The sequence below is a fragment of the Chelon labrosus genome (assembly GCF_963514085.1).
Source record: "Chelon labrosus genome assembly, chromosome: 14".
Taxonomy (NCBI): domain Eukaryota; kingdom Metazoa; phylum Chordata; class Actinopteri; order Mugiliformes; family Mugilidae; genus Chelon; species Chelon labrosus.
The window spans coordinates 15,033,859-15,099,949 of NC_140347.1; the positions used below are offsets into that span (position 1 = coordinate 15,033,859).

Genomic DNA, 66,091 nt, shown 5'->3' on the forward strand with positions numbered 1-66,091 from the left:
TTTGTTTGTTTGTTTGTTTTGTTTGTTTTTCGTCTTAAACTATTTTTTAAAAACCTAAAATCATCTCTCAAAGAACAACTTAGACTTAGACTTAGACCACAAGGGAAATCGCTTGGTCACAGTAGCTTAGTTGCACATAAAAAACACTCTCAAGAACCACGGATAAAAGAAATATAAAATAAAATAAAACAAAATAAAAATAAGTAAAATAAAATAAAAAATAGTATAGGCAAAAACGTACAAATTAGCATATGACCTGTTAGTGTTAACGTATAAACAAATTAATTCTTTTAAACTGAAAATCTTTTTCCTTGGTAAAGGCAACCATCTTCCGTCTCCTCTCAGGGGTCCCGAGCTCCACGTTGGGTACCACTGTGCTGACCGAAGGAGGCCAGTGATTAAACACTATTAATTAGCCTACCTGGTCTCCAACCAGAGTCCACGGTGTTTGCATATTTTATTAGTGGGCGGGGACTGGAGTCTCGGCTCGGGGTTCAATCTCTTCCCGTGAAGAGATAAAGGACAAACAGACACCAGCTCGGCTGAAAACATGCGGCTGTCTTTGACGTTATTATTGTTTCTAGTTGCGGGGTTATTAAATCCGATCAGCACGTCGGTAAGTCAGCCTGTTTTTCTTAAAGCTTTTTTCTTTTTAACCTGGTAACCACTTGACGTTCGTACACGCACTCACCTTTCTCACTTCCTTATGTGTAGAAAGATCAAGGTGTTTCTTTGAGGTTCAGTCCAGTTTTTGTTTGAAGTAGGCAGTTTTCTGAATGCGCAGTATTTGCTCACTTTGTCAAAGAGCATTCTTCATTTAAAAATAATATGTACTGTTTTCCGTCTCAGACCAAATAGTGAAAGCTATGCAAACACACCATCAATCAAAGTCAGCGTCTTACTTCTCATTTTTTGCGGCTCTTTGTTTTTAAAGTCGCGCCACATACAGAAAAACGGAATTAAATGTCTGTGCACTCAGATTCTTGGCTATATGTAGTAATATATTAATGCAAAAAAAACAAATAAATAAATAGAGAATCCCTACCAAGTAAACTTTGTGAATTATGCGTTATTAAAAGTAATATTATCCACTATGTGTTTGCGTCAAAAAATTCAAATTATTAATTAGGATTGAATTTATATGTGTCCTTCTGCTGCATCATGGTTTTATCAGTATATTGCGACACACATTTTAACTGCTTGTCATAAAGTTTTGCTTTTTACATTTCATAACAGAATTTAATATCTGATAGTGTTTCGATGATACATGATAAGATGAATTTTCCATAAGAAACATGTTGTTTTAAATTATTCCATCATCAATATATGCTACATGTACATGTGTCTATTTCCAAACGCAATTTGGGATTTTTGCCAAACTTGGTGAAGCGCCAAAGTACCTTTATGTGCGTGCAGCTCCAAAACAACTTGTGTATATGGGCGTAAATGGTGAAATAGTGCGGCGGAAATAAAAGTCAGTGGAGCAAATGTAAGTTCAGAACTTGTCTGGATGTGTTTATTTACCTCCATGAGCCATGAGCGGTTTCTTCCTTGAAGGGTGATTGGGTGACGCCTGCCTAATGGGGAAAGAACGGGGATATTTTCTGCTTGCTCAGTCTGGCCCTGTCAAATGGGCCAGAATATTCGCATAGATTTTTATATAAAGAGAGGTTGTTTATTTCAAATCCGAATGGGTTCTTGGAGGTCTCGCACTAGCTTTTGCGATATGCAACCCTGTGACGTTGCCTTTATGTACAACAGTGCTGAACTAAAAACGGATGCGGCTGTCCACAAACAATGTAACTTAAAGAGTTAGGTTAAGGAGAAATGTTCGTGTTGTGTTGCCGTCTAGTGGTCGTTGTTGGTATTGCTTCCCGAGTTTAACCGCAAAAAACGATGTCTCGTAAGCCCGCATTTAATAAACCCATTGAACATGTCACCAACCAACAACGAATGGTGAGAGATTTGGCAGAATTAGCCGCCGCACTGCTCCTATCAAGACATTAGTGTGGTTATTTTCATTTTTGTTGTTGTTTTGACGCTTATTTCAAGTAATTAATTTCAGGATTGACTTGCGCTGATGAGACGTACAACGTTATGTTATTTCACTGATTGATGAGGATTACACATTAAGAGTTTTGTTTTTCTGTAAATTAAGGCTTACATGTTTTGTTTTTTACCTTTACTTGCCGTATGGGTGGAGGAGGGGTAGTATCTTATAAAGTACCTTACTTACGACACTTTATAGATGATAACAATGTTAATGCTTGAGTCATATGGGTTTGGCAGACACAACGTGTTTTTGAGTGTTGCTTCAGCAGGACTTTGTATCATTGACATGATTAATTTCTTTATTGGCCCCTTAAGGAAAACACCTCCATTTGCTAACTTCACCTCTGACAATAGAGCAGGAAACTATACTCAATTGTTTTTCTCTCTCTCTCCATGAAATTAGCTTTCTGGCCCTCCAGAAGACTCTGAGGGATCCGGATATGACCTGGACAGCTCTGGCTCTGGCTCAGGAGAAGAGTCAGAACGGGGTAATTCTGAGAACAATGTTCAGTAGCTATAAAATGTCGTTTGTGCTTTTATAAGGCTGCTCACATTTTATTTCATCCTCTCTAGCTGAAGAAGAAAATGGAAAAGTCCAGAATCAGCCCGACAGTGAAGATGGCAAAAGTTTTGAGGTAAATGCATGAGGTGGAAGCAGGGATACTTTCCATGTAAGGGACATGACATGTATCACTATTTCTGTATGTGGCAGAGCAGGAGACTAACTCGTGTAACTGCCTCTTCTTTTGCTTTAGGATTTTTCAGTCCAGACCTTTGACAGTGCACCCTTTCCTGGAGGATACCCTGAATCGGAACTAGTTCTTTTGGGAAAACCGAAGAGTTTCTTGGACAACAAAGATGCACTCGCAGGTAGTTTGTCAGTTTGGTTCGCAGACGACGCCACAGACGGTACATTTTTTATTGTAGCTCAGTCTTATCTGTTTGTCTTTACAGCCGTTATTGCAGGGGGAGTGATAGGAGGGGCGCTCGCAGCTGCAGTGACAGCAATAATGATCTACAAATGGCTGAAGAAGGATGGTGAAGAACAAAGCCAGGGGCTGTGGAAGACTTCAGATGAAGGTTATCGGAAACCCATCAGGGAGGAATATATTATTTAACCGTCTAAAAACTATTGTACCAACGTTTGTTTTACGTTTTGCATGGTTTCCTGCAGAGCTACTGTAAATTAATCTTTCCTCATGTTTTCTAGGAGGTGGGTGGGGTGGATGTTTTTCTTGCACTAAATGTACCTGTTGTTTATGGATAATTTATTTATATTTACGATAAAATATGAAGAATTGCTTTTAATCAATGGCTGTTTAGTTGCCTATCTTTAACTAATGTATGAGATTGCTTCGCTATATAAAGTGAAAAAAATAGTCTACCAGAACACTGATCAGTGACTGAAGCTTATTTTGAAACATAAACCTGGCTTTAGCATGGGAAATCCACTCTGGGGTTTATATGATTTGATTTACAAAACAACATTTGATTAATTAATTATCAAGATGTACTTTTCAACTGTTTTAAAGTGGCAGCTCTTGTTGCATTGATGCACGCGTTCATGTAGCATTTAATAACAAAAATGACCCACCTTTAAACAATGCAGGCAAAAAATTGTTTTAGCTCTACTCATCCAAAGAACTAGTTAGACGGCTTCTCCGGGGGAAAGCCCACATTTAAACAAAACAATTAATGGTGAAGTGACTCCAGTGAGATGTTTCAGTTTCCTGATCTCAGTGTTGTTGTCACACTGGCTTACAGGACCGTCTGGACTCAAAGTGAACTGTATCAGGATGTTTAAAATCCTGGCTTTGGCCCTGGTGTCACTTTAAATCTTTGACCAACTGTGTTGATCCCCTGTTGCAGCTAAATAATCCACGTTATTTGAGCTATGACGATAGAAAGGTGAGGTTCATTCAAGAGTGTATACGAAGGTAAATGACAGCGATGGAGTAGTGACAGGCAGCTGCTATAACACAACACATAATGTCACCTCTATAAATATATGTGCATATATTTTTGTATTCCATAATTGTTAATAAAGTATCTTTGTAACAATTTCAATCTGTGTTTTTTTTTTTTTTTATTTGCACAATTGACATTAAAGAAGGTAGAATCTATTTACATTTAATCAGAATCAGAGTACTTTATTAATCCTTCAAGGAAATTGTTTTATTTACATGTAGGTCATTGCACATTGTGTGAACTGTATATAGTTCAGTATAGTAGTTCGGATTATTAATTATTTTGTAAATTGCACCATGCACAATATGCTGTAAATTAAAACAAAAGATTGGACAAGTAATAAAGATATGGCCTTCTAATGTATGTATGTATGTAGTAATCACTTAATTAAATGGTCACAATAAAAGATTGCAACTTAACAGTTCAAAAACGGAAGCCATTCTTGTTGGCACTCCACACCAGACCCGGTCATCCACCATCACCAGCATCACCTTCTCTGGCCATGACATCCACCTCTCATCCTCAGTCACAAACCTCGGTGTCAGAATGGACCCTCACCTGACTTTTGAGGCTCACATTAAACACCTTTGTAAAACCTCCTTCTTTCACCTCAGGAATATTGCAAAACTCCGCCCCATACTCGAAAAACTTGTCCATGCCTTTGTCTCCTCCAGGCTGGACTACTGCAACCCACTCCTCATCGGGATCCCAGGCAAGAACATCAAGCAGTTGCAGTACATCCAGAACTGTGCTGCCAGGATCCTGATGGGGGTGCGGAAGTACCACCACATCACACCCATCCTCAAATCCCTCCACTGGCTTCCTGTCCAGTACAGGATTGAATTCAAAGTTTCCCTTCTGACCCACCAGTGCCTCCATGACACTGCCCCCGGTTACCTCAAACAACTCATCACCCCCCTTTCCTCCTCACGCCATCTCCGCACTGGACAGGCCAACCTCCTCCAGCCTCCAAGGACAAGGCTTCGAACCATGGGCGACCGCGCCTTCTGTTCAGCTGCACCCAGCCTGTGGAATACTCTTCCTGTGCATCTAAGGGCACCACAGACTGTGGACTCTTTTAAAAAAAGGCCTTAAGACTCATCTTTTTATAAAAGCCTATTGCTAAAACTGCTATTTTTAATGTCTCTCTTTTTTATTCTTTTATGCTAGTTTTAAAGTCTTTATGTTGTTTTATGTGCATTGTAGCACTTTGAGGTCATTGCTTTGATGTAAAGTGCATTATAAATAAAATTTATTATTATTATTATTATTAACACTTACAATGTTGCTCTTTCTTCTTCTTCTTCTTGTTAATAATATTAATATTTAAAGAAAACGATCTTTTTACGTAAAAAGTCGAAATCATTTTCTCTACGGCTATTGGTTCAAACTCCTGTCAATCAAACGTCTAGTCCCCGCCCCTTCCTCCCCGTCAGAGCGTTTGTTTTTATAGGCGGTGTGCGCAGGTCCTCGCTGAGCTGGTGGGCGTTCCTCCTCCGTGTCCGTTCGCTGACTGTTGATGCTGACAGGATTTTTGTCGTCCTCGGCCAGCTAGCTCTCCCGATGTTTCTTCCTACACTTGTGGAGGACATGCATCACTTCAAGCCCAGTCGAGACAGACTGTACACCACCAGGTGTTGCGGATGTTGCCATGTCCGAACGGGGACTATCATCCTTGGGACGTGGTACATGGTACGTAAGATGGTTCTCGATGGCAGGGGGTTAGCAAGCTAGCGTTAGCTAGCACTGTTTGTCGGTCGCGTTAAGTTAACGAGAACTAATACGTTGCATAATGAATCTCACCCAGACTGCGTTAATGTGCTCTAATAATGTGTTACAATTGTTGTTATGAAGTGAACGATGAGCTATGTGTTGTTTTTTATTTTTTAAAATAACCGTTACAAGTCCCGTTAATGCTAGGGTTAGCGATAGCCTGCTATCTTATCGATTTTGGCTAACTAGCGTAAGTGTTTATTTTTGTTCAGCTCAAGGTTTCTAGCAGACATTTGAGAATGTGTTTAGATAACCAATGCACATGTTTAAAGAAGTGGATAGCGTCTCTGCAAGTTACCAAACACACGGACGGGACCTGAAGGTTTAAGACATGTGACATTTGACTTCAGAAGCGGACATTCGGCTAACTTGCTAGCATAGCTGTAGCCAACTGTAACGGAAACCGGTCTGCACGCTACCGGTGGCGTATAATATATTTAAGTTAATGTTAATAGCAAACACCTAAGCTGTTGGAAGACATTTAAATCGAATAACTAATCTAATGTGTGCACATATATAGCTAATATTGGCCAACTGTTAGCTAGTCCAATGCACATTTTGTTCCTGCAGCGCTCCTATCTGGCCAGCGTTGAATTACTCATCGAGTTAATCCCCTTTCTCTTTCCCTTCATCACGTAACAGATGTTCCACGTTTCGGTGGCGTTTCTAAATCTTAATTTGTTTTTTTTTCTCCCCCCCCAGCTGGACAGTATTTTCCATATTAAAATCAAAACCGGTTTTCTGCATTTCCACCAAAACCCCTCCATTCCTCTGAGATTTAATACTCTCTCTAGCCTGTCAGTATTTGCCATTGAAGGACCAGGTTGGGACATGAAAACAAGCTGATCAGTTGTAGAGTAGAGGTGGGCAATTTGGTTCAAGGACTTTATAATAGATCTGTTTTTATTTATTATTTTCTGGTGCAATTATTGTGCAAAGCTGCGAAGTGGGTTAAAAAGATGTTAATTGTAATTGTAGATGAGATAATTTGGTGGAATAAAGCCCATTTTTTAAATTATTTGTTCAGAAGTCAGGAGGAGAATGAACACTACTACAACTACAATGAAATCTACTACAAATATGTGCAGTGTCGAGCCAATTTTGCATTTTTTTTTAACGATTCTTTCTTTTCTTTTGTTTTTTTGCATGTGAACTACTTTTGCCCTTACCTTTTTACTTTTACTGCTCCTTTGTCCTACTGTCCTTTGCCCTATGCTGCTCTAACGCTGTAAAAAAAAATCCTATGATATAATGTGAATTAGTTGCCCTAGTGGCACTTTGAACCCCAAGCCTTTAAATCGTATTTTTCGTTGATGTTAAGACTGCTGTCAAGGAAAAACACAAAACACAGAACACAACCGTTAACGGGTAACGTCACTGCTCTAATTATGGGTACATGATCATTCAGGTGGGCCGCTTCCTTTTAAAGCTGCCTCTGCTTTAACAAGCTGATGGTGTGTTTGCTTGGCCTGCAACAGGTTTTCCGCCTGTTGCAAAGGCCCGTTCTCCAGTTATAACCAGCACAAGTATTTGACATTGACCCTGAAGTGGTTTCAGTTTGTCGTCATTTGTGTGTCACAGCATTCATAGTGTCTTCTTTGTCTGTATTCAACAATGTGCTGTATCTAAGGAATGCAGCGCCTCACAGGTTGCGAGTGCTGGAGTGTCCTTGAGTGGTCACTCCTCACTACTTCACTCCCACACCTTGACAAAGTAACTAAAAGGGTGATAAATTACCATCTGTGAAGAAACGAAAGCTTACCAGTAAAGTGAGGATTCGATTTACAAATCTGTAGCTGTAAACGCTAATTATATGTCCCAAGAATACTGGGAGGAGACTATTTTTAAAACTTGTTTTTTCCCTCCACTCAGGTGGTCAACCTGTTGATGGGAATCCTCCTGACTGTAGCCGTGACCCACCCAGAGAACGTACCCACCATCGACTTGCAGTACGAGGTCATTGATCATTACTTTGCCTCCGACAGGATGTCTGGTGAGCACTGTAATCTGAATAAGTTTAATGAAACTCGTGTTTTTAATCTGTAATCTTCCCTCTGAAACATCGGTGATAAGAACATTCACTCCGTTGGATTAAGAAGAGCGTCTCAGGCTTTATTTGTTATGAGTTTTTCAGTAACCCAGCTGTTATTCAGTGGTTGAAAATGTGATTTATTTTCCACAGGGAGGTCAGCTCCCCAGTGACGACGATACAAAACAACTCCTGACGACGACAAAACACTGTCGAGCTGTTTACGTCCTGACATAAAAATGTATTTTTTTTTGGGTGGTGCCACTTTGCCTTTGTGTTTCCGCCAGGGTTTATGTTTGCCCAAGTTGTTTGTATGCGCTCAAGCAGAGCTGGCAGGACTACCAGCGTGTGTTTTCTCTGTCTCGCTGGCCCGAGGCTGTTTTGTTGGTTGGCTCGGCGGTGGAGGCCTCCTCGTTTCTCTAAAACGGTGACTCAGCCGGAGAGGACAGGAAATAACTGCTGCGGGTTGACCTTCCCACAGCGTGCTAATGCCGGCGCACAGAGGAGGGCTGTCCAGCGCCTGCAGAGACAATGTTAACATTCAGACGGGCGTAGTTGTCATTATTCCAGACCATTTGTGCAGCTTCATCAATCATTCCACAAACCAGGCCACGTAGAGGTTACGTAACTGGTCGAAAGAACTTGTGAAAATGGCGCCTGGCTTGAGCTGAGTGTCTGAATCTATGAATATAATCATTTTTAAATGAATGATAAATATTTTATTTTGAGAAGTTTAACCGCTGGGTTTGGGGCAGGCAGTTTCAAAATTGGTGGTGATTTTAAAACTCCTGTAGACGTATCCTGACATAAGTTGCCCGTTGGACGATGCTTCTGTACTATCCAGGAATCTCAAGAGATCTTTCTTACCCAAAAACTTTTAATTGAGCTGAGACAAAGTTTCCCCTTTCAGCAGAAGAGATTAAAAGCGGAAATTTGAAGGCCTCACATTTGGGCCTCTGGATATTTTTTAACTGTAAAGACACTTGATTGAGCAAAGTGATACCGAACATAGTTGTTAGTTAGTCTGATTAGAAAAATAAATAAGTCAGACCCTTCCTATCAAAATCCTGTGACTGAATACATTGCAAAAACACCAAACTATACTCAAAAAATAGATTACTTCATATCACAATGAAAAAATTAGTAAGAACTGAAATGCTTAATATTTTCATGAAGTCCAGAGTACAGACTTTTTAAGCTGCAGACACAGACTGCCTCTTTAGATTCATATCGATGCACGCCCCGTCCTCCCTGAGCTCCTGAAAAAACAGGTATTTGTCTGGACCGCAGTGCTGCAGTTGCTCACTCACGAGCAGCTCCGGTGCAACAGGCAGGAGAGACTGAGTGATGGAGAGAGACAGGAGGATGTGGAGGCAGACCTTTTAATTATCCCACACTTGAGTTTTATTGACTCGTCTCTGACATTACACAGCCGAGATGGAGAGGCTTCATGCTCCCCAGAGCTGACATTTAAAATAGAGTTCGCTGGAGACAACGAGAGAGGGAGAGAGAGAGAGACGCCCTGGAAACACTTCACCGTATGCAAATTACAGCTGCTCCTGAGAGCACAGGGAAATATCCATTCATCCACATGCGCTACACACTGACAGATAAGACGAGTGCTGTACTAAAATTATAAACCAGTGTTTTGTCTTTCTCGCTTTTCCCTCACACAGAAAATGCCTGTGTTGGATTCGCCATCTCTCTGTTGATGCTCACCATCAGCGCGATGATGGTGTACGGGGCCATCACTGTAAGTGTGCACTGTGGATACAGTCCTTCCTCCTCCTTCCTCCTTTTTTTTGACAGCATGTGCTATATTTAAGGCACCGTCGTGGTTCCGTATGCAAATGTGTAATCCCAAAAATATACACGCACGAAGGAAGCAGCTTTCAAGTTGTTTATAAATAGCACCAGAGTCTAGAGGTAAGTCAGACATCCTGACGTAGTGGGACTGTTGTTGTGTTTTCACCGCCTGTTATGTTTTTTACCTCACAAGCCGCCTGATGGCATCTGGACTAACAGGTTTGACAGCATTTTGACGCTGCTAGACGGAGTCACAGTTACAGTATGACTCTGCAGGCTGGGTACACCGCATGCCAAAAGTCTGCGCAAGAGTTGTGCTTTATCTGTGTAGTGTGTATTCAAATGTAGCAGAGACCTTTTTTTTCCCCCAGCGTAGCGCGGCAAATGTCCCTTCTAGAACGAAACAAAGAAAGAAAGAACTCCCGTAGAGTTTCTTGTGACCCAGATGAAGGACCATGTTGCTGATTTTAAACCTTGTCTGCGTGTTTTGTCACTAATTCGAGCTAATATACAAATATATTGTGACATCTGTCCCTGCTTCTGAAGGACAAACCACGTCTGATGTCACAACCTGAGCAGAAGGAAAATGTTTTTGACAGGAAACCAGAGAGTAGAGTTTTAAACTTGAGCCAAAAACCTAAAACTTAAGTTGACTTGAATTCACTCATTCCTCATGGAGCCTGCTCTTCTTGTTGTCTCACGTCTCTACTTGAAAAATAAATGTATCAGTCGCTCTCATTGGTCGTCGCCTCAACCGACTGTCATTGCAGCAGCTTGCAGAATTTTATTCGTGTTCATTGGTCATCACACAGCTGCTAGTCTTTTCTTTCTGCTCAGGATATGAGTTCACCTTCAGCTGCCCGCATGTAAGAACGTTAATCTGAGACAAACTGTCTAGAGATTGGTTCAAGGTTCAAATAAGCATCATGGTCCGTCCAAAGCCGAAATCAAGATCTCTCCATCTGAGTAATTTTTTTCTTCATGTGTTTTCCTCAGCACCGCGACGGCTGGCTCATCCCGTTCTTCTGCTACCAGCTGTTCGACTTCGCCCTGAGCTGCCTGGTGGCCATCAGCTCCCTCACCTACCTGCCCAGGATCAGGGATTACCTGAACCAGCTGGTCAGTTCAACGTCTGATCGTGCTGTTGACATTATCTTGCCATCAGACTGCACCCCTCCCATGTTTATTCTGCCACAAAGAGTCGCCGTGACGCCTGACTTGGGCTGCACCTGAAATCACGCACTTGTTCACTTATTTGTTCCCTGGGATTTTGTACGCTAATAATGATTCAGAATGGTCACTGACTAAATAACAAGAGTCTGGGAACTGCATTTTTGAAATGTGACTTTTTTTTTTAAAACAAAAATAAATACTGCTATAAATAACTGCTGCTGCATCAGCCCCATGTCCCACTGGAGATTATGAAGGCTTGAGTTATTTCATGTTGATATAATGACGGCACGTTTTCATGGCACACGTGACTTGTGACCGTAGGGAAAGCAGAGATGTGAATTAATGACGGCTGCGTTCGTCTTGGAGGAGGTTCTGCTGTGGGGCATGCTGGGTCGCTGTCATGACTTCCAGGGATACATCATTAATTCACTTGTGTTTCAGTTCAATTCCCAACTGGGACAAGTCAAAATGTCTGCAGTGAATGAGGTGGAGCTGAATTAAATGTCTGCTCTTTTCTTCCTCAGCCTGACTTCCCATACAAGGATAACCTCCTGTCTCTGAACTCCAGCTGCCTGCTGCTCTTCGTGCTGGTCTTCTTCGCCTTCCTCATCGTCCTCAAGGTAAAACTATTAGTCAAGTCACAGAAGCATGCTTTATATAGTGTGTTCATTTAATGTGTTTCCTTCAGACCGCTCTTGTTCAAGAAAATGTAACGCGGTAGATTTAGTTTAAAGGGAAAATATCCAACATTTTCGCGTATGTGGTTATTCAACGTCTCAATGAGAGTTCGATGAGGCTTCTTTAGATCAGTTTTTTTCCACCTTATTTGAGCCAAAGTACTTATTTTTTTTTTTCATTGAAAAAATCACAAGGAACACCACCAACTGAAAATGTTAAAAAAAAAAAAATGAAACTCTGTAGCCTATATTAACAATATAAAGTCATTCTTGTCAGTGTGTCTTGAATAAGAATCAAATAAACACACAGAAAAAAGTCTTATGATCTCTCATATTTCTACTTATTCTGTGTGAAACCTGGGCCTGTTTGGATGAACACAGCTCTTGGCCTATAGGTACACAAATATGTATATATGTACACAGACACTTGACACTTGACGCTTGACAATGGCATATTTTTACAGATAATAATTAATTCGTTTTCAAAAAAATGTTTTTTTTTTTAAGAACAATTAGGTGAAATTGCATAGTTTCCCACGGCACACCTGACGATCTCTCAGGCACAGTGGTTGAAAAACACTGAGCTAGATGACAAAGAACATAGACAAGCCAAAGCGAGTAGAGCTCCCCCTGGTGGCTGACTGCAGTATAGGTCATAAGCTCCGCCCCCTCCATGTTAGTGGATGTGGACTTGAGTCGAACTAAAATACTAAAATAAATGTCAAATAAATTTTTTTTTTTTGAAGCATGGTTTCTGTCATATATTGATGAAAAATTGATGTCAAGTGCCAATTTTGCTTGGATAAGTTTCGTTTTAGTTATTTATTTGACGCTATATAAACACATAATGGTGACTACCAGTTGCCAGTAATCCTTGTATCTGGTGGAGGTAGAGCAGAGCTCCACTCTCGGACCGTACTGCGCAGACTCACAAGGTGGTGCCGCCTGCATCCCTGTGAAAATTGTGGTGACACATTGTCCATGTTTATACAGTCTATGACTAAAGACTGGCATTAGGGGAAAAGGCTGCTCTAGCTCTGTACATGTACAAACACAGTCTTCTCTCTGATTTCCAGGCTTACTTGATCAACTGTGTGTGGAACTGCTACAAGTACATCAACAACAGGAACATGCCAGAGATCGCCGTTTACCCTGCTTTTGAGACCCCTCCCCAGGTAACAAACACACTCAGACGAGCAGGCCCTGTTAATAGAAAGACACGCTGGTGCTGTTATAATGTGAAGAATGTAGTGCTGTTAAGCCAGTAGGCGGCTGTTGCTCACATGCCACAAGCTCGTCATGCTTAAAGGATGGCGTGTGCATGAAGTATAACTTAATAATACTTTATAATGTTTGGAAGAAACAGTTGTTGTTACTCATTATGTGTTTTTATTGTCTTTTCAACATGAAATGAACAAAAAATCGGGGTTAAAACTAATAATTTCTACTGTTTGTCACTTTTCTGTAGGGAAATAAGTCAAATAAAGGCAGCACACGTATAGTTTCAGTGACTCTAACTAGTTGTCATATTCTTCTTCTTCTTTCTTCTTCTCTAGTACATCCTGCCCACTTACGAGATGGCAATGAAGATGCCAGAGAAGGAACCACCTCCCCCTTACATGCCAGCCTAAGCACAAGCCCTGTTGCCAAATCATGCCCACACATTCTCACACACACACAGCCATCATATGCATTCCTACATTGCCTCACGAACCCTTTCTGAACACCATTACGCCCTTAACCCCCCGACCCGACCCGACCACCTGACCTACTGTGTACGTGCAAGGCCACTAGAAGACGTTCCTTCCAGCCCTCCTTCTGTATTTGTAAAGAGAGAATATAGAGCATCCTGGAGATGTGAGAGCAGAACGGTGGGATGTTGAGATCAGTGTGAAGACGAATGAATGCAGTGTTTAAAAGCGAAAGAAGCTATCCCCTCCCTCTTCCCCCATATCCTTTTTTTTTTAATGTCTTAGTTAAAGGGATATATGTGAAAATAAATAACTTGAAATGCTCTCATCAATCCAGCACCATCTTATCGATAGACTGATATGTGAAGTGTAAAAAAAAGAAAACAAAAAAAGAATGACAATCCACTTATAGCTCTTATTGTTGAATTGTGTTATGCTTCCCCCTAATTATTAATAAGACTATTCCTTGTCAGTCTTGAATGGAGTCTGTAGCACTTTTTGTTGTCGGTTATTTATTTAGTTTCACTGTGGTTCAGTTCACCAACCACCAATCCAGATGTCGTCACCGCTCTCTTGACGCCCTGATGTGCACGCAAAGCTAGTCAATTTCGATTTGTTATTTTTTCTTTTTTTTTTCTTTCAGACAGAGTGAGAGGAAGCAGAGCTCTGATCCTGGATCATTTTTCTCTGCTTCTTTCTCACCTTCTTTCTGGAGCAAACAGCTAGTCTTGTGAGCATTAGTTGTTGCATGCTTATCAACGCTCCTCCCTCCCCCATTACTTTAGTGCTAATATGATTTTAATCCTTGTGGAACTACATTTGACTTCAATAAACATTTCAGAACATTTTGTGTGTTCTTGTGTTTCTTTGTTCGCGTCAGATCATAGGCTGCATAAATATGGACGACGTGTCGGCAGTTATTTACTGACCTCCTGCGATGCCCAGCATGTTGTAGGCCCTGAAGAGAGACTGGCCGGCCATTGTTCCTAGCTTGGCATATCTTGCCCTCGTCCTCTCATTAGCCTCCTCGATGCCGTCCTCCCAAGGGACAGTGAGCTCCAGGAGAATGATCTGTTTGGAGGCTTCTGAGATGAGCAGCAAGTCTGGCCGCAGTGTTGTAATAGCGACACGAAACTGTTGTTGTCTCTAATTAGAATAAGAAAAAACTTTATTTGTCCCACAATGGGGAAATTGCAGTTTGCAACAGCTCACAGAAAGGGCAGAATAAAAAATAACGAGCAAAAAGAGTAGCTTATAAAAGATAAATAATGAAATAGAATATGATAAAAATGTTGCACAGACTGGTGTCAAACTGCTGTTATGAAGTTTTTACAGCTTGTTTTGTAATAATATTGCACGTATATCAAGAGTGTTCGTTGTGGAGCCTAACAGCAGCAGGAAGGAAAGACCTTCTGTATCTTTCCTTCACACATCGAGGGTAATTTGTTTCTATTCAAGACTCACACACACAGATGACACCGTGTCCATCCAGCTGTTGGATAAGTTGGCCACAGTGTGTCTGTTAGAAAATGAACTGAACCATCAGCTGGGATTAGATTTGTTGTAGCCATGACGCTTCAAGATCAGCAGGGGGCGCCATCCTCCTTGAGTTTGCCATGAGTTAGGTGACTGACTGATTCTTGTCCTGAGCACTGGTGGACTGAAATCCATCCTGACCAGCAGCATATATGATTACAACCTAATAAGAGAAGCTGCAAATTTACTAGAACACTCTGTCAGTCAGACAAATCTGACCGATGCTTGGGGAATGTTTATATCCTCACGGTTTAGCTCAAGTTAAAAACAAGTTGAAATCTGGAATTGATCGACTACTAAACTCTGAAATCAATATTGTGGCTGCTCCACTAACTGGTCTTGTCATTATTTTTTGCTAAAATGCAGAGATAAACGTATCGGTTCAGACAAAAACCGGAAGTTAAACTGAATAATTAAAAGATTAAATCACCAATTAAAGACAGTGAGAAGTCTGAATGTGAACTCTTCAAATACCCACTTTTCATTTTGTGAAATAAAAGAAAAAACATTAGGAACATTAATTTGTACTGTAATGCAGCCAACCCCATTGAAGAACAGTCAGGCTAATCTAAATAAATATTACATTCACAACCCAGAACTATGTATGGACAAAACATTGGGGGGAAAACAATACATTTTGTGGCCTTAAAAAACAGAAGACTGGGGCAAATAGCACCAAATCATTGATCCTTAAAAATAAAAAAAATCACAGATGACAACTAAATCTCTTCAGAAGTCCTCCAATCTTGCATATGTCCATAATTAGTGTATTTTATCCCAAAGAATGTAAGAAATTGAAGTAACCAAGAACTTTTAGTTTTGGTTATCTGGCCTTAACAAGGAAATAACAAAGGAGACAGAAGGAGAGAGGGGGAAACAGTCGTTTTATTCACCCTCCTCTTCACTCCACACCCTATAGAGTTCACCTCGTCCTGCAGGTCACGTCCCACTTCTGGATTGGACGGACACTTTTGACGCGTTCCACCGAGACCCCTTCATATGTGGGGGTGGTCGGACCCCCGCAGAGAGAAGCAGGAGACAGACGGATCCTCAGACACAGAGAGGAGACAGAGGCCACAACAGCTCGTCAGCGTCCTGACACGATGAAGTCTTCGGTCTGCAGCCTGCTGTACAGCGCCGCTCTGCTGCTGTCCGACGTCCTGGCCACATACCACCACCACCAACACCACCTCAGCCCAGGGGACCCCCAGCTCATAGCTGCACAGAGCTACGCTCAGACCAGAAATAATGGAAGACCACCGTCCAGGACCCTGAATCCAGCAAGTGAGTCTTTTAAAACACTGATATCACTTCTGCTACTAGATTAGAAATGCAGCAGTGTGAAAACAATGAAGTGACTCAGTTACATGAAGCTTTTGCTGCAATGCAGAGAGAAATATTGTGCTTTTAAGACATAAATCATTTCCTAAACATTTAGCTGTTTGCAGCGTTTTGATCTATGGGAAAAACTGTGTCTACCCCTTTGATTTTAAATAGTAATATTTATTTAGAAATACAAAGATAACATTAAGAAGAGTGTGAAAAATGGATGCAAACTAAACTGTATATAAAGTTGAGCTTCACCTTAACCATGCATTCATGCATCATTAAATCTAATTATACAGTTATGTAATGTAAGGAGAGAAGCGTTTTCACATTGTTCCTCCACAAATGATAAACATGCATTAAAAGGTTAATCATTTTTTAAGGATTCATCTTAACCAATGAGCTCACAGCATTTCTTTGCATTGTAGCTGCAGCTGTAACTTGTCAAATGAAATCAGGGGAAGTCAAAAAGTACAATATTTCCCTCCCGGATGTGGAGAAGCAGAATTATAATAAACTACCTGAAGCTCTCTAGCCACATTAAATTTCTGATTTGCTTACATGACATTTTAAGCTGGACTCTTAAAGGCTTGTAGCTATCTTACAATCGTTTATTCTAACAGGATTGTACCTTCTTTTTTTTTTTCTCAAACACAAAATGCATGAAATCTCAAATCTGGACTGGGGCGTTTCACAAGCTCTTTACTGTTTAATCCCCGCTTGTTCGAAACAACCCAGGTGGCTGCAGACATCACGCTCATGCTTCCACTAATCGTTTGTCAAAAAAAACAAAAAAAAACAAAAAGTGATTGTTGTATATTTCACTACAACTTAATGTCAGCTTACTCTACTTTCCTGTTCACCTTCCACCCAACCTACTAATGTTCTCTATCACTTTTCCTTTCTGGCGGCCCTGTAGTTCACAGAAGTGATTACACGTATAGAGGAGGGTATCACTACCACTACCAGCCACCAAGGATCCCTCCACCGGTAGTGTATCGACCCATTCCTCTATCTCCGCCGGTGACTTACCACAGGCCCTCAGTCCCCATGCCGCCCTATCACCACAGATTCAATGGGCCGGTGGTGCCGCACATGCATCACATATACAAAGGTCCGTCTCCACCAGTAGCTCACCACCCCCATCACGGGGTCAAAGGGCCGTTCCCTTACAGAGTGAAAGGCCCGTGCCCGACAGAGTCAGAGCCGACGGTAGCGACGACACCCGCGGTGCACCTCCCTACCGTCTTTCCAACTCTGCCAGAGCCGACTGTGCTGCCAACTCTGCCGGCGACTACGGCGGCGCCGGTGACGACCGCCATGCCAGTGGTGGTGACCCCTGCGGAGACCGCCGCTCCCGTGACGCTACCGGTCAGTACCCAAAGCGGCTTCGTCACCACCGTCAGTCCTGTGGAGACAGGTAGAAAATTACCAGTCAGGTTTGCTTCCCAACCCAAACCAATGCTCCTCAATGCTTTCCAGGTCTGATCTGTTTGTTTGGAAGAGTTATTTAGTTATTTAAAAGATTTATGCCACTATTATGTATGTAAGGTAGAAGCAGCAGGTGGTTAGTCTGAGCTAAAACTCAAATTTTACTTAAAGAGGATCTGAACTACAGAAGTGTAGTCTGGTATATGTGTATGTGATTGGACGGGCAGGGGTCCTAACGCTGTCTCCGTGTTTAGATGTAATGTCACTTTTCATTTGTCGGCATCCTTTTCATTCAGGACAATGTGATGAAAGGATACAGCATGTCTCCGATGGACTGTTGACTCTCTGAAATGATCCGCAGTATGTCGTGACGCATACACAATCATTTCACCACTGCACCGATGCACAACAGATTCATTTTGCTCCAGTGGGAACACGTATTGTGCGTCCTTAAGTGTTCTTTGTTCTGTTCTGAATGATTAACTGTGTCACTGGGAAAGAACCCACAACATGCTGTGATGTTTCTGTGAGAGTTTGAATGCTCAACTGTGTTTTTTCGTAAATGGATTTAACCCTACCATGGTTTGGTTGATCACCAGAGACAGACTCTCAGTGCAGGAGCCGGCCCCTGGACCTGGTCTTCATCATTGACAGCTCTCGCAGCGTGCGTCCTGGTGAGTTTGAGAAGGTCAAAATATTCCTAGCCAACATGGTCGACACGCTCGACGTGGGCTCGGAGGCCACCAGAGTGGCGGTGGTCAACTACGCCAGCACGGTCAAAATTGAGTTCTTCCTGAAAGACCATTTCAGCAAGCCTGACCTGAAGAAGGCCATCTCCCGCATCGAGCCCCTGGCGGCCGGCACCATGACGGGCCTCGCCATCAAGACGGCAATGAACGAGGCCTTCACCGAGCAGTCCGGAGCCCGGCCCCGCTCCAGGAAAATCTCAAAGGTGGGCATCATCGTGACAGACGGGAGGCCTCAGGACCAGGTGGAAGAGGTTTCCGCCGCGGCTCGGGCCACGGGCATCGAGATCTACGCCGTCGGCGTGGACCGTGCGGACATGGCCTCCCTGCAGCAGATGGCCAGCATCCCTCTGGAGGACCACGTCTTCTACGTGGAGACCTACGGGGTCATCGAGAAGCTCACCTCCAAGTTCAGGGAGACCCTCTGTGGTAGGACAAAGAGGGGCCTTCAAGAGCTTTTCGCACCATTAACCCTGGCTCTAGTTCCACAGTAAGGGGCACCTACAGTCTACATGAGGGGTGTTGTTGCAGAATGTGGATCATATAGTGTCTGAAGTGAATCATTCACTCTAAAATCCTGAGAAAAAATAAAAAACCCACCCCCACATGGACTGCAGATGTCGGCTCTAGAGCCCGCTTGTAGTTTTAAACCTGTGTAAAGTTTTAGAGCCGTGCAGCCCTAAACTTTCAGCTTCTTTTATCAAAGCAAAATATTGTATAAGGTGATTGTCGTGATGATTTGTTTTGCAATCAAAGCATCCCCATGCTTTGAACTGATGTCTTTGTATTTTGAATGATTTAAATGTGCAGTAAAACCTCACCTTTTCAACAATCGGATAAATGGAGTTGTAGGTATATTCTTTATCTGGAATCTGTGCATGCACAATAAACTTAAACACCAGTAACTAAAAGAACTGTCCTCAATTAGGTCTGGTTTTGGATAGCTGAGGTTCTGCTGCAAACTTGCTGTCTGATGTTTGTCTTGTCCTCTCATTTGTGAAATCCCGTGTCCATGTTTTGTGTGTAACTGTCTTAATAACTGTCGTACTTCAGGGGTTCTGTGATTTTACCTGTGTTGTCCAACACACAGCAGTCCACAAATGACCTTGGCTCAGATGTGGTGAAAGTGTTTGACCGCACGTTGAAGCACAAGTACAAGAAACCTTTGCAGATAAAGCACACGCTACTAGAAAAATCTCTAAAAATTAGCTGAGAAATAGCAACATGTGAAGTAAAATAACCAGTTTTACTTTGTTTTTTGCAGCTTACGCTCTGTTTAAAAGCGCAACCTTACCTATCACAAGCTGCCGCACTGCTGTACGCTATAGCACATGAACCTGTACCCATGCTGCCATCTTGACAGCGCCATCCCTTAATCCCGGCTTATTCTAGGTCTGGACCCCTGTGCCATGGGACATGACTGCGAGCACATTTGTGTCAACAGCAACGCCTCCTATTACTGCAAGTGCCGGAACGGTTATATCTTGAATGCGGACAAGAAAACATGTGCCCTGAAACGTAAGAGTATACCGTATGGATTCCCGCAGCTTTTTGCTGTCATACTAACGCTGCTCAAGAGCTAAATGTGTAAGAAAAAAAAAAGAAAAAGCAATTAATTTTTGGCTTCTGAGCAGGGCCTCACAACATCACAACCAACGGGTGCCCACCTCCTGATTCTGTAAATCACAATTTTTACACTTTGTTGGACAATTATCGGGTAATATTATAGAATTTATGTCTGCGGCAAATGGTAAATTAATACTTTTGTACAGTTTGTACTTATTAACCTGTTTTTGTTTGGGCCTAGTCTGAAAAGGTTGCGTGGGTGGCATCTCTGTGTGTGCTTTCTCCCTATATGTACATGATCTGTGAAGCTCATGTGAAATTTGCTTTGTCCCGGTGAAGAGGTGAAGGTGGAGGTGGTGGAGGACCCCTGTAAATGTGAAGCCAGGCTGGCTTTCCAGAAGCAGACGCAGGCGGCCATCCAGCAGCTGACGGCCAAGCATATCCTTTGTGTTGCTTCAGATGGTTTGTTGTAAACAGAGCCCGCAGCACGTTTGACTGTCATTTAACAGAGCGCGCCTCGACAGAGTTTCCTTGACTGATCCAACTAGCCTCCGTGTCTGGGAGGATAGAGCGTCTGGAGAACATGGTGGGCCGAGTTTGAAGCTGAACGCAGCTGTAAGTGTCGACGGCCGTTTTCCCCCGAATGATTGGTAGTAAAAGCTTCCCAGAGGAGACCTCACACTGCTTGACCCGACATTTGTTTATTCCTCAGCAGATGAGGCCGACTAGTTTCCTTCGCCGGACTGCTGCTACACTGACATCTGCCCTCCTGTAGCTACCGTACAGGCTTCAACCAGACACTGAGCCGAGCAGTGATTCATAGACTCAGGTTGCTGACTGTTAACGCAACAATATCTGCAGTTATTATTATTATTATTATTATATTTTTAAGAATGCTGCAAATACTACTTATACTACATGAACATAATATGGTTATTTTATCTCCTGTGCTGGATTATATAATACATTTTTGTACAAAGATGGATATTGTATATAACAGTTTTTGTAGTAAAACGCCCTATAATTAATATTATTACTCTTTTATAGTCGTAGTTTTAGGTATAAAGTATTTTTTATGTATTTTCTTTATAGTAGCCTTTATATTACCGTGTATGTACCCAAGCCTGTGTTATATTTTAAGGTTAATAAATGTTCATCTTCTGAATGTTACGAGACGACATAATGTTTATTAAAATCTATACGTGCAAAAAAAGTAATCACAAAGACGTCTGTTGTTGTTGTATTTTAACTGTGTCCGTCAGAGAACAACAGTCTCATCTTAACACCACACTTCTAAAGCTTCTTTTAGAGCTAGAGTTGCATGGTAAAAAGTAAATTCACTGATTACCTATCAGTTAAAAACGTTTCTATTCTAAATTCCTTTGTTGATATGTAAGAAATGTTGTGTTTCTAAATGCGCTTTTCGTATTTTATCCTGTAATAAACTATATAAACATGGATTTTCTATTTCTTTTCCTTTCTTTTCTTTATTTTTATTATTTAAACTTGATGTTGATTATAAAATCCCACAATTCAGGTCAAATCCCATCAATAAATATAAATGATTGTTAGTAATAAAGGTGGTACAGTGGTACAGAGGGTTTGGCTACGACCCTTTTTGTATGTTCTCCTGGTTGTAGGTGTCAATGGTTGTTTGCCTTTCTGTGTTCGCCCTGCGATAGACCTGCCACCTGTCCAGTAGCCTCCAAGGACAAGCTGTTATGGATAATAAACGGACCATCATTATGATAAATTGCATGTTCTATATCTCTAGAAGAATATTAACCATGTCGTGGCCTCTGTGAAGTTTTCAGGTCCTTGAACGTATTTGGGAAACTATGCTACATATCTACACTAGAGGCCTTATATCATCCCATCTTTCATAACTGTACATGTCGATGCCACATATGTATTTCTATGTCAATATGGAAAGGTAAATATAATGATGGAGCGCTGACATTTCTCTTAACAATGTGCTATAATTCACTTTGGCTTCACGAACCGTTTGGACGTCTGAGGTCACGAGGAGATCGCTTCCCGAACCTGAATCTTTTATACTCGACAAGAATACAACATAAAGCTCAATTAAAACTGATGAACTGGGCTTTGAATTGATAATATAATCTGAAGTGTCATCGTTTCCTGAGGCGGCATCTGTTTTTGTACTCTTTGTCATTATCTCTTTTACACCTTCTGCGTTGCCAAAAGAAACAACACACGGGGGTCACCGCGCGACCTCTGGAATGTGTCGGCTTATTTGTCCGAAACAGCGCCGACAACAGAGCTTCTCTGTCTGCCGTGTCCGTGTGAGGCGGAGAGTCAACACCCCAACGTTTACCTCTAGTCTGGTTTGGATCCTCTCCCTCCGTCCTTTAACCAGACAGCTGTTTTATGTTTGTTTGCTATTTCAGTTCATGGTTACCACACACACAGCACACACACGGGCACGCAGGCCGTCGGAGAGGTGAGCCCAGGGAAAGGGATGAATGAGACTCACAGGCTTCTGAGAAGTGGAAAAGACACATCAAGTGTGGTGAAATACATTCTTCAGTTCAACAGATTTTCTCCAGTACCCTTGTGATGTGCAATGAGGAATGTCACAAGCATGTTTTAGTTAACCACTTGTGGTTGTGTAAAAAGGAAAATAGCTATAATTTCGTGTAATGTTTTCCTCAGCTGTAGGATAGTTTGAGTGTTCTTGCTGAAACTTTGATGATTACCACCTCTCTCATATATTTGTTTATCAGTTATAAAGATACCAACCTGCTGCCCATTAGCATAGCTTAGCATAAATACGGGGGACAGGCTACCAAAGCCTTAAAGGGGAATTACCGTTTTTTTTACAACCTGGACCTTATTTCTGGCATAAAATACGATTGTTTACTCACCCATATAACTTTGGTGTCATTTGGACGATATTTAGATCCAGTGGAGTGCCGCGTATATCCATATAGTGGGAGTGACTGGGGCACCGAAACGCAGGCTCTAAATAACGCTACACATCTGCCACAAAACTCGTTCATTTCACCAATATTTTGTTATGATACGCTAGTACTATTCCCCGTTGAGTCCAGAGGATCTAAATATCGTCCGAACGACTCCAAATGACACCAAAGTTACATGGGTGAGTAAACGATCGTATTTTATGCCAGAAATAAGGTCCAGGTTCTAAAAAATGGTAATTCCCCTTTAAAAGCTAACTAATAAACTAATAAACATGTTAAAGCTTGTTTCCTTCCCCTGTGGACACACTGAAGCTGACATATTGTGCTGTGTTAGGCTGGTTGCCTGGCGACGTCACCGTGACAACAAGATTCCAGGAAGTCACTTCATCTGCAGGAAATAGTGCATGTAAACACTCCTAAAAACACAAAAATTACTGTTTAATTTGTTTCTATTTTTTAAATTCATGTAATAAACGTAGCAACACATGCGGTCTTACAAAAATATCTAGTGTCAGCGATGACTGGTCACGTTTATTCTAACCCGAGAACAAAACTTTGTCGCTTGCTTCGGGCTCCAAATAAAATCAACCACGTAAAATGTGACGTCTCTGCAACACAGCTCGAGTTTTATGGTTCAGGATATTTTATTAACTATAGCGTCTTCGCCTAAATCACACAAGAAGCTCAGGAGACCAATAAATCTGCCTATTTCTGCAACTTTTGATCTTTTTTTTTTTTATTATTTATTTAGATCTGTAACAAACATCAAACTATCTTTATACGTCAGGAACAGTTTTTGCTGAACATCATGAATGTTGCATTGTTCGAAAATATATAAGGTGTGAATCATACAATGCACTAACAGTTAAAGAAAGACTAATTGTTATGTATATGTGCTGAAGAAGTTTTTTTTATTATTATTTTATTTTTGCTTCAAAAATCAAGCAGCCTACAGAGCTGCACATATACACATCAACCCCTGTGCATTAGATAGCTCCAGAAGAAAAGAAAGTAGACTCTGAGTCAGTCTAGCCTTTTAGAAAAAAACATCATCACGTTATTAATCTTTTACAGCAGAAGATTTTGGTTAAACTTCTAGTGAAACCGCAGCGTTTCACTGTTTTCGCTGAAACAGAAAAATGAAAAATAGGCCAAAATACCTCATTAAAGTGCAAAAATGTACAGCTTCTCTGCACAAACACAGATCTCACCTAACAGCTTCTAGTTAAACAGAAAAATGACACATGGAATTTTGTTTTACTGTAGTGATAAGTACAGTGTTGTGTGTCTCTCAGTGAGGAAGACCCCCCTGGATGAAGGTGTATGATGGATGTGTGTCCTGGTTCTGCCAGACCAAAGTGGACTTTGACACTTTGTGTTAATTCTCTCAGCAAACAGTAACATTTTGGGCGCCCGAAAAGCAGGGAGGCTCCTGAACATAACAATCTGTGCTTCAGTTTGCCCTTGCAAAAATAAAACTATGAAGTTCTTCCCCAAAATCATTTTAAATGGGCTCCTAAAAGGAAATCACAATGGCACCAGATGATATTTGAATGCACAAAAAAAGCCATTCATTCATCTGATGTAATGGCCCACAGTGAACAGTACCATGTTATTTCCATTTTCTCAACAGTGCCTACATCCTTTTCCTCCGGGTCAGAGCGGTCTCCGTTTGATCTGCTTCAACTCATCCACACAGTCTGGAGATAAATGGGCCACAGAAGGGGAAGTGCGCGGCTTCCGAGTGACCCCTCGCTCCTTAAGGTGTTATTTTTCTCCAGGACCGTTGACTTCTTCACCTGGGAGATTGTCTGAGAATTTCTCACCGGTTTGTTTATGGGTTGGCCCCCTTGTTGTATATTCACTGCAGTGAGCATCCACATTGTTATGTTACTGCTGTGACAGATGTCTGAGACGGTGGTAGTCTTTCTTTCAAATGGAAAACAGCTGCCTATACATTAATGGGACGATATAATTCCAGATGTTGAGCCTCTGTTTGGAATTTAGGTGCAGATACATTTATATTTGAATCAACTTTTATTGCTCACGTAGTATTGACACTGAGATCACTGACTTGATTTTAATGAGACTTAAGTCAAGACTGCCACCTGCTGTTACAAAAGAATGCATAGAGTATGAGAGCCGTTTCTTGCCATAGGCGAACTCGGCGAATGCTTAGGGCCCCCAAGCCACCAGGGGGCTTGGGGGAAAAAAGAAAAAGAAAACGGAGGAAGAAAAATGGTCAAAAGATAAAGGTGAGGCATTTGTTGGTGATGTGGGCTGGATAGGTGGAGGTGAAACGCCGTTTAGCAAGTTTGTTTATTTGTCCTGCTAGCCAACTAGCTAGCCCTGGACAAATGTTGGCTAGGATTTGTTCATCATAAACTCAGCTTTGGTGTTTGCTTCATGAAAGTTGGCTAATATAAAATGAATATGTCTCGTGTGAATGGACAGTCTGTCCTGCCATGGTTATATCTGACTGACTAGAGACCCCGTTATTCATATCATTATTATTATTTTTATTGTCAGGGCCGTTTCTAGCTTCGTGGGGGCCCTAAGCAAGATGTTGTTTGGGGGCCCCTAGTTTGTCAAACTATGATGAAGAGATTCCTAACCCTTAGATGGATTCAAGGAGTTTTATTGTCATTACACACATGTTGGTCCATGAGGTGGAATGAAATTAGTTACCCTGGTCCCGGTGCAAGCCAAAGCAGAAACAGTAAAAATTAAGAGTATAAAAATAGAATAAAATTAGCTAACTGAGTATAAAAAATAGGCAAGTAAGTAAAATAAATATAGAAAGTGACAATTGTGCACTACTGGAGTCTGTGCAAAACGACTGCATTCAGTGCAAAATGTATTTGTGGTTAGTTGTTTTCATGAGCATCTTAAGTTGAGCCAGTGCTCTGTCAGTGTCAGTGTCAGTGTCAGTGGTCTCTCAGATATTTGACACTTAACATTATTTTAGCATTACTTAGGATTCATTTTCAAGTTTAGTGTGTATTATAAGGCCTTTAATTAGAAGTGTGCTACTGTTTTATAATTTAAATAAATATTTTAAAGGTTTGTCTTTTAAGTGATTTATAAATATGAGGCATTGTGTTTATTTTAGACTACTGTGTCAGTAGATCATTCATCTTAGTTTCATTTCTTTCACTAATCCTATGTGTAAATTAATGCAGAAAACTCTTAAAAGTGACAACTTTGTAATTGGGTACACTCTACATCACGATGTTTAATATAAAAACAGATTTATTTTAATTTTCTGTATTACAGCAACATCACTGCAAAATATAAAAATAGGAATATGTGCTAATGATCTATTTTGCTTGATAACCTAAGGAACCTTGTCTTTGCAGGAGCAATTCTAAAATATTTTGGAGCTCCAGACATTGAGCCAGAGGGATCTTCTGAACTTCCTGACCAGGAAGCTCCAGGACCATAAACTGTTATTATTACTTTGATTAAGTATATCAGGTGTTATGCTGATAAGTGACTGTGATGTTGAATCAGCATTATTTTTAGTGTTGTTTTCATTGTTGTACTTTAAAATAAATGTTGGTTTGTTGTATTTTCTTGTTTAAAGTAAACATTTTTATAAACACTCAAAATCTGTTTTATTTATAGACATATATAGGATTGTTGTTTTCCTTGTATTATAGTTTTTTTTTTTTAAGTTGAGCCTGTGTGGCTCAACTTAAGATGCTCATGTAGTGTAATAGGTTGTGGCATCTTAGTGCCCCCCCCCCCAACCAACCACAAATACATTTTGCACTGAATGCAGTCGTTTTGCACAGACTCCAGTAGTGCACAATTGTCACTTTCTATATTTATTTTACTTACTTGCCTATTTTTTATACTCAGTTAGCTAATTTTATTCTATTTTTATACTCTCACTGTTTCTGCTTTGGCTTGCACCGGGACCAGGGTTACTAATTTCGTTCCACCTCACCTGGAAGTTTACATACACATGTGAGGATAAAATAAAAATCGAAAATATAGATAGACACACAAATATAAGAGTAACCACATACTTAGGAAGGTTTGGTGTATTAGTTATTGTATTAGATATTACAGTATGATTGTGTAATTCTGAACGGACTTGATTGCTCGCTATTTTGCAAATGTTATAAAGTTTAGAAACTATGGATGGAAAAACACAATTGTATGTTGTTGGGCAAGAATATATGACATAAAAATAAAATAAAAACAACAAATTTGAATAATGAATGTGATAGAAAGACTATAAATAAGAGAAATTATTGAAAATGCAAAGTCTATTAAATCTATCTTATACATCTTTCATGTTTACGTTATTAATTACGGCTAATTAAAGGTCATGGAGAACAAAACCCCGGAAATGAATAGTTTCTTAAACCACGCCCACACTACGTGTAGTAAAATATGATTGGACGTTGTCTTGTGATACGTCACATCCGCAGTTGAAAAACACGAAAGGTACCAAATGGAGAAAAACAATTCTCAAGTACTTGAAGATGCTAACTCCGAGTATAAAAAGCAGAACTTTAAACACGCAGAGGAGCTGTACACAAAGTTTATCACGTCCTGCTTACAGTCCAGGTACTGTTTGTGTTTTTGGAGACGTTAAACTAGCTAACGGTTAGCTACAGCGAGCTAGGGTAGTGTTAGAAAGTATTCTGTTACCCGTCAAATACTGTGACCCCGGACTTTGCTAACCTCTAGCTAACGTCCGTTTAAATCCTCTGTCCTTCGATGTCATTTAACTGTATTCGTCTTCGTAAAAAAAATAGCTGTAATTGTGTCATATTTATACAGGGACTGTGAAGCTGATGATTTGGCCACTGCTTACAACAACCGCGGGCAGATAAAGTACCTCCGGGTGGATTTTCATGAAGCAGTTGACGACTACACTTCCGCAATACGGACTGACAGCCAGTTTGACATACCTTTCTACAACAGGGGACTCATTCGCTATAGATTAGGTAAGAATAGACACACTTTTTTAGTCGGTTTGAGCAGTAACATTGCTTATTAAATTGTCCGTCGTCTGCAACCCAGCCACAACAAAACAAACTACTTCCGCTTTGGACTTTCAAAATAAACGTTCCATTTGTGACGACTTCTCAACTTTGTGTTTCTTTTTCCTGCAAGTCTAAAACTAAAAATCAATCAAGAAGAAATCTGCAGTAATTCAATGTAAACCTGATGAAAATATTGCATTAATTAAATGATAGTGATTTTGTACAAACATTTCTTAGGACGTCAGACAAGCTCTTCTGCTTCATTTTACTTGCTGCCTTTACTTGAACACAAGTATTCAGCCAGTAATCTGAACAACAACCCAATCAGAAGAAACAAAAAACTGTCCTGTAACTACCTAAATTCAAACAGACTGTACTGAACTGAAGGAGTTTCTTAGTCGAATTGAGAGCGTTTGACAATTCTTTCAACGTGTGAATGTTAACAACTAATAACTATGCAATCTGATTGTGTCTCATGTATAAAGTTGGGATGAATACATTCTTTCCTGTGCATGTCTGTCCCACGTGAGATAAACATCAAGTGTCCACTTCCTTGCGGAGACAGAACATGTAGGTAGTAAAAAGTGTTTGAAAAGATTGAACAAAGCCAGAATTGATGTGGGCACTGCCACGGAAAAGGTGGATCCGTCTTGGTCATGTTTATTCTACTAAACGAACTCTGTGTTGTCAATAAAGTTGGAAAAAAAAACATCTTGTGTTATATTTACATTCGATTCAATACTCCACGACTGGGGAGAACCACTTCACACATGTCAAAAAAAATCTTATTGATGTTCTTGGCCATGTAAACACATATATTTTATCAAATCATTTTATATAGCATCCATGTCAACAGTTATTGAGAATGGTTTCAACTGTGCTGCTGAAGATATATCCATTTAAACGTTTAGTTTAGATGATCTAGTACATTATTTCTTATGCTTCACGGTGAGAATGGCAAACTTACAAAATCCTCATCCGACAAAAACTGTGTGACTTGTAGAGGAATTACAAGAGAGTATAAGCATTTAAAAAAATGTTCTGTAAGTAACGTTGTTCTTTGTATTTTAGTCTCTTTGCTGTGTGCTTTCATCAGACACTAGATGGAGCTGTGCATTTGCAGTCCAGCCCTTAATTCTCGTGCTGCTCACAAAAAAAGGAAACGCTGACTCTGTATTTTACTCGTCTCACAGGCTTTTTTGATGACGCCAAGAGTGACTTCCAGCAAGCACTGAAGCTCAATCCAAACTTTGAAGATGCCAAAGTGAGCCTGCAACAGACACTTCTGGACCAGCAGGAGAAAGCAAACAGGGGATACTGACGACCTCATGGCCCACAGATGACATCTCAAATATCTACCCTGCAATCTCTAATCTACCGAGCCACACCGCGTCAATCACTGTCGCTTTCTTTATTTGTCATTATTTAATTCACGAAGCCTTCTGCACAAACGAAGACAAAGCTGAAAATCAAAACATGGCTGCGAAATGCGTCCCACAGGAGCAGGCGTGATACACTTGATAGATTTTTATGAAGCAGAGCATCGATGTTCCTTTTCTGCACCGACTCCAAATCCTTTCAGCTGGAAAGAAAAAAAAACGCAGTGGCCTCGTAAATGAAAGTGCATTGTCACGTGATTCTGTGCGTGCACGGTTAGACTAATCGACCCGTGAGTGATAAACGTGAGTGCGCCACGTTGAAAAGTTTGGGAGAAGAAATAATAATAATAATCAGGAGGTGACTTAGTAATAATAAGGGATCTCTCAGCTGCAAAAACATGTAACATAACTTTGACTAAAACTGTTTGAACAAGGGGGTAATGTGGTTTTCAGGAAAGCTCAACCAGTATGAAATCTTAACACTGTCGATTTGTATATGAATATAAATTTGTTGGTTCAAACACAAATGTGTGTCTGTTGAAATGTATGAAGAATAAATTATTTAATCTCACACCACAGATTCATACGTTTTAATTTGTGCAAAATTAATTTCCGGTGTGTTTGTTTGTTTGTTTTGTACCACAGACATCACGCTCGCCCTCAGCGACTGAGGCAGCCAGCCTCACTGATGCATCTCACCTGTGCAGCTGTGATTAGGCGACAGATAAAACAGCTGCTGATGACTAAGCCAAGCAGTCAGCTCCTACGCTTCAGAGCTTTGGTTGAGGCTTTGCTGGGGGTTTAATGCCAAGCTCTGGTAGTGGTTGGGTCCTCACTTATATATGTTATTTTTTGCTTGGCTTAATTCACGCTGCAACATGTGGAGGCTTGAAAACATGTAAGTTAAATTTCTTATTTTTTTTCAACATCAGCTAGATGTTAGTTGTTTCTAACCTCAGTGTTAATTTCCTTCAAGTTTGTTATGGAGCTTGGTGGCTGCAGTGATTGTCTTGGGTCAAGCAAGGCCAAATAAGCCCAGTTCGCAGTCAAGTAAGACTAACTCCCATTAAATCACTCTATAATCCTGCCAAGTCAGTTTATGTGGTACCTGATCAGCGTTTTCTTCGAAACAGGCAGCGGTTTAAAGTCGGACTGTGTAGGTAATCTGATGAGGCTGTCGCTGGACAAGGCTCTCGCGGTGGGGAACCAGCTTGAGGTGGAAGCCATCAGTAAGTAGAAGATCTGCTCGTTCATTCACCGGTTCGTCGTCGAGGGAGGCGGATCCCCCTGTCATGTTTGCGTCTCTTCTCCAGATGGCACCCAGAGCTTTGCTTTGACACCCAGCCTGGCTGCTCAGTGCGGTTACAGCATGGAGTCCGACCCGTGGGGCAACACCAGGATCTACACGTCTCTGATGGGCTGCTATGTGGACAACAAAGTACGTGTATTTCTCTCTATGAAGAGAATCGGTGTGAGATTCTGCAACTGAGGTTTACTTTTTGTGACATTTAGTCACAAATATGGTTTCAAGTGGGAGTCAAGTGGTAAAACGGGTCCATCCAGGCCAACATGGCTAGAAAAATATGACTAGATGTCTTGGGTACGTAAAATATTCCCTGACTTTTATTTCCAGGATGATGTAACGTTCAACATTGGCTTGAAGCTCCGCATGTACAGCCAGGGTCGGTCAGACGTGTTCAGTTACGATGTGAGCGAGACATGTAGCTACTCTCGGTGGGCCTCCAAAGAGATTCTCTGTGACAGGAACTACATGGAAGTAAGGCTCTCCCACTTAACATTGATTATGTGTGAGATTACAGACCAGTTCCAGCATTTCCTGCCTTTTTTTTTTTTTTTTTTCTCCTCCTTTTCTCTTAAGGTGTCAACCCACATGGCTGCCACCGGTTCACAAGCTGAAGCTCAGAATATTAAAGAGGAGGATCACAAAGTCGGTGACATTTCTGGTGTATGCTTTTTAAAATGTCAAAATGCACCTTGTTTTCATTGAGGGGATAAATGAAAGTGAATTTTTCTTTACTGCAGGGCTCTGGTGCAGAGCATGGTATCTGGAAGATGACGTTTTTCACTCCTGAGCCGGTGCCAATGCTGTTGAAGGAGGCCGAACAAGCTGGCTACAGTGCCACGACCACCTCAACCCGTCTAGTTATGCGAAGTCCTCACAATACAGCCGAGACTTACTCGGAGGACGTAAGTAGCAGTTCTGCTGTCAAGTGTTTATTTCTTTTCTGATTGTAACTGACTTTAAAGCCTCTCTTCTAGGTGGCTGGAGTCCCCATGAACGTTTTCAGGGCGGGCGTTTACTACAAGACCCAGCAAGGTCTGAATGTTGTGAACTTGGCTGCTGCTTGTCCGTCGGGTGAGTCTCCAATTTGTGCCTTTTGAAATGAAACATTTAGCCGTTGCGTAGCTAACAGGTTCTTTATCGTTTACAGGAGGTGTCCTCTTCACCGAGGATGTCATCTCTTGGCATGTACCACGGCGTCTGACCCCTCTGATGGATGCCAGGTTTAAAATCACAGAAATGCACATGGGCATCAACGGGCAGAGGCTGGATAAGTCTCAGATGGCTGCGATGGGGTACACGCTGTCCACCACAGAGTTTCACATCGTCACCGAGATCCCAGTGGGCTCGCCCGATGGCTACTACAAGGTCGGGAAGCCTCTAGTTTGTGTGCAATCTTGGGTCCGTTTGCATGTTTTATTAAAATGCCATGAATAATTGCAGAGCCATGCCCCAGATTACCAGTACCACATCACCTACACTGTGGAGCCCATGCTTGAGGTGCTGTGGAGGGGAGAAAACGCCCAGGATGATGCCAGATACAAGGTCTTGTTCCCAATTACAACCCCCCTGATGCCTCGACCTCCCCACGCAGAAGATCGTAAGTCTCGGTTTGTGAATCCAGTTCTTGTGGGGAGGCCGTAAATCTAACCCTTCGTGTTCCTCAGATACAGTCGCAGAGAGCCGCATGTTCAGTGTTCAGTTGGGAACCTTCCTTCAAGACGTGCAGCTGAGGAACATCACCCTCTCTACTGGAGTAGTCACTGTGGAGGAGAGCAGCGCTAGAGGCATCTCTGTCCAGGAGCACATCTTCCCAGACGGAAAAAAGTCCTTCTCACTACAAGTTGACTTTGATTCTGATGTCGTCCTGAAGCATGTATGTGACAATTGATACAGAAAATAACACATTTGTCTTTTTTCTCTTCCAACACCTGAGACTTGACCAAACTTTCTCTCTTTATATGAAGAATCCCGAACCTTTGGTCACGGTCTACACCCTTCCTCTGATCTTTGGGCTTGTCATCATGCCTGAAGAAACTCCCTTTGCCCACTCAGTGGATTTGCAGGCATCTCTGCAGGACGCTGGTAAGACGATCTTGATTCTGCTCTTTGCTTTATGCTTTTCCTTAATTGAACAAATTGGATCAAAACCATCCACAGCTAAGACACGAGTCCTATAGAGCAGCTTGTCTAACGGTACTCTTGGTTTTTTTTGGTCCTTGAAGTGCTGCCTACAGTCGCCGGTTCTTGCGACCAGAATCGGTTTTATATCAGCGTTAAATATGGCACTCAAGGCCGCAACTTTCAGACCTTGGTTGGACCTCGAGAGCTAACCCCCGCGTTGGGTAAAGAGTACAGCCATCAAGAAAACAGCACGCATTTCAGCCTCGAAGTCCCGTACGCTGCCGAGGATGCAGCATTTGAGGTATGTTGAACTGGAACTTCTCATGATAAATAAAGCTGCACTGGATGACTTCACTTTCTGTCTTGCAGCTGATCACCTCGCATTCTGTCAGAGCCAGACTTGACATCCTGTTGTGGGACCCCAACAACCAGTGGGTGCTCGGTGACCTCTACCTGGCCTGCAACTTCCCACTGACGACGACAAGTGTGACGTTTTTAAAATCGTTTTCTGCTGATTGAGTGAGTAAGGACACTTTCTTAATCTGTGTCTCTTAATTTTTAAGAGTGCCACCCCAATGGGACGATCACTGCCTTGGCTGTGAAGGTGGAATCGGTGCCAAACCTCATCCCGAGTCGGCTAACATTGAAGGACGGGTCCTGCAAACCAGTTTTCAGTGACGACCGCTTTGCTAAATTTTCATTCAGTGCCGATTCTTGTGGCACAACTAGAACCGTAAGTTTAACCTTTTATTTAAAGCGGTCATTTGTTTTTAAAGCGCTTTAATACATCTTTTTCTTTTCCAGTTCTTTGGCAATTACATGCTGTATGAAAATGAGATCGGCCTTTCCTATAATGACGTTAAAGGAGCAAGCTACACATCGCCAATTGATCCAGAGTACAGGTAGGAAGACTGTTAAAATCTCAGATTGTTCAGTTTAGACGGAGGTGTTCAACAAGTGTCCGTTCTGTAGCCAAAAGATTTCCTGTTACTATGTGGTCAACAAGACGGAGACGGTTGGATTCGGTTACAAACCAAGAAGTGTTGAGCCCAGTGCAGAGATTGGTACGGGCCAGTTAATGGTGCAGATGCAGCTCGCCTGGGGTAAGGATGACTTCTACCTTAATGAAACCCTATGGAGGTTTTTTTTTTAAGAAAGCAGCATCTCAAATCTTTCAGACGATTCATACGGATACTTCTACCAAGAGGAAGATTACCCAGTGGTGAAATATCTGAGGCAGCAGCTGTACTTTGAGGTGGAGTTGATGCAGTCCACAGACCCCAACTTGGAGCTCATCTTGGAGAACTGTTGGGCCACTCTCAAAGAAGACAGGACATCTTTGCCCAGCTGGGACATCATCGTGGACAGGTAATATATATATATATAAGCTCTAAACAAAGTGACAGTATCTCCAGGAGTTTCTCGAACTAGTCCAACCTGCTGTTGAGTGGCTTTCAGGACGTTTTGATCAGAGGAGTGTGCGGCGGCTAAAGCGTTTGAATCTTTTATTCCTTCACAAGTTGTGAGAACCCCGACGACCGCTACGTGACCATCTTCCATCCCGTTACGAGCGACGCCAGAGTTCCAATCCCGTCCCACGTCAAGCGCTTCTCTATGAAGATGTTCACCTTCACTAAAGATGAAGAAGTTCTCAGGGATGAGGTGAAAACACTTGGACCTCCTTAAACCGGATGTACTTGGAGCTATAGCCCTGCGTACTAAAACCTGTCTGTCCACAGATCTATGTCCACTGCGACGCAGTGATTTGTGACATGAACAGCCAGGCTGATGCTTCCTGCAGAGGTCAGTGTGTGCACCCAAAACATCAGGGAATAAAAGGAGCAAGAAGGAGTAAGTGTCCAAAAAAAATATATGATTAAATCTACATGTGCAGTTGGTGACCGACATTCTTTTGTTTTCTAGAGCAAAGAAGTACAGGCTCAATACAACAACAGCGGCTCTCCTCTGGACCTATTCTTCTATTAAACCCTCAATAAAAACAGATAACAAAATCTGTCTTGTCCTGATTCCTTTTTTTTGTTGAACCTTTAAATCTGTTTTACTTTGGGTCGGTTGTATTTGGGACCTTGTTTTAATCTAGTGTGTGTTCTGTTGGGGCAGATCAACAACTGTTGCATTTATGTGGTCTCTCTGCAAAGTGATTCTAATGTAAATGTGTATGGAAAAAAATTATTTGACATGGAAAAATGTGGTTCTGCCTGCTGCACTTGAAAAACTTCACTTGAGAGAATGAAATGGCTTTGTGTTTAACTGTGCTGCCGCTGTTTCGGTCCCTCTTGGAGACTCATGAAGGCTAATGTTTACTGTGAATGTGCAGACAGTTAATTCCAGAAAGAAATGATCAGATCAGGCTATTGCATGGTACTTAGTCACTGAACAAGCTCGAACAACACTTATACCTAAAATTTTCTGCCATTTGGCCAGTCTGCTCCAGTCCAGGTGGTTGCATTGTGATTGGGCAATTAGGGGAATACTAGATGTCATGGAAACAGCCAGTGTAACTCTATATACAAACATAAAACTTGTCTTGAATGTTGCTATGACTGGGATTAATTTGTTACCAGAGTAGTGGCCCTCTACTGTGTTCCCTGAAGTACCACTTGATCCTGTCTTGTAATTATGGCTGAAAATATTTTTTCACAATAGTTTTCTTCACCACTCATACAACTAAATCTCCAATAACAGCTGGTGAATTTGTTTTCATAAGGAGCTTATGTGGCTGATACAAACTTGAAATTTGCATGACTAGGGTCTGTAAACAAGCAGATGCTCTGTTAATTGGAGTTGGATTTGTTCTTGGCTATACTGCTACCTGGATAATGGAGAATACTTAGACTCATTAGGGCTGCCAGAACTCTACTACTAAATGTGATGAATAAACTTGTATATGATTACGAGGGGGGAAAGCCATGGATAAACTGGGCTGCAATAAGAGTACGTTTAGGAAAAACAAGCATATTGAATTAACTATTCCTTTTGCCATGCGCCACTGGCAACCATCAGTGAATTACTTTGATACTGAAGACATCTTAAATCTAGGATTGTCTGGCAGTTCTGCCCCATTGGTCTATCGACCTCTGTTAGACTGGGTTAGTCTCAGTCCTTGCTGGAAGTGGATGCTCATCCATCTAGAAAATTCAGTTTGTGTAGACCCTCAGTAACTGTTTAGAAGCTCCAAGGCCAACATCTCATTTTAAAGTATAACTTTGGGGTTGTGTGATGTACAGTTATGGCAGTTTTACATTGCTCTGACATTAGCATGACCTGAAACTAACACTCATTTCCAAAATATTCCCATGTTTCATCACCCTCCAAAACATCTAAAGTCGCTGGTTCAAGGACGACACCACAAATGACCGTTCACAAGTTTAATGGAAGCGATTGTGTAGCTTGAACAATGGGAGTGAGGGAGAGGATGGACATGGAGGTCATCTAATCAGGTTAGTCTGGGCTCTTTGGTGTTGGTGACCTGTGAAATTGGGTTCACGTCGTGGGTGAAGGTTGGCCAAGCAGAGTATGGACCTTAGGTGGAGGGGAATAAATAAGTTTGAGAGACATTTAGGGGGGAGTGGTTCAGGCATGGCCCCACTCCTGAACCTTTTCAACTTAAATGAAAAAGATTGAAGTGACTTTAAATTATATCCTTTCAGAGCAGCAAAGAAAGACCACAGGACAATCAAACCGTTCAGTCTCATGTGCCATCACCGTCTTAACATTTGGCCATCACCGTCTTAACATTTGGCAACCACCTTCATGAGAAAGAAATTTCCCCAAAATAAACTCATTACACACATGTCAATTCTTAAAATCTTTTATTAGTATAAAGCCAAAATTGGTCCCAGTGATGCATGGTTGAAACTCTGTACATCTGAAGCAGCACCTCTTTGACCTGTGGAAACAGAACAGCAAATCTTTAAAATTAAAGGTAGCGTTCACAAGCTTTAAAGCATCAAATAAAAACCACAGTCAGGCAGAAGCATCGAGGTGGAGCCGTGCCACACCCCGCTCCTTTTGTCTGGGTAAACAAGTGAAAACCTCACACCATTATAAAATGACACGCAAGCATACCTCTTATCCTGTTTTCTTGGTTTGAACACTGCCCAGTACAAACTCCACCCAGTGGATTTCTGGAATCACAGATGACGACATCGCAGTGGACGAAGAGCTGCAAGAGATTAACAGGTTTATGGCTACTGTGATTGGCACTGGCAAGTTTCTGGGCCACAAAAGAGCATTTATTCTTGTTTAAAATTTACCTTCTCACTCAAGTCTTCTTGGTTTTCAGAAAAGGCAAACATCTGGACCTCAAAGCGCTTGAAGTGAGAGGGATACTGAACCCTGTCATCAGCCCAAACTGGATGGAAGACCACCTGGTACGGATCTACTGGGTTTGCACAGCTTTAAAGAGTTTAAAGAGAGTTAACCGAGTAAGACGCCAAAAGCATTTTGTGTATTGACCCAACTTCTTATCTGGAAAGTTACCCATTGATGATTAGATTCCATCTTGGCTGGGACGTCCGGTCCTTGTTCAGCGTCGCCCAGCAGTTCTCCAGCTCCAGCGACACTGTGGGGTTTGCAGAGCTCATCAGCTCCACCTCAAAATACAGCGGCTGTTGTAGATACTTTGCCAAGGGAAAGTCCTCGAGCTTGTGAAACACGCTGAAGGAGTCGTCTAAGTGGAGAGAGAGAAAGCACATATTGGTCTAAATTGCATCACATCACCAGCTTAGTCATTAGGTTTAAAGATGCTTCACTGAACTTAATGTCTGAGGGTCTGACTTAAGGCTCATTTAAAGTAATGTGGGATGTAAGATGACGTAACCTACGTATGTAGCCTACGTCGGTGCATTCATTACTTGTCAGTCTGGCTCGCTCTGTAAAAATACCCCCTGAACACTAGTTTTCTTTGTCTTTTTGGCCAGTTGGGCTCATTTGTTTCCACTTCCTACAATGGCAACTGAAACTTTCGCCAAATACAAGTCCTAAAAATGTTTGCATCTCCGAACCTCCTCAGTTAACCTTTCCTCGGTGTGTTCCATCTTTATTGATCCAAAACCACCAATTTCAAAAATTGCAGAGGTGGAGAATCAGCCAGAAATACTAAAGCAGAAACACACTACTACCAAGCGGACCAATCACAGCTCAATCACGCGGTCTGCATCACCGTGGTTACATTTCTGGGGAGTCAAATTAACGCAAAAGCCTAAACCGCCTATAAGGGGACATAAACTCATTCAGAAACCTCCAGCCACACCAGTATAAAACTTGTGCAACTTTCCTAAAAACAAAAAGCTTCCATTGTGAAGGTTACAGAATTATTATTATTTTTTTTTTTACCCAAAGAAAGTCTCATCTCCACTTGCAGCTCTCCTTTTGCATCTTCAGCATACGGTTTGCTCCTGCGTGGTCTGGTGTGGAAGACCACAGAGTGGGTTGTGTTGATGTCATAGTAACACAAAACCTTTAACCTAAAGAAAAAAAAAAAAATATCCAATCAATAAAACTTAATGCAAATGTAGCCGCAATATTGACCCAAGAAATCCCATTTGCACAACTTCTCTTTGTTCACTCTAGTTCCAGAGAGGGATTGATGTCCCATTTGTTTACTCTTACTCAATTGTAATTCAAAAGCAGTGTTTTAGACGTGGCGTTTTAGGGCATTCTTATCGTCTGTTCATGTGCCAGTGCTTTTTAAAATCATATTCAGTTTGCTGCCGGATAAAATGACATCTCGCAACCATTTACATTTGGGTACCATTTAATCTAATCAGCTGACCCATTGATTCAGTCTCAGACACTCACTCAAACGCTGCTTCCTCCGAGTTTGACTGCAGTCTCTTCTCGAGCTCGTCTGGCAAAGAGATTTCATTTTCATACACCATCGCGTTGGGCAGGAACTAAAAAGAACAAAGTAAACGTGATTTATCAGTCTCGCCGTTGACGGCCTGCATCAGGAAGATATTTATTGGCACCCTACCCTTCTGGTGGTCCCACAGGAGTTCCCAGTGAAGACGAAGTAGGCGTAGCGGTCATCGCTGTAGGTGGGACCGCAGCTGGGGTCCTTGAGTGTGAGCTGACCGGGGTTCAGGCTGGGGACAGACTCCAGCTTCACAGCCAGAGCGGTCATCGTCCCGTTCGGGAAGCACTCTGGATGAAGAGGAGCAAGGGTTTAGTTTGTGTCATGGGTTGACGGGAATATAAAATAAAGAAAAACAAACCAGTGAGTGTGGAGAGGAAATTGCAGGACACAGAGAACTCGTTAATATTTGCATTTGTTTCCAGATTCCTCAGAACCACATCGAGTCTGCTCTTAATGGATGATGACTCAACAGCCTGAGAAGAGGTGGATAAAACACTTTACATGGAAGTTTTCTTCACCAAACTTGAACCGATTGAAAAAACAAATTAAAAAAAAAATAAATACCTCAAATACAACATCAGGGGATGAAAAGGACACCTCAAAACGGAAGTGCGTCCCGTTATCCGTTAAGCCATACTGCTGAGCCAAACCCGGGGTCAGTATTTGTTTTCCCACCACGGTCTGAAAGTTGAAGCCCTGGGATCCGTATTTCACAATGACATAAAAGTTCTGATAATCACAGCTGCCAGAGATGGAGGGGCCAACTGAAGACAGGAAAATAAAAGATTTTAACAAGGAAACTATGTGGAATAAAGATTAATCCAATTCATCCAAAAATACACACCAACGTCTACTAGAGTGGCTTCCAGATAAGCAGTGTTAAAAAATGGGATGAACTCATCCAGCACCAGCAAATCAAAGGTTATGTGAAGAGAGTAAACTATGCTCCCATGTGCATTCTGTTGGGAAGAAAAAACAAACAAAGATTAGGAGTCAAATTTAAGAAACAAACCACTTCAATTTTAAAGCCGAAATTAAATCTTACCCTCTGTAGAACGAGAGGGTCTGTGAAGGGCACTTCCAGCGTGAAGACCTTCAAGTTGCCATCAGGGGTGATGTGCTCCTGGATGTTGAAGCCTCTGACGTTGGCGTCCCTCACGGACAAAACCCCATAGGTGAAGGTAATGTTCAATAGCGTCACATCGAGGGCAAACTGCCCAAGCGCCACCTTAAACACCCGCTCCTCTGGAACAGTGTCTGTGGGGGGAGGGGGAGAACGAAGTCAGCTTGAAATTTATTTAACACCACCACAAAATTTATGAGGGCGACAAGACTCACTGTCAGTAACTTGAGGATGTTGTGGCTGAAAAGGTGTCGAGATGGGAAGGAGGACTTTGTATCTCGTGTCCTCATGAGTGGCTTCTTCGGCCCAGAGCAGCTCAAGCATTGGTTCGATTGTGTAAGAGGTGAAGTACTGATCGCCCTGAGCATGGCTCTGCAAAAATCAGAAATTTCAGTTAAGGTTTTCCCTGAATTATACTTAATCTGAGGAAATATGAAGTAGCCAAGTGTGTATATGACTAAATCTGCACTACTCTTAATGGCATTTCAAATGGGGTACATGTATGGTTAATTTACTCCGATGTCTAGTTTACTACTTTTTTTTTTTTTAAAAGCACAGCACGTGGCTAAACCAAACCCGGCCACTTTAAAATCCCCGCGGGAACTGACCCTGTAGTATCCACCGACTGCCCCAACAGGAATCTTGACCACGATGTGGATGTGGTCGACATCCATGGAGTATCCTCTGGCCCGCACCTCGGCGGGATCGAGCCTCCGACCGTCGATTCCCAGGTGTACCTCCAACAGGTTAAACTGCTGGGAGGAAACCAGTGGGTCGATGTGTTGAGGCAGGAACCAGGTGATTGCGTTCGCGTCGGTGAATACGCTGCCTGTGCACAAGGAGAGGAAAAGGATCAACAGCTTTGCCTGTAGGTTTCACAGTTCTCCCTCCAAAAAATACATTGTGATACGCTAATCATTTGCATTTTATTCAAATAGTTTGAGAATACTTTCCTTTAAGCCCCAGCCTTGCATGGATTAGCAAAGCAGCCAACTTGTAATATATTTCATGTCATAAAGTTATGGGCCTAACTAGATCTTGGTTGGGTTCAGATCTGCTAGCTGTGGGCCAATATTTATGCCAAGCAGTGGTTTTATCTACACTATGGGAAAGAAAGCTAAACACCACATTGCCCTACCCTCAACTGTCCAATCTCTAAATCTTATTCCACCAAACGCTTCACAGCCTTCCTAGGATCTGCCCTAAATCTGTTGGCCTTCAACTAAAATACCGCATGCTAGAAAAAAAAAAAACCCTTTGTGAAACTTTGTTAACAAACTCCCCACAGATCACCCCCCCTCCCCCGACCACAGCTCTCTGGACACGATTCGTTACCCTCCGGCATTGGACAAGCAGCCGCCGCATCAATTTGAGTCACCAGCCACTTCTTTTTAAAGATCGTCGAGGTTTTGAACACCTTCATGGGCACCTCTGCTACCTGCGGGGTGAGGTTACACATCGTGAATCAGTGTCCTTAGTCCAGGAACAATGTACTGTTGGAACAAACAGACAGTTCCTTAGGTGGTGTGGCGGGGGAGGGGTGAGTTTCAATATAGTGAATGGTTGTAAATAAAATTAGTCTGATGTGTTTTACTGTGCCAAATGGATTTGAGACGGTGTACCCAATTTAAAATGGTACAAAGGTGATGATGTTATTTGATCTAAATGTAATTGGTTCCCGGCTGCAAGTGTAAGCGGCCAGTGAGTCATCTATTGGACTCCAAGCAGTTTAACAGGAAATGTTCAGGAGGAGAACTGCAGCAGACTCACGTTCTGGGTGTACGTGGCCGAGGCAACCTTTGGACTCCGCAGAACCAGCCTGGTAGGAGTGTTTGCCACCCAATAGCCACCTCTTCGGGCATCTTCCACTTTCATTGCCCACTCCTCAGGTGTGAAGAACACAACCGTTGCGATTCTGAATCCTGCGTCTAAAGGTGGTTTCTGCAAGACGAGGATTAAAATGTTACTTCACGTGCAGAGAAGACGGCTCCAGCATATTCAAAATAATTTAAAATTCAAACCCCTGCAGCTCGTCTGGGATCACCAAACTTTGGGTTAGTCTCGGGGACGGGCTGTCCAGGCAGGGCGTAATCATCTGGAGCTGCCCTTTTCACCGACACCTAGAAATGAGGCCACTCCGTGAGTGATAATCCATCTCTCCTCTCGGCTGGGACATCAAGCGTGCCAGCCTTGATGCTCATACACGGCACTTATCTTATAGACCGGAACGTGACCCCTGATGAGAGTCGTGCTGCATTCACTTGCCTCTATGTAGTTGCGGTCGCAGAGAATTTCCCTGGAGGCCCAAGCGGAGTAGCGGCAGGTTTCAGTCACCTGGTACACCTCGTCCTCACCGATCCTGTTCCAATAAGCTCGAAGATTCAATACTGTTGTGAAGGTTTCATCTGCCTACAATCGCAGGTTGAAGCAATTACATCACAGACACACACACGTTTGATACCACTTCACAAAAATGACATCTTCAGGCTTGTTACCACATTCTGCGCAAAGCAGTTTTGAAGGGAGGCGTAGATAAAGGTGTTCCCCAGCTGGTTTCTCTTGATGCTGAAGCCACACTGAGACGCCAGACTTGGTGTAAGAGGATAGGAAAGGTTGTCTGAGGGAAGGGGAAAACACAAAAAGGACAGTTTAAAAAAAAAATAATAAATGAGGGGGAGAAAAAAAAATAAGCAGAGATTTCACTTTACTTACTTGAGACAGCAACAACTTCCAGAACTTTTCCTCCAAGTGGACCGACGTCCACACGCATGATATTCCCCAGACATCTTGAGCTGATATCTCCGGGGTTAAACATTCATTTGAGTAAATTAAGTAAAATTTAGGAAAATTAACCAAATAACAGTCAAAAACTTACTTAAAGATGACTTCTTCTGAGCTTCTATGTGAATAACCGCTATCAAGACAATGAAGCACCTGAAAAAAAAAAAAAAAAACACATCTGAAACCATGAACAGTGAAAAATGGATTTAAGAAAATAAAAAACTACATACCCCCAACCAAACAAATGACCCATGGCACAAGAGGTGGGAAACTGTTCACCGTGGAGCTCTTGTTTCTGCACTTTTTAATGAATTTCGTTGCAGGAACTGGCCCCACAGAGCGGCCTTTTGGATAGATTTAGGGAGGTTCCCGCTCAACAAATACAGCCACACACAGGTGGATCCAATCACAGCCTGATAGAGGGATAATTGTGTGGAAAGAGGTCGACTGACTTGACTTTAAATAACTTGTCGAGATGAACCTGCTGCAGCTCCTTATGTAGATAAACAAGCAAATGAAATTGCCTTTAAGAATGTAATTTAGAAACGATTAGGTGTCTGCAGCGTTGAAAATCAGACCAGATACCAGATAGTTTTCTCTTTTTGTATGTAATGTGTAAAACACTTGAAAAGTAAGAGTCGTAGTTTCAAACAGGTCAATTGCAAGCCAGACAATGTCCATGAAGAACCATCTAAAAATGGTTTGGATAACTCTGTTTTTCCATTTGCTGTCACACAATACAAGCTCCTTTTTAAGTTAAGAATCCAAAGCTCTAATCACTTTATTGAGGCATACAGACCAGAAGCTGTGAGCACAACAAAAAATTAAATAAATGTTCACACTATTTTGCAATCAAGCTAATTTAGCAAGAACACACTAATACAACTTTACTAACAAATCCTGCTTCACGACTCTCAGGGAGGTGTCAGTTGTAGTTTTATGCTCTAGACAGCAAATCTACTCTGGGGGGGGGGCGCTTATTCATCGAGGCAGCTTAGGAAACAATTTGTCAAATTACAGTTTCTGAACCAGTTTGTCATTAAATATATTGTTTGTAGCTGCACTAAGTTTTTTTTCTTTCTTAAAGCTACGCTGTATATCCACTTTGCTGGCAGCTCCAGTGTTAGTGCCTGCTTTGGCAGTCAGCCTGGCAGCAGTGCTTCCTCACGTAGGATTGAATTGTCAGTCTTTGGCTACTTCACTGCCTCTGGCCTGCAGACGAGCTGAGGTAAGTTGCATTTAGCTGCAGTTTTTTCTTTTATTTACACCCCACTCAAATAAAAGTCAGGTTAAATTTTTTTTAAACATTAAACATATAATTAAAGTTACTGCAGGTGCAGCCTTTCATCGAGAGGAAGTCATGGGATTTGGCAATTAAAAGCAGAGGTTAAATATCACAGAAGGACTAACCTATGTTTAAAAATGACAAATAAATTCTCCAGCAATTATGGTGACTTCTCTCTGGGTGTTTCTGCATCTGTGCAGCCTTTCTCCCTCCCATGTCCTTCCCTCCTCCTCCTCCTCCTCCTCCTCCCGTCCTCTCCTCCTCTCGCCCCTCCCTCTTCCTTTCAAGGGAACAAACTGCCGCGGTGCCGCTGTCCCGCCTCCAGCTCCTCTTGTCCCGTCCGCGGAGCTGCGGCACCTCACACTCCCTCCAGCGACCTGCCCCTTGCAGCATTTCAGAAGAATGTGAAGACGAAAAAAACAACCGGATAAAAGTTATTTTCATGGAAAGAAAGGCTCCAAGTACAGGTGCGTTTAAGCTTTACGTTTTGCATTCAGTTTTAGTGAAATACAACACACTTATATAAGGACTGTTGGGGTTAAAAACCTTGGTTTCATGTAAAGGTCAGCAGAGGGAACGCAAAAAGCAGCTGATATGAATGTCTAGTGGAACAGCTTACCATAGAAAACATAAAAACCTGCTGGACATCAGCTGTAGTAATTGCATGAAATGATGCCTGGGTTCTGTTTCAACTTGTTGCCCCTCATTTCCTCCGAGTTAGTCTGGTCCATTTTGTAATTTGATTCCTTTATAATTCTGTTCTTCTGGACTCACAAGAAGTGACTATACCTCACGCGTTTTCACTCACTCCAGAAGAAGCCATTTCCTGTGTGTGCTCTATTGATTTTTTTTCTTCAGACAACTAATGTGTCCTACAAACAGTGCAGTCAAACATGTCCGTATGAATGTACCACTTATAGTCCTGACTGGAGAGGATGTGATGGGCTAAGAATATGGTGGCTTCATTTCTCGTCACAATGTCTCTGTTTCACCAGGACCATGGGGTATGGGCAAATCCTCCACCGGCGTGGGAATGAGGAGGACCAGGTCCACCTCAACGTGGGAGGGGTGCGGCATGAAGTGGATCCGCACATGCTGCTGCGCTTCCCTCACACTCGCCTGGCTCGTCTGCTGCGCTGCCAGAGCGAGGCGGCGATCCTGGAGCTGTGCGACGACTACAGCCCGGCAGAGAAGGAGTACTACTTTGACAGAAATCCCCGGGTTTTCCTCTGCGTGCTTAACTTTTACCAAACGGGACGTATCCACATGATGGAGGAGCTGTGTGTCTTCTCCTTCAGCCAGGAGATCGAGTACTGGGGCATCCAGGAGCTCTACATCAGCACCTGCTGCAACAACTGGTATCATGAGAGGAAGGAGTACATCGAGGACAGGGACTGGGACATAAGGAGCGACGACCAGCCGAGCTTTGACTCCTCTTTCGAGGAGCTCTCTGCTCTCGATAAAGACCTCGCCAAGTTTAAAGGTGCATGGTGTGCAGAACTGAGGAGCTACATTTGGCTCAGACTGGAAGATCCAGGTCACTCCACAGCCTCAAAGATCATTGCGGTGGCTTCCCTCAGCGTGGTCCTGACATCTATTGTTGCCATGTGCATTCACAGCATGCCTGATTTTCAGCGTTTGGACGACAACGACAGGCCCATCGAGGATCCTGTCCTTGCAGTCCTGGAGGAGATATGCATCGCCTGCTTCTCAGCAGAGTTCATCATCAGGCTGATTGTTGCGCCCTCGCGGAGGAAGTTCCTGGGGAACCCCTTAAACATCATCGACGTTGCTTCCATTTTGCCATATTATGCCACATTAGCGCTGGAGACGGCCGACGAGGAGGCTGCAGAGGAGAACGAGGACCTAGAAAACGTTGGGAAAGTGGTGCAGGTTCTGCGCCTCATGAGGGTCCTCAGAATCCTCAAACTGGCCCGCCACTCCATCGGGCTGCGAGCGCTGGGTGCCACAGTCCGCCACAGCTACCACGAGGTGGGTCTGCTCCTCCTGTTCCTTTCAGTGGGAATCTCCATCTTCTCCGCCCTCATCTACTTTGCAGAGAAGGAGGAGGAGAACACAGATCTGGGGACCATCCCTTCAGGTTGGTGGTGGGCGACGATCACGATGACCACAGTCGGCTACGGCGACACGTGCCCAGTGACGCTGGCGGGGAAGATCGTGGCAACCTTGTGTATTATCTGCGGACTGTTAGTGGTGGCTCTGCCCATCACCATCATCTTTAATAAGTTTTCAAAGTACTATCAAAGAAACAAAGCCATGGAGGGACAGGGTATCACTAAACCAGAGAGACAAGACCCAGAACTTCCTAACTATAACATCAGAGACTTGTTCACAGAGAGTGTGATTCCCTTTATAGGGGGCATCACCTTCAGGAACAGTGTAAGCAGCAGAGGGGACGAAACAGATGCCTCCAGCCTCCAGGACATTGAAGAGTATGATAGCGACACTTGTGAAAATGGACCAGCAAAATGAGATTCACACCATTTCACAGAGTACCACTCCCTTTATGACCGCTAGTTACTCTGTGCCTCTCAGGGCAGAGCGCTTCATCACTGACCCTGCCCTTTCTCCTGCAATTTGACAGAGAAATATTGTGGCCATGAAGCTTTTCTTTTTTCTTTTTTTTCTTTTTTCCAAGGGGGGAATAGCCTGTGAAATATACAGCGTCGCTAAAACCAAGAAAACCTAAAGGGAATTATCTGAACCTTGCTCAGATGTTTGAAAGCCCATTTTCCGCTTGAGAAAACGGCAATGATGCATGTAGGAGGCCGTAATGTTAATGTTTTTCAAAGTAATGTCCTTTATTGATTTGTCTGCTCGCGGAAAGTTCAGATATGAAAGTCTAGAACGACAGCGGCACTGTTTGGTGTTTAAAAATGGCGCTATAGATCTCTGAGCTGACTGATGTTACTCAGTCTGCATGACCAAAAATAAATGCATCTTGAAAGAGAGTAATAAAAATAGTTGCGTGGAATCGTTCAGCGGTGTTGATGCCGATGAAGCAAGGCATCCCATTTCTCTCCCAGAGTAGTTATTAAACTTTTGTTTTGGAGATCTGTTTGGCTCATGTGGCGATGAAATAAAACCCTGAAGAAAGACGATTCTACAAGACGATGTGATACTCACATTTTTTAATGTTAAAGTTTGCTGCATTTATCAAAAATTAGCCAGGACTGTGCAGAATTTCACTTCCCAAAATGACTCTCTAATCCAAAACTAAGTCATTTCAGTGGTAAATGCAGTGACACTACAAAGGAAACATTCTTTACCTATTCACACTTTTCTCTTCCTGAAAGCATTGATTTCCTGTCTCCTGCTGTAACGTCCACTTGGATGAGCTGCTCTCCTGCAGAAACAAGAGATGTACAAAAATCTTGCCTCTGCAGGATTCTCCGCTCCAAGGAGCTCGTGTGGCCGGCTGCACGAGCTCCTTCCCCGCAGTAAAATGTTACTTGAAAGACCTATTTTCTGATTGCAGATAAAGTTTAGCTGGCTTCTTATCTGGCGGCTCAATTTGACGGCAGTTCAGGAAATGAAACCTGTTAAGTGATCGCGAATGCCTGCAAGCAACGACACACGGTTCTTACTTCATGGCAGGCTGTGTCCCTGGCCAACTTCAGTCTAACCTAGACAGATAAACTCAATTGCTCCCTGATTATTCAGTAACAGTATAGCAAATGAGTTTCGATCCCTTGGCTTCCTATATCAGGTGTGCATCACTTAGCGGATTAGCATGTTGCTTAATCCACACCTTCAGGCTTTCTTTCGTTTTAATGTCAGACAGAGAGAATTGGTTTGGATAACCTCTGATTATCAGTGAATTTACAGGCGTAAAGAGCACCGTTTATTCAGTGCTGGTGGCTTTGCATGTACGTATGCAAGATTATATATATCTGAGGGCTCACCAGATGATTAAAATGAAAAGAAATTGTATTTTATGTGAAAATTATATTTGTCTTTTGGTTTTATGGTAAAATTCATTTTACAATTGATTTCCTGCTGGTCCTCAGTAAATGTACATAAAGGTATAAAGAGCATTATCAATTTTAATGACAGTGTTTGCATGATGCATCTTTACGTCGATATATTTTTTAAAAGTTTCTGTATCAAGAACAAATGTAAGGGGGAGGGGGCACCAGACGAGTGTTTTTTTTTTACTCAAAATCTTCGCTGCTCATAACTCATGTCCTCACAAATGAGCAGACACTTTAAAACCTCACAACAACAACACCCACTGCAATAACTACACAAAAGGAGTAATAATGTAAGATATTTGAGGCATTACTACAGTAGATGACTGGCTGCAATGAAATGATAATGGATGAATGTGATGATCATTACTGCTGCTCCTTTACCGACACTGACCGATGCTGTTTTACTGAATATTACTCAGCGCCTTTACTAGAATAAAAATGAAAAGTGTTAACATGCATTGAGAGAAGTGTGTGGGATACATAAAGGATAAACAATATGGAAAGAATCTGTAGTCTTTATTCAGTGATCGTGTGCACGGCGATCGGCCTCTGCGCCGAGGAATTGGCTGCAGAAATTGCAGCAGACGATTGTGTGTTCCTCACCAGGGATTGGTTCTGATGAGTGGAGTGGATTTCGATATTCTGTCATTTTGCTGCCAGCAGAAAAGACTTCACTTACAGGGGCTACGTCAACGGCGGCGTCTCGCATTTTCCCATAATTTCCCCACAGCAGTTGGAGTTTGCGCCGCAGAACAAATGGCAATAATTACACTCAAGGCAAAATTAGAAATGGATTTTCAGCAGAAATCCTGAGGCTGTTTAGTTGGTTTTGCACTGATATGACACGTGTTCCTGCATACTGTACATGTATTAACAGTACTCAGACTATCAGGCAGTATTTCAGTGTAAAGGCAGAGAATGGCACAGGGAAGTAAAAGGAAAGTCCTACTAATCAAGAGTTTATCATTTGTATCATCAGTTTCTGCCTCAACGCAGTATTGCAAACTATTCCTCAGACAGAGCTGGTTTTATAAAAGTGATTTTGACACACAGCTAATAAGCGGATTAAGAGGATTCCTCTGCACTGTCAAGACAAATTGTTGCACAGTTTTACAAGTTTGTGGGTCAAGTTCAACTTGACAAGAATGGAAATCGTATCAAAAATTAACAAAAATACAATTTAATATATTTTTCATTGACACTTTACAGTTAAGACAAGTGCAATTAGATTACGCATATTTAAATGTTTCCTGTAAAAACAGGAAGCCACACCCCCCTCCCAAAATGTGAGGTCTGCTCTAATTGGTCTAAGCAAGCACCGCCCAGACACGCTGGTGGTGGGAGACGCATTGAGAAAGCATTTTATTGGACACAACCTAGTACACGCCCCCTAGAGCAGGATGAGTCATCAACACTCTGTTTACCAGGAAATTACTTTAAAATACCATCTAGAAAATATCCCATTTGTCAATAACTTTGGATAGATATGGACATGTAGGTGACATAGTGCAAGAAATATAATATAACAACACTTAAATATGATTTAATTGGGACTTTAGCATCTTGTGTGTCCACCTAGCGAGTCATACAGCAGGTTAATCCTGTGTGAAAGTATCTGAGTTATATTTCTCCACCCACATATTCTAGAAAATACTCGAGTGAGTTATATAGAAATAAGAATATAGTGGCTGGTCTGGATGATATTGTAAATAAAGGAAAAGCCAATTACCTGGAAAGGTCACTTTGAGTGTGTCAGCACAAACTTCCCCGTTTTCTTTTTTCTTTTTTTTTTTTTCCTTTAACTGAAACAACCTCCATTATATCAAGGCTGAGGTGAAGCTGTTTACAGCGAAACTCCTGCCAGGTCAAATGAAAACTTAATCCAAGCTGACTGAACGTGGTGGAGCATTAGCTAGTAGGATAAAAGGTGCCACTGAATGATTGGATTCCTGTCAGAAACACTGCACACTTTCATGAGTGGGAAGAAGGAAAAAAAGAAAAACCTCAGATCAATAAAACGTATTTAAGAATTTTATTTTTTATACTCGTTTAGATTTATACTTGCAATCACCAGACTGCACTTTGATGTTAATTTGAAGTGAGTTGTTTGTGCACAGACTGGAGACAGTGATGTTTCTCAGCTTGCAGTGCTGTCAGGAGGGGATACTTCTGCCGAGTCGGGTGGACATTAATGTTAAACAAAAGTCAACTGCAGAGAATGATGGGACGAGGAGGAGGGTTGCAGGTTTCCACACTTATTCCCCGTGTTCGGCTTCAGCCCGTGTCAAGATATTGATGGGGAAAAATAAATCTTACCTTGTGAAGGCTGACATTTGTTGTCAGGTGACTGCATGGAGTTTTATATTACATTGAGCCTCAGGGCCTATTGTGGCATTTGTCCCTGAACCTCGCACAAATAGAAAAGGTCACCGCATACACTGATGAATGTGCAAAAGGCAAAGGGGAGTTTTATGTTCCGTGAAATTCTGCTGAAGCTAGGTGTAGTAGTCCTTCATACGCTCAAACTTAGCCTTGTTCTAAAGTGTTAAATAGGATTTAGTTCTTCATATGCTTAAATACAGCTTAGTTATGATGTGTTTAATAAGTGGATATCACTTATTTATAGTTAGTATCACATAGAGTAATGTGAAGATTAGCCATATTTACATTTGGACTGATTGTTGTTAGCTAGCTAACTGTTACTAGCTAGCTAACATACAACCCGTTTTGTAAAAGGTTTAATGGGACTTTGCAAACACGTCTGGCGCTTAAAATACTGGCTATAGTAAGATTCGCTATGATTTCAATGTACACTTAACCCCAAAAACACAAAATACCTCTAATGGTGAACCTTTGTAATGGTGTTAGATAAATTAGCCTGGATTATGTTAGCATATTGATGTTCCTCAATATTTTACTGCATGAAAACTGGATATCACTTATTTAAAATTAGTTAATATCCAGAGTAGTTCTAATGTGAAGATTAGCCATATTTACATTTGGACTGATTGTTGTCAGCTAGCTAACTGTTACTAGCTAGCTAACATACAGCCCGTTTAGTAAAAGGTTTAATGGGACTTTGCAAACACGTCTGGCGCTTAAAATAGTACTGGCTATAGTAAGATTAGCTATGATTTCAATGTACACTTAACCCCAAAAACACAAAATACCTCTAATGGTGAACCTTTGTAATGGTGTTAGATAAATTACCCTGGATTACGTTAGCATATGTTCCTCAGTATTTTACTGCATGAAAAATACACTTTGACAATGCAAACTAGTCTTTTGAAGATTATTACTAAATATTAGCATTAGTAGAAGTAGTAGCAGTAGAAGCTAGTTGTTGTTGTTGTTGTCGTAAGTAGTGTTAACCGTTGTGTAGCTAATGGCTAAAAGAGCTTTAATACGGGAAACGGTTGACACACACCTGACTTGTCTTGATCAAATAGTGTTTATATTGATCTAAAGCTTTTGGAAATGGAAATAGTTTTGACTTCTCAGCTAAAAAGTGTCAAGAATGGAGATTCGAGCTTTTTAAACCATTGTATGGTGTTCTTTGAGTTACTCCTTGTCAACACTTGCTGACATAATTCGATTTACAAATGTATTCCTGGGTTATTCCAATCATATTTGAGCCAGAATAATCTTTGATCTCAGTCAGGACTACATATTATTAACTGTTCCCATGGCACAAAGAGCTTTTATGCATGAAGCTCTAATTCTTGCAATATTACATCTCTGTTTTTCTCTTGGTAGATTTAAAGCTCAGTGTGTCAATAGTATTGAATCTCTTTTGTGGCTGTCCTGCTAAAATAATTGTTCCATCAAAACATAACAGAAAAAGTTTTTATTGGGATTTTAAAGCTGTTGAACTACTGTTGATTTCTTAGAGACATATGTTTAAATTGCTCAATCTGTTTTAGTAAATCAATGGGTTGGAACAACAACCTTTATTAACAACACAACCAGCTTTAATTTAGCGTCATCTGCAGGTCGATGACCAATTATAAAAGTGTATTATTGTCAAAATATTTGGCCGATAACGATCCAAGACTAAAAAAGAAAAAAAAAAAAAAACACTTTAATGTGTCTGCACTGGTCAAATGTTGGAAACGTTAATGAGGCGTAACGTTTTTTATGCCTGTCTGAAAAAAGAAAAGCAGAAGTGTACTTGTTGTTACTGAAGTGAATGAAGGACTGTTCAGACCTCATCTGGGAGAAAACAATTTTGCTTTTTCCATTTGCTTCTGTACTTAAACCCATATGTAGTATTTTGATCATTACATGGTGCTGCTCGCTGTGGAGTGCAGCCAGATCACTTTCACTCAGATATTACCAGCAGCTGTGTGGTTTCAGCTCAGGTCAGATGGAACACTTTGTTTAAATTTGTATCTCGCTTTTTGCCATCAAGCAGGCTTATTGCACATAAGCTGGATGGACGATGTTATTGTGCATGTCCATAATCATTTATTACACTGACAGAGATTGAGTTTTTGGCTGGACAACTCCTAAATTGACTGTGATTTTATATTTATTTACTTAAAGATAAGTGTATTACTACGGTTTCCTATTAAACGTCAAGTTTGTAGGAGCTTTATTTTCCATCACAAAACCAGCCTGAACGTTGTATTTGACATTGTTTATTAAAAGGTTAAAAACACACACTGTATTTATTCATTCCCAGTTTTATTTTAGTGGGAACAAGTACATGGATGGAAGCCACATACCACAGCATTTATAGCCTTAGCTAGTCTGCAGTGCCAGTCCCTACATGGGTCTTTCACACACAACCGGAAAAAGCCTGCCACATTTTCCTTATTGTGTCATTATCCAATTATTCACGAGTGTGTCTCTGAGAACTGTCTCAAATCAAGATTAAAATAATCCTGGTTCCATATAGTACATGGATTAGAAATTCCACCTATTGACATCCTGAACCGTTTTGGAAACTCCAAGTCACCGAGACCGCGAATAGCAGGTTTAACAACTGGCAAATTTATATATGTTTGACAGTCCTCAAGGTCTGTCTAATGCTTTTATGGTTAAGAACAAATACTGGAAATTCACAGATCCATCTGCATGACTTGGCAAACTACGTCCACTGACAGAAATCATTTGACGGAGCTGAACTGAAAGAACCTAAAAACAGAACCTTGAGTCGGGACTGGTGTGTCAAGCTCTTTCCAAGGTCAAGGATCAGGGATTCCCGGTGGTTTTCCAAGTTTTCCAATAGCGCTGTTGTATCTTGATCTTAAAACCAGCTGGTGACCAAGAAGTCGCATAATCACAGTGTAAAAATATAGCGTTTGGGTGGTATCCTTCTAATTCCTTGTATCGGTGAAAAGTCTCTGTCATCCAGTCCATGGTTTATTTAAAGCAAGTGGACTTACTTGAGTTTATTTAAAGATGTTTCACCACTCATCCAAAAAGCTTCTTCCATTCTTGCGGATTTTGTGTCACAAATAAGGATCAAATCTTATATAAAGAAACAGTCATATTAGATTACAAATGGCTAAACTATTAATAAAGAGAATGAAAAGATCCCCAAGTGGATTGTCAAAGTCTGGCAAGAAATAATCAAATTCACCTTCACCTCTTCTTGGACGCTGTTAGTGTGACTGATCGCATTTAGAACCAGGAAAGGCTGAAGGCTTTCAATTAGCCTTTTTGTTCACGCCTATTGTCCATCCTCATTCTCATGCCCAAGAAACCCAATTATGAAGGCAGCGATAAGCGGATAATCCAGTGTCCCGTGTGTGGCTTGGTGTCCCACTCAGAGGGGGGCTGCCCTCCTTCCATCCTCCGCTCCAGCAGCATCAGCTCCACTGGGACAGTGCAGTGTTTGACTTTGCAGACGGATTCAATTCCTGTTTTGTTTGGACAGGTTATGTGAGGTTGACGCCTCAACGCTACGAGGTTCTGGCAATGTTTGAATCACATTTAAGCCTTTAAAAGTGAGCTCAGCTATAAATCAGTGATATTTAAATATACACACAGACGTGTGCATATGTTCCCGCTCACTGCTCTTTCTGTAAGTTTTATTTTTCCATGTCTGACACTGCGGAATTAGAATAAGATTTTTATTGAAGCTGCTGCACACGATGCTAACAGAGTCAAATATTGAAGCCCAAGACTTCATGTTTTTATGGATGAACCTTTGCACCAAATACAGATTTTCATTTCTGTGCATCATATTAAACAACTTTGACACCTCTGGGACTTGTATTGTGTTTGAGCAAAGATTGTCTGCACAGAGTTTGTAGTGACTGACTCTGTTGTGTGGCCCGCTGCTGAAATTTTCAATGCAATTATTAACAGAGATCAGAAAACTGGGTTCTCCTCTAACCTTTAACGATGTTTTTGAGGAAAGATTCATCCGTTTGTTCATCGTCTTTTCCGTGGAGCGTTTTCTTGCTTCAGTTTTACACTGAAAACGATCTGCGCTCATGCATTTCTGACCTTTAATCCCTCCGAACAAATTAAATTAACTGGGTAATGATACAAATTTACAACTGAACTGACGTTAATCGGACAGTTTATTAGTCATTTACTCTAATAAACCTTTACATTTCAATTTTCCTCTATAGCATGTACAAGAAAAGCAGGAATGATGTAAACGTTTCATACGGTGTCTCTCCTGCAGTTAATCATATGAACTGCATTTATATTTCATTAATGTGTTTCAGAGTGACAGGGAGCTGAGCTCAGCCCGGCCTGAGTAAGGATGAAGTGAGCACAGGATGAAAAATGTCAACAACACGGCCACGGCTCTTAGCCCGGATGATGAACTGACGCACTCCAGAGTTGCAATGAAGAGAGCAAGGATTTAATGGAGGCAGTAAAAGAGGGCGGGGAAGGGGGGAGGAGGAGTCCTGCTAATAATTCACAGGAAGAGAGGAGGAGGAGGAACAAGGAGAGAGAGAGAGAGAGAGGGAGGAGCCAGAGAAAGACGAGGATCCTCAAATCTTTAGAGATGAAGACACAAAATGAGAAACATAAAATCTGCGGTGAAATGATATTGAGCACCGAATTCAGTAGCCTGGAAATCGTTAACAAGAGTTAGACCGACGATATTGTGAAAAATAAATTAGTTGTGGGTCTGAAGATAAAGATTGCTTTCATTATTGATGATGATTGGTTTTCCTGGTAAATAAAACACAACATAAAGTGTCTATTCGCCACTAGATTGACTGGTCTTGTACTATGTTGTCTCAACAACACTCCAAAAACCAAAAATGTTGAATTCACATCAAGTAACATCGGAAAACCAGCAAATCTTTACATTTGAAAAACTGTAATCATAATATTTTTAACGTCTGTGCTGTGATAATAACTGTTTAATTGTGGAGCAGTTCTAGGAAATGGATTCATTAAAGTAAAAAAGTGTCAAATTTCTTTTATTTATCCATTTTTTAACATTATTTTTTATAGAAGGAATATAGTAAATAATCTAGACACAAGAGAACCACTAAAGTTAATTAAATATAAGAGTGTTCATGTTATACTGTATAGTGTGTATCACCAGAATTTTTGGTTATACCATTTGTAGATACAGGTATGTTCAGCTTTTAAAGCTGAAACGATAGGGTTTACTCATAATATCAATCCTTTAGAACATTATTTCAGTTCCCTCAGATCAACGGAGCATTTTAGTGTCTTCCAACCCAACTGTTTTGGTTTTAAGGCCTCATCATTTAAGTCAAGCCACAGTCGTCTGATAAATCCACTGTGCGCTACCTGAGCAGCACCAAATGACCATTCAGTCCACCGTACCTGAAAATTATGCAAAGTGCTCAGATTTCAGGAAACCAAATACAAAATTAAACAAACATCCTCCAGTGGAAATACAGAAAACCTGCAGCCAACCATGTCACAAGAGAAAAATCAAACCCATGTGACTTCCCCTATGTCCTCCCTACATGCAGTTTCAGCCCATAGTCACTTAATTCATTCATGAGCTTATAAAAATCCATCAGACCGAGCCTGAAAGTCACTGCAGCAGGAGAAGACTGCATGCGGTCAATTGCCCGGGCCGTGTAACGCACGTGCTACATAATTATACCCACTCAGCTTTTTCAGGGCATCAATAAATGTCTGCAAATTAAAAATCAATGAGAATCCATACTTATTGAGCTCCGGCCGCGGACGAGTTAGTGTTATGCATCATGGTTTAATCTCTTTCTAATCCTCAGCGCGATTTATTGAGCTCTTGTCCATTTGTCTTAAAAGCGGCGGCGTCGCTGAATGGCAACGAGGAAGTGCATGTGATCAAACTGATGGATCGTAATAAAGTTAACGTAAGTGGGGATGATGCTGCGACGCTTGCCCTCGAGCCTCTAATACAATATAAGATTTTTAATGAAAAGAGGAAGTTCTGTTTTGTCACTGAGTGCGAAATGATGCGCCATAAAAGCAATCTATGAATCATGTCAAAGGGAACAAATCTGACAACTTCAATGGTGACAAACTGTCTGGTGCATGTGCTGCAGCTCCCCACTAACCATAGTAATAATGGAGAGTGGGAGGGAAATGCTTCATTATTTTTTATAAGTTTATTTTATATTAAAGTTTTGGAAGCAGCTTGGCCTCTCTCTCTTCCTAATTTGCTATTTGTCTTCATCCTACGCCGATTGTTATGACACAAGCAGGCACCCAGCGTTGCTCTGCTCGCATCCGGTGTCAGAGTGTCAGGATCAGTTACTTTGTGTTGTCGATTTGACATTAAAATGGAAATTGACTTTGGTGTGCTGCGAGACCAGAAGCACTTAACAAAGCTCTGAAGACGTTATTCAGGGCCTAATTGGCCGCTGCATTACTAAGCAGGATTGCGCCCCGGTGATTACTTTGATTAGCCCGAGATGACCTTGCGGATAATAGATTCGTGAATTTTATTTCTCGCAGGGTGATTAATGCCTCGTCAGATCTCTCCTGTAGAGGTGAAAGTACGCCTAATTACAAGTTTTGCTCGTATTTGTGTACTTTTAGCTGCACTACTTTCATTTGAGTATGTTTGACCTTCCAAGTGAAGGATAACCGATTCTCATTTTAAATAAAGCACAGCCGTCCTGGACTCCTGTTCTGGTCTGATGATCCAAAAAATTATTTTCTGGGATCTTGTCAAAGTGATTAATCAGGGGACTCTCCTCAAACATAGCCCGGATCACAAAAAAGCAAATGTGTTCCATATTCTTTATTAATTCGACCGATTTATCTTTCTAATGAAATTTTGTCCGGGAAAGTCAAACTGAAAGGCACAAACAAGGGTGTTAACTTGATTTACCCATAGTAACCTCATATATTTATTGCAGGGAAGTATTTTATTAGTATTCTTCAGCTTCTTAACCTACCGTGACTTATTATCAGCAAGTGAACTATGCTTTTCATTTAATCAGCAACACATCATCGTCCAAGATGGTGTTTGGCCTCAGCAGAACTTCATCTTTATGACATTAATAGTGTATTACATAACATATTTCCAAAATCCATACACAGGTACAAACATAAATCTGCCGCGGCTGCAGAGAATGAGCTCGACTGTTTATGCTTGGAGCGCAGATACGGACGTTATTGGACTTGTCAGCTCAATTTAAATAAGCGCCCAACAAGAATCTCACTGTGTAATGGACAGCACCAGTGTATTTACCCGAGTATGTAAACAGAGAAAGCACTTTTGGACAGAGCAATTGTCTTGTCTAATAACACACAGAGTGTAAAATGTGACCGTCAAGCAGGGGCTGGAGTAACAGCAATCTTGTGTGATCATTAAGAGACAACAAGTCTGGTTTAAATCGTTCCCAGGCACCAGAGGAGATGTTCCAGTTGATCGATTGTACTATGAAGTGTAACTGACGGGAAATTTATGTGCTGGCATATTTATTTCTGCATACGAATGCGTCAAAACAAAGGAATTAGCCGCGGTTATGAGGAGATAAGATGCTTGTCTTGTAAATCACTGCCGTCAAAAGGCTGTCTGTTATTAGAGCTGGTCTACTGATGTGATTCCAATACAGCTTGTTTCTCGCCACTCGTTGTCGTCCTTGAGCGGCTGACATGATGAGTCAGAGTAGGGTGAGGAAGCGTGTTGTTGAAAGAAGCGTGTGTCAGCATATCAGACACTTCAGGGAAAGAGGAGAATGACTGTAAAACTATAAATCTAAGCTGTGAATCCAATCACAGATGGCTACTTTGTGCGATTGTGATTTGAGAGAGGATTAAAGTTGTAAAAGCTTCTGCGCCTTTTTTCATTCATGGTGATGGACACAAGAGCAACGTAGTCATAGACGTCATCTGATCAACATGGAGCTGAACTAGTTTGTTAGGACTATCTACTTGGGTGCAGAGGTGTTTTTCCTCTTTATTGGTTGAAACCATAGACTACACATAAATATGGACAAGGCGTCCTCACTTCCTTGCATTGGCCAAACTGACGCTATTTTCGGATGGCACCATCTTGTGAGTTTGGAGCCAGAGTCTGTCCAGTATGGTCTGAGAGTGGAGCTCCACTTTGCTCTATCTCAAACAATATTACAAAGAAATGATGGATTATATACTGTACTATTATGTACTTTTTACAACTCTCACAGTCCTATGGGATAGCTTCACAGAGCAGTTGGCATGGCAACTTGTAGTGATCACGATGCCCCATCCTGTTTCTATAGCGTCAAATAACTAACTAAAACGAAACTTATCAGAAGAATGCATCAACATTATATTAACTACCTAAAATGACAGAAACCGTCCTTTAAAAAAATTATTTGAGGTGTATTTTTTGTGTTTTAGTTTGGCCCATGTCCCATTCACTAACATGGAGGGGTTGGAGCTTATGACCTATACTACAGTCAGCCACCAGGGGGAGCTCTACTTGCTTTGGCTTTATTTTTGAGGATCTGTTGTGTCGCCTGTCTTTGTACAGTCTATAGATGAAACACGTCTCCAAACTGCAATCCCAATGATCTACTATGTGTCAACCATGATAAGTTATTAAACTGCTTTCTACTGTAGGAATCCTATGGTTAATATCACATAGTTATTGTCTCTTACTAGCACAAAGGACAAATGTCCAGAAACTAACCTAAAGAGAATATTAAAACATTTACATCTGTTTCTACATTGTACTTTAAACATATTACATGATCTTAAACTGTATTCATTGATTGTAACCTGCAGAAAGGTTACTATTTTTATGTGCCGTGTGGAAGTCCAGTGAGTAGTCAAATTAATATGTCAGCTATTTTCAAAAGAACAATTTTGAATATATGGCTATCGCAACCCATTAAATGCCACTAAATCCTAAACACTTCCCCTCTCAAAAATAATTTTTCTGTATAAAAAATTCAAATGCAGAATATTTAGCTCCAAGTTAAGTGCATTGTGTTTTAAAATCATCAAACATCATCTCCACATTCACTCTGGGGCCGTGCTATGTCTTCATAACTCTTAAATAAATAATATTAATGCTAAACCCGTTGGCTTACAGTTTTATAGAGGATGTCCGAGGCACGTTGAGGAGAGCCCCTCTGAGAAACATCAGCGGTCCCTCAGCAAATCTCTGCCACACAGATATCAGCACAGCATGTCCACTAATGGAGCTCTGGCTTCATGCCTGGATCAATCACAAGGCCACGATTTCAACAAATCATGAGCCCTCCTTCAGTTCAGGCTGATACAGACTGACGCTCCATCATATCTGGACGCAAGGAGGGCTGCTTAATCATGTTGGTGGTGGACAGGTGTGTGTGAGACGGGGCGGGCAAGTGCACGACTTACGGTAAAAAAAAAAAAAGAATCACTGAGATTAATCGCGAGCACCGTGACTGCTATATCACCTCGCCTCTGAGAGTTGACGTGGAGAGATCCGGTGATGGATCACAACGAGACTGAGCAGGACATTGGCTGAGCGAAAAACTGTTGGCTCAGGGGTTTGAGGGAAACATGACTGACTGGTAGGACCATATCTGTACCACATTTCACAGAAATCCATTCAGTACATTTCACAACCTCTTGGTGCTACTGTAGGAAAAATAGTAATAAAAACCTTTCACCCTTTAGGGATCAGTTGAGATAGTTCAGGCTCAGCTTGGACCCCGCTGCCATCCTAACAAATTCATGACTATCTGAAACATTTACTGCCTCCACCAGCAAAAATGAAGAATTACTATTAAAAGCTGATCATAAGGCGATGCAAATGTGCTTTGTGGCACTCTTTCGCCCATTTCTAGTGCAGTAAGGAGGTTTTATTGCAGGGTAAGGGATAAATAATGTCCTTGAATATCGACTGTCTTTGTTGAAACCTTGACTCGGTTGGGATGAGCCAAAAGCCCTTGTTCTCTCTTGGGAAGATTGGCAGGAGTCAGGAAATGAGGACTGAACAGAGAGCACTTATAGTGAGTAAGTGCATTTGGCATGGCTTCAGCGCTGCTCACAGGAAAATTTCAAATTTCAGCAAGGTGGCCTCCTAAGCTGTTCGTTTTTGCAGAGTCAGAACAAAGGAAGAGGGTCTGGTAATAAACAAGAAATGGCTTCATTGGGGAGGACAAGCCAGCCAGGCACTGCTTCGATGACATTCTCGCTGCAGTGGTTTAAATCGTCTTTAACTGTGTCTCACTATTCATGTCAGATTTGGGTTCTTCACATCACGTTACAGCGGTGTACCTGTGCAATATTTAAAAGAATAATTTGACATTTGGAAAGTATGCCTAAACTTAGACTGATGTTGCTTTTGGGATTGTTTAGTACGTGGTTTAAGATCGACATAAACTCAAAAACCGGTTTGCAGAAATTAACCACAAACTGTATATGAAGATGGACGAACCCTACCTGAAACATGAAACCATCAATGTCCGACTCCTCCTAACTCCTTGCTAATACAAAAATGGGCAAAGAGGAGGAGTTTGAGTGGAGCTGACATGAGCTGATGACGCCTAGGCAGTCAGCTAGCAACCCGGTAAAGCATAGACCGGCCACACATAGCATCCGTTCGCTAAATTATGAGAATTTACCTCCTGCATAGCTGCCGTGAAAGGAGAAATTATCTACAGAGACCAAATCAGCTTTTGCAAAAGCTTGTAAATATGTTTATTTCTGCTGTAAAGTTGGACATTTTAACAAAGAGGTCTGAAATGATTGACTTTTGGAGCTGGCCTCAAGTGGCCATTTGTGGAACTGCAACTTTTTGACAGTTGTCTGTTCAAACCTGGAGGTTGCTGCTTGGTTTGAAGCCAATGCGATCTGATCACAGTTGATGCCTTTTCTTTTAGAGCCAGGATCTAATTTCATTCAGTCATTCATTCATTCATCTTCTATATTATTATTATTCCTGTTAAGGGTCGCAGGGGTCTACTGGAGCCTATCCCAGCTTCTCATCTAACACCCTGGATAGGTCTCCAGTCTGTCACAGGGCTAACACAGAGACACAGACAACCATTCACACTCACACCTACGGCCAATTTAGAATCACCAATTAACCTAACCAGCATGTCTTTGGATGGTGGGATGAAGCCGGAGTACCCGGAGAGAACCCATGCAGACACAGGGAGAAAATGGAAACTCCACACAGAAAGGCCCTGCCGGCCCATGGATTCTTCTCGCTGTGAGGCGCTGTAACCACCTCGCCACTGTGCCGCCCGGATCTCATTTCAAGCTCTGGAAACAAACCCTAGTTTACCAGAACCAAAAGAAAAACAGGCGCACAGACGGGCTAACGTTAGCTAGGACTCCTTGACAGTGCCCTGCAGGGCCCTACTGCGGCTCGAGACCACAAACACCAAAAGTCTGAGCCAACTGACAAACGCAGCATTGTGGCTATTGATCGGTGTCTAGAGAGAAACTGAACTTTTTGAATGGAAGTCAATTGGAGTCAGGGTATTTTTTTGGATCTGTCAGCAGCACCGCACTTTACTGTACTTCTGCAGTGGCTTCAGCCTCAAGCCATAATCGATCGTAATCTTAAAATTCCTCTAGTATCATAGGATAGGATTCATTTGCTGCATTACAGACAAAACGTAGGACAAGAAACAAAGACAATCCGTGATTAAGCTCATTATTTAATTCAGCCAGTAACTGTTTCTCCCTGTATTCAGCTCCACTGTTACTCATCTTCTCATCTAACCCCTGGTACGAAAGCGAATACACACATTTTCCCTAAAATATTGAGCTACATCTTTGAGCTCAATAGTGTCCCTTAGGGAGGATATAATGGACTTGGTTGCCAGAACACGATCAAGAATTCCTCTTGTTGCAGCTGACAGCCGGCAGAAGAGCCTCTTCAGTCGAAGAGGTGAAGCTCCATTAAAACCAGCAGAGATACATATCTCATGTAACACGCCAGCGTCAGTCAGATAACCCCTCGCGTCTCTGAGTCGTCACGACTCCGCCGCACCGGAGATGAATGGGCTCCGGTCGATTTGCATAACCACGCAAGAGCAATGTTGCTGACTCCAGCTCAAAATACAGACAAATGGGTTTAATTCCATTAAGTGAGCCTGAGCCTGAGTAGGAGCTGATCTACAGCAGAGAGCGAGGCCGTCTTATGTTCTGGCGCTGACTATATAACGCTGCAGAGCTGTGGGTAAAGACGACACAAGTATGACCAATCAAAGTGAGAGGTGTCACGGGTCAGGAGGTCAGCGAGGTAGATTACACCTCTCAAGGCTGCTGACCACACGCTGAAATTGAGCCACGGGTTTTGTCAGTTATATGGCGGCTGCAGTCGTTACATTGATGTGATTATGTTTCAGCATCAAGGACGGACGGGTGTAAGCAGGGCTGCGGGGATTGTTACGTGTTGCAGAGCGGCTTCAAGAGGAAGCAGCGTCCCTACAAGGATGAGGAAAGCAAGCTGAGTTTAATGACGGCAAATGTGCGTGATTGGGATTTTTGTGTACTGCTTCAGACACAAGGAATAAAGTCTGACTGAACTAAAGAAAATAGGGATGCACTGAAAATTTTCGGCCAAAAAACCAAAATGCACTTTTGGGCCATTTTCGGACGAAAACTTGCTGCGGTTGTTGCTTGCATCATCACAACATCCTGTTTCGGCCGTGTTGTTTCGGTGATAAATTTTCGGTGTCACGTTTTCTGTCACGTTTTAGTTTCTTGGGTTTGTTTATTGTATTTTGTTAATTTTTTTGGTTTTTCACAGTCATGGTTTAGTTTCTGTCATGGTTTATGTTTATTGTACTTTGTTTTTTCATAGTCATGGTTTAGTTTCTTGGATTTTCTGTTTATTGTATTTTGTTAAGTTCTTGTTTTTTTCATTGTCATGGTTAGTGTTTAGTTTTTCTGTTCTGTTTCCTGTTTTATTTTGTTAAGTTCTGAACTTCCTGTTTTTGTTACTCCATGTTTTCTTTTGATTAGCTCATTGGTTTCACCTTGGTTTCTTGATTTGCCTCACCTGTGTCTCGTCACCCCTCTGTTCCTCGTGTGTGTATATAGCCCTGCCTTCCCCTTTGTCCCTTTGTCGCGTCATACTGCTTGGTTCCATGTCATAGTGTTTCACGTTGTCCATGTATCATGCCATAGTTTTTGTTCATGTTGTAGTTTTTCATGCCACGTCGTAGTTTCATAGTGTTTATGATTTTTGTTTGTTCTTGGATTTCCTGCCACGTCAGCAGCGACCTTAGTTTTTGTAAGTTGTTTTTTGTTAATTAAAAAGAAAACTTTTTTCGCCTACTCCTGCCTCAAGTCCTGCGTTTGGGTCCTAAACCCCCATTCCCCGCTACCCTTTGTGACATTCGGCCGAAAATGGCCCGAAAGTGCATTTTCGGTTTACGGCCGGAAATTTTCGGTGCATCCCTAAAAAAAACAAACATGTTTTTCCAAAGATTTAATGATTTCCACGTTTACTAATTCACTAGAGCTTTCAAATGTCATTATTAAAACCCTCATATCTAGCTTATGAAAAGTCCCTCTGACTGACTCGACCGCACTGGATCAAACACCCCATCATGCATTAATTCCTAGACGGCCATCATTTATAACAAGATTATCACCAAATAGATTCATGAACACCAGCTATAGAGGCTAATTGAGATGTATAACCTGTCTATAAGGAGTCAGTAAATCATTTATTCATCACTGATGCTGTAACGGTGCAAGAAAAGTGGTTTTACTACAACTCTGTCTCCTAGAAATACATTTATACGCGTGCTTTGGTTCTCATTTGGTTTCACTTTGATCGGGGAAACATTACTGCCGCCTGCAATATGTTGGCAATATCTTTTCTGCTCAAGCAATTCAGTATTGTTTGCATGTTGAAGAGATTTATGCAGCAAAAGCTCTGCGTTAATCTGGCAGGACGTCATGTCAGTCTTATCCCTATCGAGTCATTAATAATAACATTTGAAATGAAAGCGAAAGCGGAGCTGTGGTAGGCAGATGTGAACTGTGCTGTCGTTTTTAACATATTAACATTAGTCTGGTCCCTTTTACGTGGAATATAATTATGCCAATCCTAAATGTGATATATAATGTGCAGGAAACAGGCGTGCAACATGTTTTAGTTTCTAGCTTTAAGTCTGATAGTCTGATTGTTTATATGCGTGTGTGTGGGTTTTTTTTCTTTTGTGGTAACAGCCGTTGCAAGGTGACAGGAAATGGAAGGAAACAGGGAGCGACATGCAGCTAACGACAAGACACAAACCAGTGGGTGGTCCGTGGTGGGTGCTTTAACCCCTTCAGGCAATGAGGTTGCCCCAGTTTTTTTTTTTTTTTTTTTTTTCCCCACTTCTTCTGCGGACCCTCTACATATTTTAAAAGTATTTTTTGTGCAACTGGGACGCGGCTCAGGTCTAAGGAATGAGAGAGAAGCAGCAGCAGCACAGAGACATTTCTCGTGTGTGTCTTACTGAACATTTAGGACAGGCCAGATGTTTTGACAGTTTGACAGCCTGGAGCAAAGCTTTCTCACGTCAGTGTAAGAGAGAGAAAAACTGACACGGACACAGTCGCTGTCCGTCTCATTTTAGTTCTTTCAGTGATGGATCAGGCTGGCAGAGAGGGAAGTGGGATAATAGTTTGTGTCTTATGTTTCCCTGGTTTCTCAGCTTTTCTTGGAGTGTTTTATTTCGTCTTATTTGTAATTATTTATTTACTCAGGGTCTCCGGCTTCCTCCCACCTTCCAAAGACATGCTGGTTGGGTTAACTGGTTCTAAACTAGGCGTAGATAAAGAATGGAGAGTGTGAATTCACTAGAGTGTGAATGGTTGTCTGTCTCTCCGTGTTAGCCCTGAGATAGACTGGTGACCTGTCCAGGGTGTACCCCGCCTCTCGCCCTGTGACAGCTGGGATAGGCTCCAGCCCCCAGAAAATGAATAAATGAATGAATTGCATCTCAACTCCTGCTGTAATTTTTAGCAGAAATCTTCAGGATGTCTCAACACTTCACAGGTTGTATCTTTGCTCAGGTTCCGCATGCCGTACTCTGTGGCCTCTGTGTCTCATTGCATCAAGTATGACATTGACCTGCAGCCTCCCTGGTCACGCGCAGAAAATGATCAAAGTTTTATGGTCCACCGGCCGAACATAAATAATCCTGATGTATATTTCTGCTTTGCATCAGATTTAACCTCGGCCCCCGCTGCAGAAGAACCATTGATCTTCTCATTCCTCTTCCGGACGTTTAGTGACATTGATTCAGCGCTTTGCCCTTGTCTCTCTCCGCCGCTGCGCACCAGTCCCTACCCTCGTAATGTCTTCATCTTCTCCTCTATCCCTAACCCATTTCACAGCGTCCATTTAACTGGGTTTCTTATGGGGCCCTATTAGCAGGGCCTGTGCTCAGGGAAGACATTTGATCCCCATCGTAAACCCGCAGCACTGCCTCGCAGACACTGAGCACATCACACTGTATAGTTGAGAGCAGTTAAATGGACTTAAAATATAAGTCCAGACATAAACGTTGAATGGATTAAGCTCACTTTTCACTCTCAGATTTCACATGCTGTGATTACAGATTGAAATTTCACTTTATAAATAAGAGCCCCTAAAATTAATCTCAGAACAAACGAGTTCATTTACAGAAGTTATTGGGAGTGTTGTGTCACCATCATACTACAATGTGAATGTCATGTCGGTGACTTGATGCACGTTCTTGTGAACATGATAATTAAGGCGACACGTCGCAGAAAGTGAATGCTTTTTACACCACGGCTGAACCAGATGGATTGCTGATCCGATTTCCCGAGTAAACCCACGTGTTAAAAAGGAATCTCTTTTTCAACTCATTCATTTTTAATGACAAACTACTTTCCCCAGTGAGCTCACCCCTTTACTGTCATGTATATGATATAACTGATCACCATAAGTGGGGTATAAAAGATTAGAGACAACTGATTTCCACCCAGAACCTTTAGTTTTGACCTGTTTTTTTTTTTTTTTTTTTTTGTTCAAAGAGAAGGGAAACACTGATTTCTGCCATTTCTCACGCCAATCAGTTAACGTACATGTAAATGCAGTCATTCATTTGTTCATTCATTCATTTTCTGTAACCGCTTGTCCTC

The 66,091-nt window shown here is 41.8% G+C and overlaps 6 protein-coding genes across 6 annotated transcripts; 5 read left to right on the top strand and 1 right to left on the bottom strand.

Annotated features, from left to right (window-relative positions):
* Positions 1–461: 461 nt before the first annotated feature.
* Positions 462–4,079, top strand: LOC311499133 (uncharacterized protein). The gene is made up of 5 exons (XM_084560006.1): positions 462–616; positions 2,456–2,540; positions 2,626–2,687; positions 2,808–2,922; positions 3,007–4,079. Exons 1-5 carry the CDS (start codon positions 551–553, stop codon positions 3,168–3,170), a joined length of 492 nt encoding a protein of 163 aa, XP_084416132.1. The 5' UTR covers positions 462–550; the 3' UTR covers positions 3,171–4,079.
* A 1,418-nt stretch (positions 4,080–5,497) lies between these two features.
* laptm4a (lysosomal protein transmembrane 4 alpha) lies at positions 5,498–14,032 on the top strand. Its single transcript, XM_084560218.1, has 7 exons — positions 5,498–5,712; positions 7,666–7,786; positions 9,499–9,575; positions 10,625–10,747; positions 11,326–11,421; positions 12,555–12,653; positions 13,035–14,032. The coding sequence occupies exons 1-7, from the start codon at positions 5,584–5,586 to the stop codon at positions 13,107–13,109; spliced, it is 720 nt and encodes a 239-aa protein (XP_084416344.1). The 5' UTR covers positions 5,498–5,583; the 3' UTR covers positions 13,110–14,032.
* A 1,681-nt stretch (positions 14,033–15,713) lies between these two features.
* On the top strand, positions 15,714–20,375 carry matn3a (matrilin 3a; the record flags this gene model as incomplete). The annotated part of the gene is made up of 6 exons (XM_084560378.1): positions 15,714–15,989; positions 16,951–17,451; positions 18,062–18,637; positions 19,601–19,726; positions 20,114–20,221; positions 20,323–20,375. The coding sequence occupies exons 1-6, from the start codon at positions 15,809–15,811 to the stop codon at positions 20,373–20,375; spliced, it is 1,545 nt and encodes a 514-aa protein (XP_084416504.1). The 5' UTR covers positions 15,714–15,808.
* A 9,476-nt stretch (positions 20,376–29,851) lies between these two features.
* On the top strand, positions 29,852–34,540 carry zpax1 (zona pellucida protein AX 1). The gene is made up of 21 exons (XM_084559815.1): positions 29,852–29,999; positions 30,078–30,151; positions 30,235–30,330; positions 30,415–30,539; positions 30,735–30,878; positions 30,981–31,049; positions 31,145–31,309; positions 31,382–31,478; positions 31,555–31,772; positions 31,848–32,004; positions 32,072–32,280; positions 32,372–32,489; positions 32,630–32,829; positions 32,898–33,012; positions 33,092–33,261; positions 33,333–33,430; positions 33,501–33,631; positions 33,707–33,896; positions 34,049–34,190; positions 34,268–34,379; positions 34,452–34,540. The coding sequence occupies exons 1-21, from the start codon at positions 29,944–29,946 to the stop codon at positions 34,523–34,525; spliced, it is 2,760 nt and encodes a 919-aa protein (XP_084415941.1). The 5' UTR covers positions 29,852–29,943; the 3' UTR covers positions 34,526–34,540.
* A 1,804-nt stretch (positions 34,541–36,344) lies between these two features.
* LOC311499317 (zona pellucida sperm-binding protein 2-like) lies at positions 36,345–42,655 on the bottom strand. Its single transcript, XM_084560263.1, has 21 exons — positions 42,544–42,655; positions 42,408–42,466; positions 42,245–42,331; positions 42,028–42,149; positions 41,798–41,941; positions 41,554–41,652; positions 41,303–41,473; positions 40,868–40,970; positions 40,141–40,361; positions 39,748–39,904; positions 39,455–39,666; positions 39,254–39,368; positions 38,974–39,173; positions 38,768–38,882; positions 38,527–38,696; positions 38,352–38,446; positions 37,887–38,017; positions 37,032–37,221; positions 36,806–36,947; positions 36,618–36,714; positions 36,345–36,438 (listed from the first exon to the last, which is right to left on the bottom strand). The coding sequence occupies exons 1-21, from the start codon at positions 42,564–42,566 to the stop codon at positions 36,365–36,367; spliced, it is 2,727 nt and encodes a 908-aa protein (XP_084416389.1). The 5' UTR covers positions 42,567–42,655; the 3' UTR covers positions 36,345–36,364.
* A 1,363-nt stretch (positions 42,656–44,018) lies between these two features.
* LOC311498955 (delayed-rectifier potassium channel regulatory subunit KCNS3-like) lies at positions 44,019–46,720 on the top strand. Its single transcript, XM_084559752.1, has 2 exons — positions 44,019–44,065; positions 44,594–46,720. Exon 2 carries the CDS (start codon positions 44,598–44,600, stop codon positions 46,089–46,091), a length of 1,494 nt encoding a protein of 497 aa, XP_084415878.1. The 5' UTR covers positions 44,019–44,065; positions 44,594–44,597; the 3' UTR covers positions 46,092–46,720.
* The last annotated feature ends 19,371 nt before the right edge of the window (positions 46,721–66,091 follow it).

What these genes read in the sequence shown, in the direction of transcription:
- LOC311499133 (XM_084560006.1), top strand. Translation starts at nt 551, where the DNA reads ATGCGGCTGTCTTTGACGTTATTATTGTTTCTAGTTGCGGGGTTATTA. An exon ending in AGGAGAAGAGTCAGAACGGG is followed by an intron (nt 2,541 to 2,625) that starts GTAATTCTGAGA and finishes CATCCTCTCTAG; the next exon opens with CTGAAGAAGAAAATGGAAAA. An exon ending in AAGATGGCAAAAGTTTTGAG is followed by an intron (nt 2,688 to 2,807) that starts GTAAATGCATGA and finishes CTTTTGCTTTAG; the next exon opens with GATTTTTCAGTCCAGACCTT.
- laptm4a (XM_084560218.1), top strand. Translation starts at nt 5,584, where the DNA reads ATGTTTCTTCCTACACTTGTGGAGGACATGCATCACTTCAAGCCCAGT. An exon ending in TCCTTGGGACGTGGTACATG is followed by an intron (nt 5,713 to 7,665) that starts GTACGTAAGATG and finishes CCCTCCACTCAG; the next exon opens with GTGGTCAACCTGTTGATGGG. An exon ending in TGCCTCCGACAGGATGTCTG is followed by an intron (nt 7,787 to 9,498) that starts GTGAGCACTGTA and finishes TCCCTCACACAG; the next exon opens with AAAATGCCTGTGTTGGATTC.
- zpax1 (XM_084559815.1), top strand. Translation starts at nt 29,944, where the DNA reads ATGTTATTTTTTGCTTGGCTTAATTCACGCTGCAACATGTGGAGGCTT. An exon ending in CCGAGACTTACTCGGAGGAC is followed by an intron (nt 31,310 to 31,381) that starts GTAAGTAGCAGT and finishes CCTCTCTTCTAG; the next exon opens with GTGGCTGGAGTCCCCATGAA. An exon ending in GGCTGCTGCTTGTCCGTCGG is followed by an intron (nt 31,479 to 31,554) that starts GTGAGTCTCCAA and finishes TATCGTTTACAG; the next exon opens with GAGGTGTCCTCTTCACCGAG.
- LOC311499317 (XM_084560263.1), bottom strand. Translation starts at nt 42,566, where the DNA reads ATGGGTCATTTGTTTGGTTGGGG. An exon ending in CGGCCACGTACACCCAGAAC is followed by an intron (nt 40,971 to 41,302) that starts GTGAGTCTGCTG and finishes CTCACCCCGCAG; the next exon opens with GTAGCAGAGGTGCCCATGAA. An exon ending in CCTGTGGGACCACCAGAAGG is followed by an intron (nt 38,447 to 38,526) that starts GTAGGGTGCCAA and finishes TGTTCTTTTTAG; the next exon opens with TTCCTGCCCAACGCGATGGT.
- LOC311498955 (XM_084559752.1), top strand. Translation starts at nt 44,598, where the DNA reads ATGGGGTATGGGCAAATCCTCCACCGGCGTGGGAATGAGGAGGACCAG.